Raw genomic sequence first — 72,089 nt, forward strand, 5'->3', positions numbered from 1 at the left:
TTACGGCAAAACTGTAATTCTCAACTTATCTCGTGCCGCTGACCGCGAACCACTAAGGTCTGTGCTCCATTGTGCACCGGTTGAAAAACGCGGCTGTAAGCAAAAGTAGTAATATATTCTCTTATTCATTGCAATACAAACACTGCTTTAATAGAGATTTTTCGAGCTAATTGTTTTACTTGTCGCGTACTGTATGATCTGAAATTTCAATATACAACCCCGTAGCCTTCAGACAGTAAATTATCTTTGAAGATTTCAATGACAAGTTCAGAGATTCATTTTCTTTATGCTAAATTTTAAAATTATTCCAATAATCTTGGNGGTAAGAACTTATTTTGTCTAAATCCTAAAATAATTTTTTCCCGTTATGTTCGTAATGAAGAAATTAAACTACCACGTGATTAACATATTCGTTTTCCAAAAATTTAATCTATTTTACGGCAAAACTGTAATTCTCAACTTATCTCGTGCCGCTGACCGCGAACCACTAAGGTCTGTGCTCCATTATGCACCGGTTGAAAAACGCGGCTGTAAGCAAAAAAAGTAATATATTCTCCTATTCATTACAATACAAACACTGCTTTAATAGAGATTTTTCGAGCTAATTGTTTTACTTGTCGCGTTCTGTATGATCTGAAATTTCAATATACAACCCCGTAGCCTTCAGACAGTAAATTATCTTTGAAGATTCCAATGACAAGTTCAGAGATTCATTTTCTTTATGCTAAATTTTAAAATTATTCCAATAATCTTGGTAGTGAGAAAAGTGAACATTTTACGTATCGGTGCGAAATTACAATCAAGCAGTACAAACATAAATCTAAAGTTCACTAATATCTAAAATTAATTAANCTTTATTTGTGTATGTTCTGTTAGTTTGGCCTGTTAAAATCCTAAATACTTGTAGACCTCGCCCTCTTCCATAGATTCAATAATGTCCCCATTTCCAAGTGCAAAATCTTCTTTTTTCAGGATTCCTTTTTCTATGTGAAGTTTTTTGCACTTCTCTAAGCCAAACTCCATTTGTATGTTTTTAGTGTATGAGTGTGTCATTTGTAGGGGTTGATGAAGTTGTTTCTGTGTGGATGCATAAAGTTTTATGTCGTCCATGTACATGAGATGTGACAGCGTAAACTGTGTTGTTTTTTCATGTCTGATANGACAAGTTCAGAGATTCATTTTCTTTATGCTAAATTTTAAAATTATTCCAATAATCTTGGTAGTGAGAAAAGTGAACATTTTACGTATCGGTGCGAAATTACAATCAAGCAGTACAAACATAAATCTAAAGTTCACTAATATCTAAAATTAATTAAATATTTAAAATAACAAATATAGCAATATCTCACCATGTTTTTCAGCAGACAAAAAACACATTGTTACAATTATCAACATCAAGACAGTTGTGAAATATACTTTCATTATCTCGGTTAAAGCCAACTTATTGAGTCTAATGAATGTTACACTAGAATCTGCAGTAGATGAATATAAACGAGGGCAAGTCTATTATGTAACGTCACGAGAATAAGTAATTGTAGTAAAATCGATATGGAATTTAATATCGTTCTCATCCTGCATCAAATCGATGTTTAATTAACTGCAAAAGTAGAAATCAATTGAACAAAACCAAACTTTACAACTCATTTCATTGTAAATTTAGACTTCATTATTTTTATGTTGCTTTAATTTAACACTCGTTCTGCACTTCAATATACAAAATAAGGACGAAATTGATATTTCTCTTTATGTAACAACACGACATTTTATTTTTCATGCAATTATTTGATGACATAAGTCAATGCAACACTCGGTGGTGCATTAGATTACACATTACAATTCTTTTCACTGTTGCTATAGAGTGTATATGTTACAGTCAAAACCCGTTTTTAGTTAGAGCGCGTTTTAACTAGTTGAAACTACTTTATACTGAATGTCTTTGTTAAAATCTGTTTTGTCTAGTTAAAACTAGTTTTAACTCAAATTCATTTTTGACTAGCAGTAAACTCTAGTTTTAACTAGACAAAACCCGTTTTGTCTAGTTAATTTACTGCTGTACATGTTTTAATTTTAGATAAAACTAGTTTTAACTTTTAACATTAGTTAAAACTAATTTTAGCTACATAAATATGTTTGGGGGTAATAAATAAAGTTATGTATGTGATTCGGCGGAAGATGCCTAACATTTTGCTTATGAAGGAAATTACAGCGCTAATTTGGGTTTAGGAGCCCTCTAATGAAAACATCATATTCTGGAATATGTTTTTCAAATAAAAGTTTGGAGTTTATTTTAAAAAATTGTATACTGTGTTTGCAATGACGACTTTTTCACTGTTTGGCATTTTAGGCATCTCACCCCAAGTATCCGGGTGAGATGCCAAATGCCATTAGGGTAAGATAACAAATATAATTGCATAAAATTAATTTTTGAATTTCTTAACCAAATTTAATTTATTGCATATGTAGTACAAAGTACTTCATAGTAAGTATAACAGCACAGTATAAGTATTGTTAAGTTTCCCCGTTCTAACGTGTTCTATATCTAGCTAAAAGCTTTTTTTAGTCCAAAAACTTTTTTGAGAAGTCCTTATACAGTATAATTTCTATGCATATCCTGCAATAAAACGAGAAAACAAAAGTTTATTAAAAATAGGCATATTGGAAATCAATTAACAAAAAATAGGCACGTTACCCCAAGAAAAATGTGGCATATTTTCCATTTGTTGGGGTAAGATGCCTAGTAGAGTCACGTGCTCCAGCATGTCCGATCGGGATCGGCGGTAGCTGACAATGGAAACTTTAGAACCTTAACTACATCACACATTAATTGTTTTTAGCAATTTTTAATAAATTCCATTTTAACTTTTAGTTTAAAATTATTCTAGAAACATTTCACAACAAAAACTTCGTTCTTATCTAGCTTTTATTCTTCTCGGATGTAGAAAATGAAGTAACGGTAGCCAACTACAGCTTTCCGCACTCAATATTGGCCCAACGATTCATCATACAAATACATGACAATATGTGACGTCACCGTTTGAAAATATCAAAAATTAGGCATCTTCCCCCGAATCACTCTATACGTTGCAGTCAAAACCAGTTTTTAGTTAGGATGCGTTTTAACTAGTTAAAACTATTATAGTTTATACTGGATGTCTTTGTCAAAACCCGTTTTGTCTAGTTAAAACTAGAATTTACTGTTAGTCAAAAATGAATTTGAGTTAAAACTACTTTTACTAGACAAAACAGGTTTTAACAAAGACATTCAGTATAAACTAGTTTCAACTAGTTAAAACGCGTTCTAACTAAAAACGGGTTTTGACTGTAACATATATAATATAATAATCATTATTCAAATTATTTATTAAAAAATATACTTTGAAATAATTAGTAATAAAAAAATTTGTAATGCATTGCCAAGTGTGCGTTTAAAAACCGAAATATTGTTTCATAAAAACTATAATTGGCACCGATACCAACTCTGTATCTTATGAAAATTTTTAACATTACTATTACGGTTTTTGATGTAAAAACGATTACCTGACGTCCATCTTATCACCACTTTCCATAGCCAAATAATTACGAATATAAAACGCCGTCTTTGATGAATGTTTCATACTTTATGTGTTTCGTGTGTATTCGAAATAGAACGATAATAATTTGAAAACGATCGATCTACGCGAAATTAACGGCAGTTTTTTCTTTACCTCTAATGTTTACGGCCATGTGTTTGGAGATATCACAGTTTTTTATTCATTTCCTGTATTTTGTGAACCGTTATAATTAGTTGCCTCATCTACGATGTATTTATCCGTAAAAGATAGTAAAATGAGAAACGTCGCATGTGGATTCTCCATACTGGAGAAATAAATGAAAAGAGAAATTTATAAATAATTATTTGAATAAACTTTAAATTATTCTTCTGATGAAGTAACAAGGTTTAATTTTTTCAAAATAAGTTATTCACATGGGAAATAAAAGATTTCTTTTATAGTAACACCGTTTAATGCTCTATTCCTCCATTTTCCATTCTATAATTATAGATATTAGTAGTTAATCGTTGATTGGTTGATTGCACTACTCGATTTATTAGACAAATCCGCTTTGTCCTATAAAGAATTTGTTTCATAATGATGTTTTCAAATTCGATATAAATAAAATGACTTTGGAGATTTTGTACATCTGTACATATATAAATAAAGATCTTTGTTTGTTTGTTAGCTATACACTCCTAAACCCTTCGACCAATTGCTACGAAACTCGGCGATTACGTTCACATATTTCAAACCTAAAAATTGCCGTGCATTCCACTTTACGTATCTATTACATTTCTGTAAATCAATTAATATCTATTTACATTTGGTTTGCTTATATACTTTTAGCTCCCTTTATTAGTAAAACATATTTAAGAAGTAATAAACTAAATTTAATTTTTACAAAACAGTATGTAATTCAAAATATATATTATATTCATTTTATTACCGCTACAAAGAAACTTTCTCAATTTTAATAAAACCACCGAACTCTAGTAGTTAGTCTTGTATTCGGGCATGACCGACATGTGGAGTTTTCTGGGATTTCTTTGCGTTAGTAACACCTGTATAGGGTCTAGCTTTCCATAAAAGTCTTCGTGTGATGCATTCTCCTCGGCAGGTCGCGTTGCCGTAAACGAATGAACCAAACTAATTCTTACCAACAATTATTATTGTCACGAGGTCACAATGCCTATCTGTAACTCTTTGTCTCTTAGGGCTCTTGCTCCCTCGCTTTTCATCACTGGTATCGTCATTCATCTGTCGATTCATTTCTCATGATTAATAACGAACAGACAACACAGTCAGGCGAACAAATACAAAATTGTCTCAAAAGTATGTTCCGCATTTTACACACACACAAAAAGATATGCGGGTAAATTGCGAGGCTTTTTTTATTTGCATCAATGAAACAAATGAATTTTAGATAGAACAATCAAAAGGGAAGAAAAGTCGTAGTACCACATTAAAGAATAAAGTGACAAGTTGAATTGCTTTCCCGGCAACATTTAAAACTGCATGTGTAACGCCATCTGTTATGATATTTTGTATTAAAATCATTTTATATTTCTAATTATTATAAAATGGCAAAAACTTAATTTTGATGGTAGGAATGGGTTTTATTTTTAATACTTATAAATGTGTGAGGACCAGAAATTTAGTGTTTTAACTAAAATTTTTTAAAATAAACTTTATAAAGACNTTTGTATTAAAATCATTTTATATTTCTAATTATTATAAAATGGCAAAAACTTAATTTTGATGGTAGGAATGGGTTTTATTTTTAAAACTTATAAATGTGTGAGGACCAGAAATTTAGTGTTTTAACTAAAATTTTTTAAAATAAACTTTATAAAGACAGAACGAGAAAACAGATAATTAAACGAGAAAAAGGAAAAATAAAATCAATAAAAACCTCGATTCCCACGAGTTAGGTTTCGTGTTGAGATGAGTACATTTCTGTGTCACGATTGTGTCACCCGTCCCCTCATTGGACCAAGAAGATCGTCATCGCTGACGAAATCGGAGAAAAGTTCGAAAATGAGGACTTGATATAAAATGGCCAGGCCTGATGAGAAAGGGGGTGGAAGTTATTATTGGTATCTGTGTGTGCGCTCCGATCGTCTACCTCCCGCCGAGAATCTGAACCTCCTCCTCCTCTACAAGACTAAAAGACCTGAACTTAACTGAAATTTTTCTACTCACCTAAAAAAAACTGTTCACCTAAAAGGAACTGTTGGAACTTTAGTGCTGATTTTGGACTTGAGCTCCTACAACCTAAGGTATTTATCCTGTCCGCGCACTATTGTATGTTCTCTCTCTCCGCGTAACGAAACGCGCACCCGGTCTTTAATTTGGACTAAAAATTGAATAATAACTCATGTAGTTTATGTATCGTATTTTATTTGCTGATGTAAACTAAATTTAGATTATATATAAATAAACGGTTTTTATGTTTAAACTTTTGGAGTGCAGTTTCTTCTGTTTTTCTCTCAGTTCTCCATTCCGGGTCCAACCCTCATACCTATCCGCTCGCGCGAACATGTGGTCTCTGTATCGACCGAAGGATACAGTGGTGTCATCCCGACGAGGTATCGAAGAGATACCGACCATATGGTCACAAATGCTAATAGCGAATAAAATCGTCAATAAGCCCTGTCCTACTCTTAATGTAACACATAACCTCCTTTATCTCTCCATCCCTTCGACCTTTAACCTCAAAAATTTAACAGCATCAACCACTCTGACATTCAAACTTCCCATCAAAATTTCAGAAATTCGCAACAAAAAGCACTGGCGTTATTCTGCTTCAAATAGGGTGAAGAAAATTTTGTCATACAAACGATACAAACAAAACCAGGACATTTAAAGCTTATGATAAAAATTGAGAAATCAAATATAACTTATCGAATGCTTTATAAAACATTTGATACAATAGTACTAATACCCAAAATATTTGCAAACATCTTTATTTGCAGTTACAATATAAAGCTGTTTTAATACAAGTTTATATACAAAGAAAGTGTAAATTAAAATACTAATTATTTCCGCGATATTAAAATAAAGAAAACATCAAAATCATGTATCCTAATGTGTATAAAATTGGTTATTTTATGGATAACTAGCAGATAGACCCGGCGTTGCTCAAGCATAAAGTATCGATAGCAAAGATTAAGATTATTACGTTATAGTCAATCTTACCCGTTTCCAAAAATTGCAAGAATTAGGTCCCCCTGTTTCCAGACTAATTAGAGAATTTTGAGATGGGTTTTAAAATGTTCGATTTTTAACTGCATCTGCGTCTGTAAATTTTGCACGTCGCTTTCTCTTAACACTTCCATTGTCGACACTTCCATTCTTAACACATCCATTGTTAACATTTCCATTGTTAACATTTCCATTGTTACTTAACACTTCCATTGTCGAATTTCGAAAAAACTCTTCTTAGTGTGCATTCTCGTGACGTACCCTAACTGTACCAAATTTCAACTTTCAACTAATAACCATTTGGGCTCTGCGCTGATTATTATTATCAACTTGTCTCGATTATATCTATAAGTAGTATACGTTCCATATACTTTGGGTTATAAAATAAATTAGTATTAATGAGTATATAAAGTAACGATATAAAAATGTGGATGCGAGATAACAATTTAATTCGATTTGTATTATTAATTTATATTAAATTCTTATACAAACTAAATATAATCTATACTGTATCGATCTTTATTTCGATATAATTCAATTTGCATCGTTACTTTATGTTAAATTCTTATCTCGCATCCACATTTTTATATCGTTACTTTATATACTAATTAATACTAATCAATTTTATAACCCAAAATGTATCGAACGTATACGACTTCTATAGATTGGTATTAATTGTTCTATAAAGGATATTAAACAATTATTCATTTTTTGCATGTGTTAATTTTCGATTATTCTTTTACAGAATACTTATACAAATAAGCACAATAAAGCTAGAACAAATCCAATCGAAAGCAATATTATTAGACTAATGATATCGTCCAATTGTAATGCTTGGAATTCTGAATACTTCAGTAACATTGATGTTTCTGAATAATCTTTTTTCTCGATAATTCCAGTTTCAAATAAACGTATTACGCTAAAAAGAAATATACTTTTAATTATTTCGTAATAGAAAACGTCTTACAGGTAAACAGAAACTTATCTTACCTGTTACTTAATTCATTCTTAAATGGAAATCCTTTTCTTACAGCGTAAGACTGAACAAATATGACGAAAGCATCTGCAGAAATTCTATAAGCGTGTAGTTCTTTTTGTATCAGTTTATTTATACCAAATTCAATCGTTATCATAGCAAAACGTTTTTTCTTAACTTTTTCACTTGCAATCAATAAAGAGAAAAAATGGTTCTGACGTAAGATGTGATCTTTGAAAATTTTTTCCCATGTATTGTTGGAATTCTTCAAATAATATGCAAGAAACAAACTAATTAAATATATTACAAGTACTAAATGCAACAATAGAGAGGTTGAGGCGCACGTTTTAAACGTGTAAACGTGAACGTGTGACGTTCGGCGCCGCTTTCCCGTAAGCCTAAATGTTTGACGATGGTGTTTGGAATGTCGAGCATGATTCCACCGACTATCTAAACACCATTGTCAAACTTTTAGGCTTACGGGAAAGCGGCGCCGAACGTCACACGTACACGTTTACACGTTTAAAACGTGCGCCTCAACCTCTCTAATTGTTATGCAAAGTGTCCATAATTAAAGTATTGTTATTCAGTGCACTCTGTAGCGGTATCCAATAACCGAATCCCTTAAATTCATATACAAATTATGCAACGAATGATAAAAAGTGTTTACAAAACAATATGAAGTTCAAAATTTTCCGGGCACATTACAGAAAAATATATGGCTCGAAACACGGTAAACAACAAACATTTAAATTAATGTTTAAAATTACATTATAATGTTATTTTAAACATTAAATATGAAGTCGCTGAAAAAAATGAAGTCGCTGATTTTTACAGCACTTCAAACAAAATTTTTTACTTGAATAATAACATTTCTTACAACATTAAACATACAATGCAGAAGGTATGTTTCTTGCTGAAAGCATATAAGCGAAAGTTTTTAGCGAAAGTTTTGTAATTAAATTTTTCTTGGAAAATTCTCTTTTCTATTTTTTACATAGTCTGTATACAAAGTTTCGTGCCAATAGCTTATATTTTTACAGATACAGATTGCTCTGAATAGAGAAACTTCAAATATGGCCAGTTTGTACTTACCGTAATATAACTCGATGTAGCGTTTTTTCCTACAGTATCACAAGAATATTCACCATTTCTGACAGCAATGGCTAGTTCGTCAAAGGGTTTTGGAACAAATTCGGTTAAAGGATACGACATGAAAGACATTAAAGTTCCACTGTAACTACTTAACAACACTACAACTTATAGCAACTATATTAACACCAGCAATCTAGATTTGAATGTTTTCACGTTATCCAGGTTAATTCCTAAGTATAAATATTGATTATTAATATTTTTTTCTGATATTGAAAGCAAAAAACTGTTTACCTTTATAAACAAACGTGCAAAATAAATTCCAGAACACGCGGCTTCGTGGCCAGGATATTCCCACATCGTCAGTCAGGAAATCAACTTCAATCACTTTATGCAATACTAATCCAAATATGAATACCGTTGAGAGAATCGCGATCCACATCTACAAACAGGATAGAAGAGTTCACGTGAAAAATAATTGATATAAATATTCATTTTAAAAGAAAAAGAGTTGCCAACCGTAATTGCTACAAATTCCGAATAAATTTCTTTTGGGATCAGGCCCATCGTGGGTTTGGCCAAGTTCACAACGAAAACGCCATTATGAAAAACGACGTCTGAAATATCATTTCGGACTACCCCCAAAAAATTCCTGGAATTTTCGATCTCTTCGCATTTAATCTCCCGGAGCAGTAAGGTTACGATAATACCACTCCGGGCGACCGTAGTGGCATTATCGTATTGGCAACCCTAGATAAAGTTTAAATACGTACATCCAAACCGAAAGGTTTTATTATGGAAATCCAATTTGGAACTTTTTCTGGAGCCTTGATGACAAACACAACGGGTTGAAACGTTAATGGAGAAGTAAATTCCATTACTGCAAAACGGGAAGGGTTGAGTAGTAAAGGAACGAAGGCCATATCGGCATCCTAAATTTAATAGAAACCAATTAATTATTTTGTATTGAAGGAATAAGGAACGCAACACGAGAACAATATGCCAAGAGGATGCGTTACAAGAAAATTTTGTATGAGAAACTAACCACTATTTCGGAGTTTCACATACTAAAAATGCAATAAAAAAAAGTCCACGTGCTCTAACGTTAGGTGCGAACCTGCGAATAACTATCAGCTTTTACGGGGGTTTTTCACTTTGATAATGGCAGGCTATTTTACTCAAAAGTGAAGAATTTTGAATAATAAGGTCGATCGATTCAGATACTAAATGAAGCTGTGTGGAAAATACTGTAAAATTTTACTATTCAGGAACAACGTATGAAAATATAACTAACCACAAAATTAAACATATACTTCAACAAAACTAATTTATCAAGCCGAAATCTCACTCCTATAGTGGTGCACTGATCTCCTATAATTTCTATGTTGAATACAGATAGGTCGGTCGTTATAAGCTTACTGAAAGTGTTCACTACATACCGTGATGTGTCCACTGATGACATTTCTTAGCAAGCTTATATATTAGTTACAATATAAATTTATACATTATATAAACTATAAGCTTTATTGTTACGAACTTTTACTTTAATACTCTTTACTAGAGAATAACATCGTATTTTAGTGCGTATAGCCCGTTGGTTATCTGTGTTAAAGACAATTTGACAGGGATACAAGATGCGTAGGTACACAGAGTACATATGCTGGATATGACGAGATAAAGATGTTTTTCCTCGTAATTCTTTTTGTTACAGTGCCACGAGTTACTACCACGAAAATGCAGTAATCATTAACCTTACTTGTCATAATAATACATTATAGATTACTGTAATATATAATTGTAATCAGTATATTTGTACATTTAACCATATATTCAGACATTCACAAACATACATGTCTATAATTTTAATTTTCCTACCTTATTTACCATTTTTGCAGCTAAGCTAGTCCAAGAGCCGTTTTCAGTCAGATATCCAAATACTTTAGGTATTGGTTTCACAACAGAATAACTAGGTATATGAAATTAATTATACTTTGCGGTTTATTCATTTAATTAATATCTCGTAAATGTAGTTATATTATTTACCTAAATTTTAATTTCTGTTGAATAGCATTAAACACGTGAAAGTAAAATCCGTCTGTGATTTTTGTTTCAGTTTCGTACATTCTCATAAAAATCGGTATCTGCAATGTGTAAACTTTGTCGTAAAAACAGTAAAATCAATTATTAGAAAAAAGTCATCTTACCTGTACACCAACAATTTTCCATTCATACGAATTATTCTTTGCTCCTATGAAAAATTTTATGAAAATTAACATTTTTTTGTTAAGAATGTCTTATATACAGAAATATAATAGAAAGAATATATATATTGAATACTTAAAACATAAATAATCTATACATTAGTGAGAAGAATCCATTTTTTTCTTACACAAGGTGTTCACTGTACATTTATGCAGGTTCTTAGTTACATGCTGTAATTGATTAGTTGTGATGCTATGTTCACAGTAGAATAAGTAATTTATTCAAAATGGCTCGTGTAATTTTACGCGGAAATATGTACATATTTCAAGCTTACATAAAATATTCATCAAAAGTGAAATTTGAAAGTGCTCTCTTCACAAATCTTGTAAAGAAACACTCTTTCAATACCTTTGTGTCGTCATGCGCCTTCTTAATTGATAACGTTGTCGCAATGTCTTGTACCAGAGTCGATAAATTATCTGGTCTTTCGACTACCTATCTTCTCTACTTGCTAAAATCAACAAGAAGCAAATGTTACTTCCAGGGGCACTGCAATCACTCCAAGAGCTTGATGAAAAAATGCAACCGTCAGGTAACAAAAAAGAGAAAAATCTGGAGGTGAAGTATGACTTGTGAACAGCTTCGCCGCATTGCTATCATCAATGTAATAAAACGCTGATTTCATATTATACCCATTATTGAAAAATAAACATTTATGTTTAGTTCTGTTAACTGTACACGTACAGTACGTTGCTTGTTTTCCAGTACTTCAATTGGCAAATGTTATGGCTCGGATATAACAAACTACCTCGAGATTTGATAAACGTAAACGTCTTGTGTGGTGCAGCATCTCATGGTTTTGCTGTCAATATATTTTTCATTTAACGCTGCTAAGTGATGGCAATAGAGAATAAACAATGTAACCTCCTGAATAGTGTATAACACCTTAACGTTTTTGGTGAAAAATAATCATGATTTATTAATTCATTATCAGTACGATCTCCATAGGACGGGCTCCGATTACAAAGCAAATTTTGTAAATGTTTTTCAAGTTGTACTTGGAAGTGTGTATCTTGAAAGTCTAATGATTAATTGTATAATATTTTTTAATAATATTTGAAGACAAGTTTGCCCATATAGGAATCACCATTTTTTGCGTTAGACAATAGGCTAGAAAGAAAGGTCGGTCGCCGGAAATGTATTGTCTTACGCAAAAAATGGTGATTCCTATATGGGCGAACTTGTCTTCAAATATTATTAAAAAAATAAAAAGAACCATAGGACGAAAAAATTACGAATGTATAATATTTTTTTATCAATCTTACATAATTATAAGGAAAGGCGGGCCACAGAGAGATAGTTAAGATTTTTTATATTTATTGCTCAACAATACCGTGATAATGTATACAATAAAAAATTGTTTAGATCCTAATAAAAAGACATTATAAGAAATTATTCTACGTAGCTTGCTTTTTAATGTGTTGAAAGTTTAATGCTGTTTAGAGCTATAAGATACAATAAGGGTGCGACTATGCAGACGCGAGCGAGCCGGAATATGTAGCGAAAAGAGGCGAAGCGCCATAAATATCAAACCCTGTCAGATATGTGCAAGAACCAGAAATTCGCTCTCGCCAGCGAGATTTCTCGCTTTTCGCTTGTGCATGGTTTTCCTTCGCAAGAACTATTGATCGCAAGTAAATTAGCGTCTGCATAGTCGCACCCTAAACGCCCATCTTCCATTAAGATTAGATACCAAACATGTATTATCTTTGGTATTATGTTTTTGTGAGTTCTTCCAAGATGATTCTTCATTTGTTGTTAGACATTGCGTTGATCGTTTTTTAGGTACAGACTTACTAATGTACAATACATTACAATACCTAAGAGAGTTACGACACGAGACGGATATGTTTGTTTTGTAAAATTACGGCAACACAACACTTGAGCGACCTGTCTAACGGGATGCCTTACGGGAGGCCTTTTTTAAAGGTAATTGGTTTTATTCGGAAGTTACAAACGTGGGGAAAACATAAATAACTCCACATGGCCAGTCCGTCCTGGCGAGGCACAAACCTATCACCGAACGCCCAGTGTTCAGCAAACGAAATCTCTTGGCCATTTTGTTGCATATGCATCTGACGTTAATGTCCTGCGATCTCGTGGAATTTCTTTTTTCCATTTATAACATGAGAGTAGGGGATTAAGTTTTTAAAATAAAGTTACTTGTAAATTGTACGTCACAAACGTAACATTTACTTGTTAGCATCTTGTCTTTTAATGGAATGCATCGCATCCACGCTTTAATCTTATCGCTAGAAACACGGAAGAAATGTCTCTTCTCGTTTGATAACTTATATCCTGACTTGCATCCTGGCACAAAGCACGCTGATATTTTCACGTAGCGTAAAAACAAAACAACTACTATAGGTCGATATCATTGACTTCACCAATAAAGTAAGATCTCGCTTAACGCAAAGGATGCGTTCCTAGACGACAAAGCGCTAAACGAAACAGCGTTAAACGAGGTCATTTTAACTTCTTCTTCTTCTTCACGTGCCATGCCCGGTCCCCCGGACGTTGGCGATCACCAAGGAGAGGGAGTTCCTATCTTCGGCCGTTCTCATTACTTCCCCAATGTTTTGTATGCCTGTCCATTTTTTAATATTGTCCATCCATGATAAATGTCTGCGGCCTCGTTTACGCTTTCCCTCAATCTTTCCATTGAGAATTAGTTGTGGAATTTTGTATTTTTCTCCTCTAGTGATATGTCCCAAGTATGCAATCTTTCTGCATTTGATTGTTGACAGCAATTTTCTGTTTGTTCTTGCTCTGCTTAGAATTTCGTTGTTGGTCACTTGATCCGTCCATGGGACTCTCAGCATCCTTCTGTGAATCCACATCTCAAATGCCTCCAGTCTTCTTTCTGTATTTCTTTTTAATGTCCTGCTTTCCACACCATAGAGGAGAACTGACCAAATATAACATTCGGCCATGCGTTGCCGCAATTTCAAATTTAAATTGTCGTTGCAGAGCAGGGTTTTCATTTTTTGGAAGGATGTTGTAGCTGCTGCTATCCTGCATTTAATTTCTTTCCCTGAATCTATATTTTCTGTAATTATGCTTCCCAAGTATTTAAACTGTTTGACCCGTTCAATTTTTTTTTTTGGTCAAGAACAAGTCGTGCCTCTCTGTGTGGGGTCTGACTAAAAATCATAAATTTAGTTTTGTTTGCATTTATTTTGAGACCGGCATCAATTCCTGTTTAGTTAATTTTGTTTAGTAGTACCTGTAAGCCTTCTAGGTTGTCGCATATGATTAGTGTATCATCAGCATATCTAATGACGTTAAGAATTATGCCGTTGATTTTAATCCCATAATTTGAGTTTTCTAAGGCATTTTTGAAGATTTTGTCTGAGTACAGATTAAACAATAAGGGCGAAAGAATGCAGCCCTGCCGGACTCCTCTCTGTATTTCAATTTCTGCTGTTTTCATTGTTCCTAACTTGACTTCTGCTGTTTGACCCCAGTATAAATTTTGAATTATTCTGATGTCCTTGCCATCTAATTGAACTTGGTGTAGGATCTCTATTAATTTGGAGTGTTTCACACTATCGAAAGCCTTTTCATAGTCGATGAAACAAGCAAATATGTCTTTTTGTTGTTCACGACATCTCTGGAGAAGGACGTTGATACTAAACAACGCTTCTCTTGTTCCAAAAGCATTTCTGAATCCAAATTGAGTTTCCTCGAGATCAATTTCACATTTTTTATATATTCTAGCGTGTATAATATGTAGAAATATCTTCAGAGCATGGCACATGAGACTAATGAGTCTGTAGTCGCTACAACTTTTAGGATGACTTGTTTTAGGGATTGTTACAAAGGTTGATTTTAACACAGGGTAGTAAATAGGGATAGGGGAACACGCGACCGAAAATTAAAAAAAAAATTTTACTTTACTTTTAAGTTATTTTTATATTAATTTGTGTAATAATATATGTTAAATAACACATAAACATATACAGTAGAGCGTCGATTTTCCGAAAGTCAATCATCCGAAACGCCAATCATCCGAAAGATTTCCAGTCAGCAAATTTAAATTTTCGCCAGTGCTGTGGAGCTTCAATCTTTCGCTATGACTTGGGCTACTCTAATATTTTACGTTTTTGATACTAAATTAACATCATAAAGTATAATTTTTTATAGTTTTTATATTTTTCAATATATTTATTTTGTTCGTACAAAATAAAAAAATAATTTTTAACGATACAATAGTCTTCGTTAGGCTTAACATCGACGAAAATTTAACGCGAAGCGACACCCAACGGAGAAAAATTTCGACATCGGATACGTTAAACTATTTTTTCGTGCATAAATCAGTTATCCGAAATGTCAGTTATACGAACAACCCCAGTCCCCAATTGATTCGGAAAATCGACGCTCTACTGTACACACAAAAATGTATAATAATATATTAATTAGTTTATTTTTTCTATATTAATACTTTAATTTTTGTGACGAAGGCCTTGACTTTTCTGAAATTCTTGTTTTTTTTTGCGATAAAGTCGTGAAGTTTCATTTGTCGCTTTTTCTTTCTTTAAGCAAATGTCAGTAGCGGAAGAACGCATCCAAAACTCTTCTTTTTGCTTTTGCACTTCGTTTAGCACTTCGTTAAAACTCACCAGAAACCTGAGTTAAAAAAAGCACACCCTTTTCTGATTGGTTCGTGTTTGTAAATAATCGTATTATGTACGAATCAATAAAATGCCGCGATAATTTAAGTCGGCGTAAATTTTGAGCTTTTATTTAGGATTCGAGCATACGGTGTTATATCGAATCCGCATTAAGCGAGACACCGTTAATCGGGGTTTTACTGTATATCGAAAGCAAGAAAAAGCGCTTCTGACAACCGAGGTGTCAACTAGCAGCAAATACAGGCTCTAGCTAAGTTTGAATTGCTAGTGGAAAGACCAGGTAATGTACCGACTCTGCTTGTACTCACTAAGACTAGTGTGAAACGATTATATTTTATGGGGAAAAGAGACCAAATACATGAATAGCAGCAGATAAATCTCATGAGAGCTTTCCTGGCTGTACCAAGACCTTGACATTTTTAACGTGTTTAATAGCTAAATAAATCAATAAAACTCTTTTCATGTTAATTTCTGTTGGTTTTAACCGTTACACCCGGAGATTCTTTGTACTTTATGCTAAATCTTAAAATTTTCCTTCGTTCTCATTGCACTCATGAAACTGAAAATTTACATATTTCTGAAAAAGCACTCCGCGATATACACATGCCGTTTTACACAAATTAATTCATTTTACTGCAACCATTGAAACTAATGCATACCCTTATTGGTTGCAGCGCTAAAACTGCCAGAACAGTGAGATTTCGAACTAATTTATTCACAATATTATTTTCCGCGTGTTGTGAAATAGCAGCATGCTAAATTTAAATTTGTTTGGACAAGTAAATATCTCTAAAGACAGCATTGAATAGGGATACGTTTAGTTAAGGTCACTCGGTACGAATATATTTCTTAAGTTCACTAATATCTAAAAGTAATTAAACGTTTAAAATAACAGATATAGAAATACAGTATCTCACCATGTTCTTCAGCAGACAGCAGAGACATTGGTACAATTATCGAGTTCAAGACAGTTGTAAAATATACTATCATTATCTCGGATAGAGACAATTTATAGAGTCTAATGAATGTTAGAGTAGAATCTGCAGCAAATGAATATAAACGAGGGCAAGTCTATTATGTGTAACGTCACGAAAATAAGTTATTTTAGTAAAATCGATGTGGAATTTAATATCGTTTTCATCTTGCATCAAATCGATGTTTAATTAACTGACAAAGAAGAAATAAATTGAACGAAACCAAACTTTAAAACTCATTTCATTGTAAATTTAGATTTCATTAGTTTTTGGAGGAAAATTGCGATTTTTTTTTTTTATGTAACAACACGGCATTTTATTTTTCTTGCGTTGACTTGATGAGATAAAACAATGCAACACTCGGTGGTGCGTTAATTACACTTCACAATTCTTTTCACTGTTGCTATAAATTCCACCGGTACCATGGTGGAATTCTCGTCTTACGGAACTTCGAAAAGACTGTAACAAGAAGAGGCATGCTTTTCAGCGATGCAGGCGAAGGGAATTAAAAAGTCAGCTTAAGAATAAATATCTTGCTCTATTGCATATATATAAAAAAGAACTAAAACATACGAAACTTACATCTTGGAAAGATTATTGCTGCAGAGCTTCAAAAAATCCGTGGGGATATATAACGAGATTATGTACTAATCGTCTTTTTAAACCACAGGCTTTCACCTCTGATGATTCTGATCATCCTCATTGCAATTTTATAGGTGTCATTAATAAGATGATGGATAACTTTTGTATTCCTGACAATCCTGAAGATGAAACTCCCTGTCAACAAGAAGTACGAAATAACTGCTGCTTAGATATAAACTATCCGGATGTCTCTCTGTTCCAATATAATGAAGTAAACAATGCTATTTATGTACTAAAACAAGGTAAAGCTCCAGGACTGGATAGCATGACAGCAAATATTGCACGTAAACTCTGGGAGCTTATTCCGGAACATTTATTTAGACTTTATAATACCTGTCTACTTTATGGGATTTTTCCAGCCCCCTGGAAAATTGCACGCATAGTCCCAGTGCCAAAANTCGTAGGATAAAGTACTTCGCGGGAGTGTATTAAAAAATTTTAAAAACTTTCCAAAGCTTCATGGCAATCGTACTATGCCACAAACCTTCGCCGGAGTATATTAAACAACTTCCCAAAGTTTCACGTCAATCGGATAAACGGTGTGGTAATGCAGGAAAGACAGACAGTCTCACACACACACACACACACACACACACACATACATTCATTTTTATATATATAGATAACACTTTGGAATAATTAGTGATGAATGAAATTTGTCATACATTACCAAGTGTGCGTTTAAATACCGAAATATTTTTTTTAATGACAACTGTAATTTGCACCAATACCAAGTTTGTATCTTATAAAAACTTTTAACACCACTATTACGGTTTTTGATGTAAAAACGATTACCTGACGTCCCTCTTATCACCACTTTCCATAGCCAAATAATTACGAATATAAAACGCCGTCTTTGATCAAGGTTTCATACTGAATGTGTTTCGTGTGTATTCGAAATAAAACGATAATATTTTATAAACGATTGATCTACGCGAAATTTACGGCAGTTTTTTCTTTACCTCTAATGTTTACGGCCATGTGTTTGGAGATATCACAGTTTTTTATTCATTTCTTGTACATTGTAAACCGTTATAATTAGTTGCTTCATCGACAATGTATTTATCCGTAAAAGGAAGTAAAATGAAAAACGTTTCATGTGGATTCTCCATACTGGAAAAATAAATGAAAAGAGAAATTTATAAAGAATTATTTGAATAAACTTTAAATTATTCTTCTGATTAAGTAACAAGGTTTAATTTTTCCAAAATAAATTATTCACACAGGAAATAAAAAATTTCTTTTATAGTAACACCGTTTTATGCTCTATTCCTCTATTTTCCGTTATATAATTATAAATATCAGTAGTTAATCGTTAATTGCTTGATTTAACTATTCGATTTATTAGACAAATCCGCTTTGTCCTGTTAAGAATTAGCTTCATAATGATGTTTAATGATGTTTTCAAATTCAAAATAAATAAAATGACTTCGGAGATTTTGTACATCTCTACATGTATAAATCAAAATGTTTGTTTGTTTGTTAGCTATACACTCCTAAACCCTTCGACCAATTGCTACGAAACTCGGCGATTGCTTTCACATATTTGAAACCTAAAAAATGCCGTGCATTCCACTTTACGTATCTATTACATTTCTGTAAATCAATTAATATCTATTTACATTTGGTTTGCTTATATACTTTTAGCTCCCTTTATTAGTAAAACATATTTAAGAAGTAATAAACTAAATTTAATTTTTACAAAACAGTATGTAATTCAAAATATATATTATATTCATTTTATTACTGCTACAACGAAACTTTCTTAATTTTAATAAAACCACTGAACTCTAGTACTTAGTCTTGTATTCGGGCATGACCAACATGTGGAGTTTTCTGGGATTTCTTTCGTGTTAGTGACACCTGTATAGGGTCTAGCTTTTTATCAAAGTTTTCATGTAAGGCATTCTCCTCGGCAGATCGCTCACGTGTCGCGTTGCCGTAAACGAATGAACCAAACTAATTCTAACCAACGATTATTTATTGTCACGAGGTCACAATGCCTATCTGTAACTCTTTGTCAGAATGTTTTCAATTTTTTAGCGGTATCTTGCTCTTGTACTGTACACTATACTTTTCCAATTACCAATAGAATACTGTCAGTATTCAATATAACTCCGTTAAAAGAAAAATTTTAGAATTGAAGTAACGTGATTTCTGCTTTAAATCAGACGTTTGTCTATAATTAATATAGGACTCTTGCTCCCTCGCTTTTCATCACTGGTATCGTCATTCATCTGTCGAATCATTTCTCATGATTAATAACGAACAGACAACACAGTCAGGCAAACAAATACAAAATTGTCTCAAAAGTAGGTCCCGCATTTTACACACACACAAAAAGATATGCGTGTAAAATGCAAGGCTTTTTTTGCACCAATCAAACAAATGAATTTTAGATACAACAATCAAAACGGCAGAGAAGTCGTAGTACCACATTAAAGAATAAAGTGACAAGTTGCTTTGCTTTCCCGGCAACATTTAAAACTGCGTGTGTAACGCCATCTGTTATGATATTTTGTATTAAAATCATTTTATATTTCTAATTATTATAAAATGGCAAAAACTTAATTTTGATGGTAGGAATGGGTTTTATTTTTAATACTTATAAATGCTAATAGCGAATAAAACCGTCAATAAGCCCTGTCCTACTCTTAATGTAACACATAACCTCCTTTATCTCTTTATCCCTTCGACCTTTAACCTGAAAAATTTAACATCATCAACCACCCTCACATTCAAACTTCTCATTGAAATTTCATTAATTCGCCACAAAAAGCATTAGTGTTATTCAGCTTTAAATAAGGTGAAGGAAATTTTGTCATACATACACAAACGACACGAACAAAACCAGGACATTTAAAGCTCACGATAAAAATTGAGAAATTAAATATAATTTATCGAATGCTTTATAAAACATTTGATACAATAGTATTAATACCCAATATATTTGCAGTTACAATATAAAACTGTTTTAATACAAGTTTAAATACAAAGAAAGTGTAAATTAAAATACTAATTATTTCCGCAATATTAAAAAAAAAAAACATCAAAATCACGTATCTTAATATGAATAAAATTGGTTATTTTATGGATAACTAGCAGATAGGTTCGGCGTTGTTCGGACAAAAAGTATCGATAGCGAAGATTAAGATTATTACGTTATAGTCAATCTTGAGATGGGTTTTAAAATGTTTGATTTTTAACCGCATCTGCGTCTGTAAATTTTGCACGTCGCTTTCTCTTAACACTTCCATTGTTACTTAACACTTCCATTGTTACTTAACACTTCCATTGTCGAAACCTTAATCGTGTCTCTCTCCTCCCGGGTGGAATTTCGAAAAATTACTTCTTAGTGTGTATTCTCGTGACGTACCCTAACTGTGTACCAAATTTCAACTTTCAACTCCTAACCATTTGGGCTCTTCACTGATTATTATTATCAACCCGTCTCGATTATATATATATATCGATTAGTCTATATCTATATCTATATATATTAATGGACGTGTGTGTCACTATATTTAACTTTTCAGCCAAAATTACACATCGCACGTGAATGGTGTTTGTATGTGGTAGTAGCCCCAAGTTTCCATTCGTGCACTATGGTGGTTGCGTCTCGATAGCTATAAGGGTGCGGGAGATATGGTCTTGATAGTGTTTGACTTCGAAGATGTGTAACAATGGAAGTGTTAACAATAGAAGTGTTAACAGTGGAAGTGTTAACAATGGAAGTGTTGAGTAACAAAGGAAGTGTTAATATAAAGATTTACAGCGGTTTTTTGCGTTTTTGCTGGAAATCAAACATATTTTTAGACTTATGTAAAAATTCTCTAATTAGTCTGGAAACGGGGGACCTAATTCTTGCATTCTGTGAAAACGGGTAAGATTGGCTATAATATAATTATTAGTGTTGCAACAAATAGTATATTCGGCCTCAGGCCAAATACCGAATATTCGGCCAGGAGCGTGGCCGAATAGCCGAATATTCGGCCAAACTATTCGGCTCGATTAACGCACGTACGAAAATTGGCGCGCAAACCGTATTATGGCAAGGACCTGCTCTCCATTGGCCTACTGTTACTACACTTCGCCAATCGCGTTAATTTTTGACAGTTGTAGCGGACAGATAAGAGCGTCATGGCAGTATGTGATAAATGGTGATATCAAATGTGAACAACGATGAAATGACCAACACGTGTAAATAACGGAAAAAGAACAGAGAAAGACCGCGAAGTAAAAATGTGAAAATAAATATGAAATTAAGTTGATAACACAATCGAACAAGTCGAAGTAGCTTATTGGCTCGAAATTTGCGACCGTCAATGTCAAACAAGTGTTGTCATAGACTTCGGAAAGCTAAATGCTTGTAATGAAAGTTACTTAGCGTGCACGGGCAAAAGCCTGGGACCGTTCGGGCTATCAAGCTGTCTCGAATCTGTGAAATCATAACTGTGACATATACCGACTTCCTATGTGTCTCTTTTCTCCGTTGTCACCAGGCTATGAGTCACGTAATTACAAAATGGAAAAACTACGCATCGAAAGTATTGTGAGCGCGTATTATGATGTATGCATAAGCATACGTGGACTAGAGCGATAGAAGAAAGAGAAAGAGAAGAGCAAAGACGAGCGCTTAAAAAGAACAGACAGGGTCAGACCCTCAGATGTGTGTGATGATTTTCGAACGAATAGGTGTGTACGTGTGCTGATATTTGTAATTATAAATTGTAAATACATGTGACTAATATTATTTTTCTTTATTTTGTGCATGTTATAATTTATAAATAAATATAAACAAACAACACTAACCCGATAATATTAACATATCTCGTGTTGAAATTTTTCTTTGTTGCGTGTCGCTTCGCGTTGAAATTTTGTCGATGTTAATCTTAATTTATTCGTTAATTTTATTCGTTCACAAAAAATAACTTATTTATTAATTATTGATAAAATTTCTTCTTTGTTCTTAATTATTATTTAATTCTAATAAAATATAGAATTCTGTTATTTGTATAATGGAATTTACCTATTAATTTGCAGTCAGAGACATTTAAAATATTTGAAACCAGTTTGGCAAGTGTCAAATGGAAACTAGTTTACTTCATTAACAAAAGTTGCTTCGAATGCCACGTGGTAATTCAACGTAATTCATAGCATATAGAATTGTTGGTACTGTAAAACATTGAAACATTTTTAAGAGAACAGTGTAAAGAATTATCGATTTTTCTCAGATATGTTTATAGAATATAACAAACGTAAAACTATGTTAGCTTCAACTATTGTTCTTACTATTTAATATACATTTTAGACTCCAAATAAGATATGAAAAGAAATTCCAGCAACGAGTTGCTTATCATTTCCGGCAACATTTGCTGGCATCATCTGTTATCATATTTTATTTTTAAGAAGCCTTTTTTATTTAACTATTATAAAATGGCAGAAGCTTAATTTTAAGGGTATTAATAAGTTTTATAAAAATTTGTAAATGATAATGACGAGAAAAATCGTCATTAGTCTTGATTCTACTCGAGATATGAAAGATAATCCTTATTACCTCCTCGCCTTTTCAATCATTAACCACCAAAAACTAATAAAATAAAGTTATTATCTAAACTAACAAAGTTAGATATTTTATTAACATTAAATAATAATTAAAAACAAAGTACAGATTTATTTTTCTATAAATAATAAATAAGTTAATAATAGAAAAAGTTTAGTAAATAATTCATCTGTTATCTTTATTCGAAATAGAACAAATAAATGCTGAGTAGTTCTAATAAATCAACNAGAAAATTTAGTAAATAATTTATGTATCATTTTTATTCGAAATAAAACAAATGAACAATAGAACAAATAAATACTGAGCAGTACTAATAAATCAATGTTTTTTATGGTCAGCATGATCTTTTCTATTGTAATTTGTCAAGATTATATTACTGATATGAGCAGAAAGAATATTAATCTGTTATTAATTGCGGTTTGTTTGGCTAAAACAATGGCATTTAAAAACACTGCTCAGTAATCTGTGTTCTCGAGGTCATAAATAAATTTTACTGCAGTACTTTTCTTTGTATTTCCAGAAATGCTGTAATTCAGAAACAAAAATAATGTTTATAAAACGAGTTATAAAACAGTAATGAAGCTATACGCTTGAAAAATTTATTGTTTGTTGGTAGCTGAACTTAATGAAGGGAAAAATATACGTTATAAATTTGAAACAATAATGTTTCTCTGCAAGCTTTATGTAAATCGTGTTTTATCTGTTACAACTGAAGTACATCAGAAATGTATTCTGTAACAACAAATGCAATAATAAATACGAATTGATGAAACAGTGTGTTGTAATTACAACTTTTTTGACTGTTATATATAACAGAGGAAAAAAGTGATCATCTCTCAAGATTTTTACATTATTAGACTTAAAACACATTGAAACGCAGAGAGATGGGAAAATATTTGGGTTAATTGATGTCTGTCTTTATGTGTGGGGGGCACAATTTTGTTTACCCAATTTGAAGTATAATAACTCCTGTGCTTATTGTCGAAAATTTCTGAAGTTTTGCAGGATGGTTCGGTTATTGGGGGAATCAATGCTGTTAAATTTTTCTGGTTAAAGGTCAAAGGGATGGGAAGATAATTGGAGTCGTGTGTATCTCTAGTATAGTTGGACTTAATTACGATTTTACTTATTAGCATTTACAATTTTTTCTAAAACCAAACCCAACTCTGAAAATGAAGCTTTTGGCCATTTTATAATAGTTAAATATATAAATATTTTGAAAATAAAATATAATAACAGATGGCGCAACCAAATGTTTTGGTAGAGAAAGTTAAACAACTCTTTGCTGGCTTTTTAATTTGTCCTTGGAACCACAACTGCACTTATTAGAAAATGGCTTTGGAAAGGCATCGTAAATATCTATTGGTAATATTACGGCCACAAATACGATTAACATTTTCACAGGCCTTTTAAAATATTTTAAGTTACAATGTAATGATTAACGTTAAACAAATTGTTACAGTAAATTATTGTTGCGAGAGATACAAATATTCTAATTAAGTTTGATTTAATATAATCAAGTGAATGTTTAAATATAATCATATATTAAAATATTTACCTTTCCTAATTGTCAGAGTAGAAACTAAACAGAAACTAACAACACCATGTCTTTTCAGTAATATCTTTATTGAAAGTAAAAGTACAGAATAAGTTATGTTGAAATATTTTTAAAATACTTTTTTAACAGAACTCTTGGCATTTATAGAAATGACAAAAATTGCTAGATAAATACATGGAGCACCATATGTAAAGGTGGTTTACAGAAAGCACTTTGAAAAGTGTCTCTACACACTAAAACCTCTATGCTTATTGGTCAATGTCTTAAGAAAATATTTAAATTTGATCAATATTGCCAGGAGAAATAACAAATTTTAAGAAAATTCTTATAATACACAATACATGAAAGTGTCATCTATTAATAACTTTGTCTTTTTGCACACACGTGCAAAAGGACAAAGTTATTAATAGATTAATAGAAATTAACAGTTTTCCTCTGTGGAAATATTAATTCCTTATCCTAGTAGAAAATGCTAGGTAATTACAATAGATATTTAGAACAATTGAGTTACAAATTGTCATGAGGAATTTATGAGTGGTCTACATATTTTCTGTTAGAATTTAAAAACAATATGAATAAAGTTAATTTACTTAGTGCAAAGTTACTTTTACATATATATCTGTTTTTGACTGCTAAAAACTGTGTGTGGGTGAATTTGTACTGTAATTTACACTTTAATATTCATGGAAAAAGTAAGTGGTCATTATTGATCAGTTATATCTATATGGAACTTGTATATATGAAATTTGATAGTAAATTTAAACTGAATTGTGTACTCAAAATGTTCCAAAATAGAGTTTTTGTAAGTCTATGTGTACATAGTCGACAACTTGATCAACACTTTTTCTTTTTATATCTCTATTTGCAACAGCAGAGCATAAGATGAAAGAGGAAAAAAACCTGTTACATTGATGATTGTACGCAGGTGATTAGTGTAGAATTGATTTTAAAAAATTAACAAATGATTTAAACAGTTTTAATTTCTTGATGTTATAGAAATGATTCATAAGTGTCTTCTCTAAGACATTAATAGAGACCTACGAGAAGTGTATGGAATGAAATCATCTGCAGGAATCATATAATTGCTAATGGTCAATCAGGTTTAAGCAATGTGTCTATGTGGATGTTATACGCAGTCTGCAAACAGTCTATGAAAACTTCAAAAATTCGTAAAATATGTAACAGTTTCGCATTAAATCATCATTTGCAGAATAGGTATTCTCTTAATAGAAAATATTTAAGAGAAAAAGTTATAAATTGAATATTCGTCGAAAAATGGCGCTAGTGGCTTTCATAATATAATAAATGAATACTATGCGTCAATTTGTGTATTTCAACAGCAAATGTTCAATTTGCCCTCTATCACAAGGCGTGACAAAATGGAGATGAGTAACAATGCCTGCTTTCACTGTACTTTTTTATAGCCAATAAAAAGTACAGTAGACCCCTATAACACGGGTTCATATAATACGAATTCGTATAACAAGGCGAAATAATTGCGATCGTATTCGTATAAATATGCTAAAAGAGACTCGTATAATACTGTAAAACGTCATCGCCAACTCGTGTCGCGACAGGATTGGTCAGACTATCAATAGATCAATACTGGATATTGCACAAACAATTGAGATTAAACGAGCAGCAAACCTACTAAAAACCATTTATTATTTAACGGCCATAAAAATTATATTTATTTTAACGATGTCTTTAAAGTTCAGCAAACTTTTTGTAGAAAAAAAACTTATCAGAAAACATGTGCACCACTCCGCGACGAAAAGCTTAAGCAATGGTATCGTCAAACGGTGCACACTCGGTAAGTAATCCTACAAATTTTGTTTATAGCATAGTTTATATGGATTATTCCCAAAAATTATACGTATATTGAAAATGTTGAGTCAAATTAGTCTAGAATCGATTAATTTTATAAAAAAAAAACTTTCAAACAGTCGTAGTCCCTAAACTTCACACGTTCCGGGCTGTGATTGGCTCATGTATTTAAGTAACTCGTAAAACACGGAATTCATATAAAACGAAACGTATCTACCGTGTTATGGGGAGGACTACTGTATGTTTTTAGTTACCGCAACGCAGAATGGCCAGAGATACTCAAGTTATACTTTAGATACACTCACGACCAGAAATCTATTGGTGTTAAATCTGAACATCAAAGATTCCACGTAATCTTGCAGTGCTAAGTGGTAAGCCAGTCAATATTAAATGTTTTAATCACAAATTACTTTGCCAGAGAAGTAGTTCGAGATGGTGCCCATCCTCCATAAATGTAAGTATAGGCAGTGCTTTTTTGAGAAACGACAACAGTTGCTTACATAGGTATTTCATACAACACTACGTATTAACTGTGATAGCTAGTGTTGCCACCTTTTCAAAATCACTGATCCAGACAGCAGGTAAGGTTTGTTCGAACAGAAGTTCGACGCATGCGCAATGTCATTTTACAATGCGAAGAATAACGTGCATGCTGGTTCTAAATCAGTTACAGTTAGGGACTACGCACTTGCGTAGGAGTAATGTAAGTAACATCCATTAAGAAAGAACAGGTACAGATGACTTAGCTCTATTGGAGACGGGATTGAACATGCAAAAAAAATTGACAGGTCGCGCGCCACACGTTGGCGTAAACAGGGACTAGCATGGCAGAATTGCAGATGGGTTTCTGTGAGTGTGAGTTCTTTCGCTGTTAAAATAGTGTAAATTGGTAAAAAATTTTGCAAGAACTTCGTTTCATCGTAATTTCACAATTTTTACGACATTCCCGGACGAAATTAATAGTTCTCCCGGACAGTGAGTCAATTCCCGGACTGTCCGGGTATAAACCGGACGAGTGGTAACAACAGTGATAGCTTTCAGTCAGTTCTTGGGTAAAGCTCTTCCAAGGAAGCATTCCCACAATATACGCTGTTCGCTCTGATTCCACAAGAAATAACTCAAATAACTGTTTACATAACAAAACAATAACTTCTTTACTGTAGCATTTCAGAACTGTTTATAAAGTTTTGTAATTTCTTTAGTTTATTAAATACACCATCTGAGTTTTAACTTAACAAATGCAAAATAGTGATAAAAAGTGTTTTAATAATTCCCGTACTGTAAACTTAGTTAATGTGTGGTCAGTAGAAAACAATTTACCGCTAAAGAAATGGCTAAAGAACTGTCAAATAAAAAGAATGCATTTATTTTCTGTATTTCTGCAAAAAAGTCTAATGTTCGTTTATAAATATTTGCCACAACATAAGATGTTTGTATTTCTTATTATGTCTGACTTCGAAGTAAACTCTTATCTTAGCGATATAATTAAAAAGTAAAACCTACAGTACTGTGTAAAACACTGAATAAACCAGAACATAGCTTATATGCGAAAATAAAATTTCAAAATTTCGTATATACAGTATTACAGTGTGACTAAATAATGTTAAAAAGGATCATGTATATTTTTGAAAAAAATGTTTTTGCATGACATATTTCGGGTTTAAAATTTTTCATATTTAGAAGTTAAGCCCAATTTTGGTCATATATTGAAAGAAATATATAAGACGTTTGTATGCTAATAAAGGCATTTTCTCATAAATCCAGTGAAGTATGCATATATAATTTCAACCACAAAGCAAACAATTGATAGCAAATAGCCAGTTACGAGTAGTAATAAAGCACTAGCAAAATTATCTAACGTCAAAGCTCGGAATTCCGAAGATTTCGGCAATTCCAAATCTTCCGAAGGAAATACTCTTTGAGCAATTCCTGCCTCAAAAATACGAGTTACTCTGTATAAAAAAGAAACGTTGTGTTGTTAAACGAGAAACAAAGTAATAAAGAATTAAATGTAATTGTTCTTACATAGTAGTTATGTTTTTTTCGTATGGAAATCCTTTACTCATGGGAAGAGCAAGAAGGTTCATAAACAGAGAGTCTCTCGAAATCATATATTTGTGTTTGTCTTCTTTCTTGATAGAATTTTTTATTACATAATGATGCAATATATAAGCGAAACGCTCTTCTTGCACTCGATTCAATGCATACGGCATAGATATGAAATTGTTACTCGATGAAATATGATCTTTCAATATTTTCATATTTTCGGACTTCGAGTTCTATAAATTACAATGAAATTCATTCAGGAAAACAAGTTTCTCCGCATGATACTTGAATAATCAAATACTTACGAGCATTTCTCTCCAAATAATGTTTCCTGCCGCTGTGCCACACGTATATTCATTCTTCTGAACAGATTCTTCCAGTTCTTTAAAATTTCTCGGATAAAATTCTGTTAAAGGATATGTCATGTAAGACATTAACGTCCCACCATAACAGGATGCTAACACAATAATCGACAGCCACCAAATGCCTATCATGAATCTAGATGGAAATCGCTTTACTACTTTCAGATCCAATCCTATTATAATAAAAACAAAACTTTAACTGTAATAATCACTGTATTACATCATAGAGACAATTCATTTTAATGAAAAACATTTTACCTTGATACGTAAGCGTGGAAAATAATTCCCAATATATTTTATATCGAGACCAACGTACTTCTGATTTTTCTGTTATGAAATCTTTTTCCATCACTTTGTGTAATATGAATCCAAATAGAAGAATGGCCAATGATGTAGCGATCCATATCTAAGAATATAACAATTTATCATTAAAAATAAGAGTATTGATTCAAATCAGACTGTACTTACTTTTAATGAGAAAGGCTTTGTAATTGAATTCAAGTCAGAAATTATTGTAGGAGTTTTGATTACAAATCCGATCGACTGAAAGCCGAATACTGATGAATACCTCATAAATTGATAGCGCAGAGGAGTGATTGCAAAACCAATTGCAGTAAAATCAGCTTCCTATTGTGAAGAGAATAATAGAAGATTAACGTTTACATTGAACGAAATTAAATCTTTATTACTTCACTAAAAAAAAAGTGTTTTTTTACTTATCTATTATATTAAGTTTACTTTTAGACGATTGCCTACAAAACACTTTCAAACTTTCTAGCTACCATTTGAGGCTTTACATTTCACGAAAACTAATTGACTTGCAAAGAGTAAATCATTTGTAGGATTCGTTCTGAGTTTTAAACATTATGATATCTGATTCTTTAGAAAATCTTAACTACTTTTTCAATGAGACAGCTATTCTCGTGTCGGTCTGATTTCCTATTGTTGTGATTATGGTATCAATGGCTACGTAACTCTTTGTGGCTCATCGTGATTTCCACAGTTTGTATTTCCTAATCTTCCACCAGTTTCCTATTTTTCCGTAATAACCTTTACGTTTTTATCATCAATACTTTCCAACGTTTTGAATGAAAGTCATTTACGTGAAGGGATATCGACATCCTCTACATTGTTCTTTCGATAAAAAAGCAGCACAATTTTTGTTTTCAGCATAAATTATGAATATATAAGAGAAGAGACACGAGAAGTCGTTAACGATTGCATTTATTTTTCTTCATTAAAAGTTTCAATTCGTTATAAGCGACAACAGAATGTCATACGTAAAAAAAAAGAAGGAATGCAATAAGACAAGTATGACAATTGTTAGATTACGTCCACAGAATTGTTTGCCACTATTCACATAGATGTCAATTGTGATGATGTTGCATTAATCAACGTTATTGGTAATTACTGTGAAATAATCTACACATGTTTTCTGCGAAATGTTATCAGAGACAAAAAGAAACATCTCTAAACGAAAGTTAACCAACATAATAATATCATAAGAAAATTGACATTAAAATATAAAATATTACGAAAATACAAAATTGTCACAATGTATTTGAATAAAATTAAATAGAAAATGTTTACTTCAGAACTGTCCTTTATGAAATGTTTTAAACTACATTAACTAACATTATAAAAATTTATTGTAATCTAAATAAAGAATAATTGCTTACAATTCATTTATAAATAAGAAATTTCGGATGAGGAAAAGAGCGTGCTTGATGTATCTGTACTTTTTTTCAGATTTAAAACCTTCCTCACCTGATTTACAATTTTTCCTAAAAGTCCAAACCACGATCCATTTGAGGCTAAATCTCCAGCATATTCATCTATTGGCTTTACTACAACATAACTAGTTAAATATTAAAATTACACATTAAAATAATGCTTGTATNTTTTTTCAGATTTAAAACCTTCCTCACCTGATTTACAATTTTTCCTAAAAGTCCAAACCACGATCCATTTGAGGCTAAATCTCCAGCATATTCATCTATTGGCTTTACTACAACATAACTAGTTAAATATTAAAATTACACATTAAAATAATGCTTGTATGGGTTTATATTATTACGTTTAAATACGGTGGATGATTTACACCGGAATTTTTCCAAAAACAGCAAAACGTTTTTGAAACGTAAAAACATTTCAAGCTGAAATTTAAATATAAAATTTTTTTGTCTTTAGGTATTACAGAAGATGCTAAAGATGTCTGCCATTGCGGAGATGTCTGCCATTGCCATTACGGAGATCAATTTGTTGCTGCATATTGTCAATTGTAAGCTTTAGTATATTAACTGTTGTTGGTATTTAAGCCTCCAATTTCTGTGTAATATTGTTTTTCATTTGCTCAGTAGTCTTAGGCTTTCGTACAATGGCTGACAAACTTGGAATCTCAGTCATGCTGGTATTGGACACTCCTGTTGTCACTGCATCGTCCTGCTGTAAAAAGCCATTCCTATGTTACAGCCTCATCCAGTCGGTTCATGAACTGTGTGAAGATATTGAGATACACTGCTGTATTGATAGTCTATAAAAAATGTGACCGATTATTCGGTTCCGTGAAATGGCATACTATACGCCAAACTTTATGGGATGCATTGTATTCTCGCCATTGACAGAGTTTCTCACTTGCTCATATCACGTGTTCTGAGTTCACCTGGCCTGATAGTTAGAATCCGTAAACTATGTAATGTGTAATGTGCATGAATTTTCACTGACAAATTTGTTAAACAAGAGGAAGTTATTAATCTATTTCGTCTTGTCAATTAGTGACAGCTCAAAAACAACAGTAACGCAATACGGCTTTAGTTTACCCATATTTGCAGCCCTCTGGCAAGTGGACCGTACTGCTTCTTGCGATTGCCAGTATAATGATCTGTTTGGAAACTGTAGCAAGCTTTATTTTGCAAACTGTTTAGTATTTTTGGACACTGCGAATGCTCTCTAAATGCATATCAATAAGGCTTCCTGTCGTCTAAAGTTTCTTCGCAAGATTGGAAAACTCATGCCTCGTACACGATCTCGATTGTGAAATATTTTCTGAAACTTTTTCTGACGTTCCTCGAATGAAATAGAATTCGAACAATTTTAAACAATAAACACGTGCTGAGAATTTGCGAACACCATCGTAGTTGACAGGAAGAATGGAACGAAACATTTCCACCCGATGCCGGGCATTATGGCGCGAAAAACTGCGTGCATGTAAATATAAACATCCAAACATATGGCGTTTTATATTTAAATTTACATTTGAAAATTTTTTTCGTTCTAAAATTATACACTTATTTGGATAAATTCCCGTGTAAATCACCCCGTATGACAATAATTAGAAAAAACTAGATTTAAGTATTATATCATTACCTATATAAATAAAAAATGTAATAAATTTCATTAATTATAACGATATGCTAGAATATAATAAACTTTACTGCACATTTCCGAAAGGAAGTTTGATTTCATTGCTTACAATAGTTTAGTAATTGTGATGTATTTCCATCATTGAAAGTTTTCTAATATTAAAATAGCATCTTAGATCATAATATTATATATATAAATATATTAAAACTAGTCGATTATTTATCTAATTTACTTAATAAAACATATTACGAACAACTTACTTAAATCTCAGTTTTTCTTGAATAATTTTGAAAATTTCATACCACACACCGCCCGTAATATGTGTTTCAGATTCGTCCATTGTCAAAAGATTCGCTTTCTGAAAAGTAAAATATCGATTTTTACATGACGTAGAAGGTGAATCATTAAAGTAATAAAATATAAATACCCGAAAACCGGCCACTCTCCAAACGTAGGATTCGTTCCGATCCTTTATAGATGCTGTATAATGAATTTTACATTAGCGTGTAGGGTAATATAAATAATTAAATATAAATTATATAATACAGTAAATATTACATGAAATTCACGAATAATGAAATTAAAGCCGCATTCAACCCACAATAACTTTCCTTTTCAAATTCTTTTTATTTTTAGTGCTGGCAAAACCAGAAATTCTCGAAATCAGTTAACCGTTTTCAGTAGAATTAATATAATACAGTAAATATTACACAAAATTCACGAATAATGAAATTAAAGCCGCATTCAACCCACAATAACTTTCCTTTTCAAATTCTTACAAATTATCTGTAATTTTAAATTAAAATAGGAAAATTATCGACTTTTTAACTTTCACTTTTCCAATAATATATTATAGATAAATTTATGATGATTCGTATTATTTTCATCTTTACCGTACCGATCAAGACATACTAAATAAAAACAAAACAAAGCTCACAAGTATTCAGACATTTTTATAAAATCAAAGTTATTTGCATTTATTGAACAAAAATAAATAAATAAATTACTAAACTTTGAAAAATAAAGTATTATTTATTAAATTACTACTTGATCTGAATATATAGTAAGGGTATGAGTTGATAATCTACAAGGAAAAGCTACGTAAGGTATATTTACGCAAGAGTACTGGATGGCTGAGAAGTTAAAAAGACATCCTACCGTTCTGGGGGATCCGGTTTCAAATCCTGGTCGAAAAACTCCAGGGATTTTTTTGGGGCTNTTAATAATACTTAAAAATATAAAATTTTGAAAATAAAACATAATAACAGATGGCGCCGCTATCATTTCAAATGTTGCCGGGAAAGTTAAGCAACTCGTTTCTACTTTATTTACCTTCCTATATGTTGTGTAAACCGAAAACTAACTATCCAGTTTAAATAGCTAAAACCGTCTGCATGCCATTGTCTAAATAAAAACTTTATAATTTGAAACAGTTGAATGTTTTTTACAATATCTGTCTGGCGTGCTTCTCCTTTATTACAGATTGGATTTTGCACTTTAAAGAAACCCAAAAAATAAGAATATTTTTCAAAATAAGAAAAATTAACTTTACTATAAATAATCTGCATATTTAAAAGAAATGTGTATATTTTTTTCAAATACTTACCTTCACTTGCAGAGGGAAAATCAAACAGAATTGGAAATACAAGGCACAAATTACAGATTAAATTCATGTTTTTGTTTTGAAAATAGACAAGAAGTATCCTCTGAACTATATCAAATCAGAGTAATTTGATTTATAACAGCACGCAGCCTTGGAACAAGTGAAGTGAGTGTAGAGAATACATATACACAATATTAAGCAAATCAATGTAAACAGTAACAGAGATAATACATTAACAAATGGAATCGATTTTGTTTTTTTCTCAATGAAATAGCGTGATTGAGGGCATTTTAAAATGCATACGTAAAACTATTTTTTAAATGTTACTTCACGTCATAACAGTTTCTTCCTATTCTGTTTTTGTCTTACTTTAATTTAGGTAAAGATTACTTTAATTTTAAGGTAAAATATCGTCGTTTATATTTTTACTTTTATTTACAGGATTTTTGTATTTATATTATAATACATAATTCGAAAAGTAAGTATATATTTAAATATAGAGTATTTTTTAGATATATTTTTATTCTGAAATCAGTTTAACAGTTTAGATATTGTTACTCTTCACATTATTAAAATGTTTGTTTAAATAAAACTGTTTGTTAGAAACTGACGTTGCGTGTGTTTATAATTCTACTTATGTGTTTTTCTCGTTTCCGAATAATAATAATAATTTTTTTAATTTTATTAATAAACTCAAAACTTCCTAAATAGAAATTATAGTGTTGTTATTATTGGGCAGCAATTTGAAAAAATACCCATGTTTGTCCGTCCGGATGTCTTTCCATAATCTCGAGAATGGAATTAAAAAGATGAAAGACGACACAAGATATGCAAATACTATTTGCAGGAGGCCTCGATTAACTATATACGAACTTCCTACGCTAGCCCAATGTCACGTTATTTCAATTCAAATATTTTCCCCCAAAAAGTGATAGATAGATGACCGGCACGACTCTAATCTTAAAGGAAAAGTATGATATACAGGGATAAGCTACTACTAATTTGAGGTGGAGAGCATATAGTTTAAATTAAACTAATTAAAAGTACGATTAAAAATTGCAGTCCAGTATTGTGACGGTATCACAATATATAATCGCTCGTATTATTTATAATATGTCGCATTAAAATACTAAAAGTATATCGTGTATAAACAATATAATTAACTAAAATTAATAACGGAATTCTTTCACACTTATATTTAAAGTTTATTAAATTGTTTATTCTCTTTAACAGGAAATTGGAAAATTGATTTTTATATTCAAAAACAACTAAAAGTTTTGTTGTGAGAACAAATCTGTCACGTTATATCGAATAAATATTTTTAGTGACCCACATTCTACAACTTAAAATAGAAGTTTTCAAGTAAATAAGAAATACAGTAATCATTGGGTATTATGGAAAACAACTTAATCAGTTTTATTTTTTTTAAACTGTTATATTTAAGGCGTTCGATAAATGAGTAGTAAATTTTATCGGAATTGATATAAAACATTGTTTATAACAGAATTCAAAGAAATGATATTCTAAAAATATTCTTGAGATTTTAATTATTGCTAACAATTAACCAAAGAAAACAAAGAGTGTCTTGTTGACTTCAAATAGTTGAAGTATAATAATTTATTTTCTAAATGGAATTTACGATTCTTCGATAAAAGAAATTGTGTGTTGACCCCGATAAAAATATTTTTCAAAAATATTTACTCGCATTGATTTATTTATTACTTCCACAATAATAAACTTCGCCCTTCGTTGTTTATAATAGAACGCTCATTGGAGTGTTGTGAAATTGCAAAAAGTTCAAGTTTTTCAGGAGAAATTTTTTCAAAATACTCAAATCAATTTCAAACTTTTCCTTTTAATTTTCAATTTACATAATCTTATAATTATGATTAGTTTTAATTGCAGATAGATTTGTATTTGCTGAAATGTACCTTTGCAGTGTTAATATTTCAGTTTAATGTAAAGATTGAGAATGGAAATTTTTGCACGGTGAATTCTACCTGATACTGACTTTGATGGCATTGAAGTTTGAAATAAATAACTAAATAATTCATCACTAAACAATTCTGGTTGCTGAAAAACATTTACTTGCTACACACTAGAAAACCCTATAGATTGGTATAAACAAAATACATAGTTTTTAAATATAAAACACTAGTAAATCTTTATAGGGTGTTCTAGAAAATCCAATAGGGTTAGTGTTGCATATTTACTGTACTTTATTTTGAAACTGTTTATAACTGACGTTCCAAAACTCAGTCATTTGATGGCGTATACATTAGACTGAAAACGTTACTGTTTATATCGAGTAGATATTTCTCATCAGCCAAAGGTGTTTACTGATGAATTATTCAATCTGCTAAGCGTGGATTCGGTTGTAAGGAACTGAAGCGGTGTATTGACAAATAAGTACTCATTTGCATGAGCATCTTTTCAATAAAGCTGACCTTGATGTTTTACTCTCGTTTCGTTGTGATATGTTTTTACCAGTGGGTCAAGAAGACTTATTCTAAAAGATACATTATAATATGTTTTGTGAATGTCAGCCGAAACGTCTCATCTATTCGTCCGTAATAATATTCCGTAAAAATCGATACCGCACAGTAAAAAATAATCCGCAAACTGTAGAGATATAAAAATTATTCGTTGTTAGACAAGGGCTATTGTCAAACAGCATATAGATTTTGCTATCTCTTCCCCACAGTTGGAGAATCATTTTATTGCCTGCAAGACGGATTTTTATGGGACCGTACGCACGATAAAACAGGAGATTCTGCCAGCAATCCATAGAATATTCCAAAAAAATTGAAAAAGGGAAAGACAATTGCTTATCAGAGAGGTAAGCTTATGGTAATAAAATGGCAGGACAAGCGAAAAGTAGCTTTACTGTCTACAGTACACAATCCTGCCATGGTAACCACATAAACACGTGCTGGTAAGTCGATTGTAAAGCCACAGGTCATTTCCATACTCCATTTATTTTTCATTTATTCATGTAAACGTATAAAATTATTAATTACTATTACACTATTAACTTTCAGATAGTGTAATGGTGTTTAAATCCATTATTAAATGAAGATTTCCATCATAATTCAAAAAATGCCATTAACGTTGAGCAATAAAATTTCTTCCCAAATTAAAGACTTTGTTGAAATTAAACGAAGATTGGTGCTTCTTAAAATATAATTAATTCCACGTTGTAATTCACATTGAAAATAACACAGCTATGAAATATTTATGGTAAGTAATAATCAGGCCTAGAATATTTGTACTGAATGTATTGATATTGATTCTCTCATTGTAATGTAATTTAAGTTAAAATATCGGCTATTTATTCTTGAATAAAATCGAAAACATGAAATATTCTATTCTAATTTAAGGCAGAATAACAATAGATTTACGAGAAATGAATTAATCTCATAAATATATTCTAAAATTGAAAGTAGAATAATTATTTCGAGTGAGTTTGAGATAATTCTTGCTGTAAACTACTAGTAATCTACATATCTTTGTTTATCCCAAATAGACGATTATTCGTGCCATTTCATTTATACGTATTGATTTCTAGTAGTGAGTTTGAAAACAATAAAATATTAGGCATTGCTGCATATAGATGACTTCTCTCTAAATGAACACTTTGGCAGCATTTCATTATGCGAAGTGCTTTATGTAACAATACGCATGCTGCATAAAAAGAAGCGTTTTCTCGTCTTGTTCCCATTGAATCGTCAGCAGCAATTCGTATGAGGTAAGAGATAGCTTTAGCTATTCACAAATACGTTACGATGATACTAATAAATTATGCCTTGAATTTAAATTAAATTTAAATTATTTTTAATTTAATTAATAAAAACATATTTTTAAATTACAAAATTACCTTGTCGATCATAAATGTATAAGGATTTAAATGGGCAAAATTTGGTAAAAGAAACAAATCTAATGTTCCTAAGCTTAAATTTTATCTATTAAATAAGGCTAGTAATCAATTTAGCGTGAAATTAGTAACCTTAAGGTGGCACCACAATGGGGAGATAGTGCTGATGGTATGTCATATCTCGAGGAGGGTCCGACTTAATGACGATTTTATTCTTTATTAGCGTTTACAACTTTTTACAAAATCCATTCCTATCTTTAAAATTAATTTTTTTATTATGTTAGAATAATTAAAAATATAAAAAGTTTTTATAATAAAATATCGTAACAGATGGCAATACCAAAACTTTAAATGTTGCCTGGAAAGTTAAGCAACTTGTTGCTGGATTTTTTAAAATAATTAATCAATTTACTTATGTTCACAGATTATCTTGAGTGCATATTAAAAATACATAAAGACCCTAATTAAGAAGCCATGTTACCGGGGTACAGAGTATCATATGTGTAATTGTAATTAAAAGTTTCGTGTATATGTATTTTCACGGAAAATGCCAAAAATAAATAATATAAAATTTGAAAATATTATTTTTTAGAAAAGTAAATAAATAACAATAACTAAAATATATTAATAAATATTTGAATTGGTTCCTAAAAGTAAGTTTAGTTTTTAATTACCTGAAAAGTTATATTCAGGTGTGGGTAAAAAAGTAGATACTGTATACAGTTGTAAATAGACAGTATAATTAACTTACAAACTGTCAGAATATATTTGTATTTATTAATTTTAAGACTGCTTATTAGTGTTTTAAAATTATACTTCTTATAGAATGTAACAGATTGTCAATAATCAATATTTAGTCTATTTGTGGCAAAATTGAAAATTCTTCACTTGTAAGAACTTGTAATATCTTGAATAATTGCTGTCTTAAGTTTTAACCATGCCCAGTAGCTTCAATAACTGCATTATTCCAGGTTGTGCAAATCGGGCAAGGATACAAATGAGTGCGAAGTATGCGTGTATGAAGTTTTTCTTCATTAACCTGATTATTAAAGCCGAACGAACGGCCGAATTATCGGGCTAAAGCTTGATGTCGAAATTAAATTACTTAATAAATGAAAAAAAAATTATCATTCGATTTCGAGATTTATTTTATATCTTAAAAATAATTAAGTATATCCCGAGATTACTCGGGATCCCAGAAAACAGAACAAGAAATGTCAGGACAAGGAAATGATCCGGAATGTCAGGACAAGGAAAGGATCCGAAATGTCAGGACAAGGAAAGGATCCGAAAATGAAAAACCNATTCGGTTGTAAGGAACTGAAGCGGTGTATTGACAAATAAGTACTCATTTGCATGAGCATCTTTTCAATAAAGCTGACCTTGATGTTTTACTCTCGTTTCGTTGTGATATGTTTTTACCAGTGGGTCAAGAAGACTTATTCTAAAAGATACATTATAATATGTTTTGTGAATGTCAGCCAAAACGTCTCATCTATTCGTCCGTAATAATATTCCGTAAAAATCGATACCGCACAGTAAAAAATAATCCGCAAACTGTAGAGATATAAAAATTATTCGTTGTTAGACAAGGGCTATTGTCAAACAGCATATAGATTTTGCTATCTCTTCCCCACAGTTGGAGAATCATTTTATTGCCTGCAAGACGGATTTTTATGGGACCGTACGCACGATAAAACAGGAGATTCTGCCAGCAATCCATAGAATATTCCAAAAAAATTGAAAAAGGGAAAGACAATTGCTTATCAGAGAGGTAAGCTTATGGTAATAAAATGGCAGGACAAGCGAAAAGTAGCTTTACTGTCTACAGTACACAATCCTGCCATGGTAACCACATAAACACGTGCTGGTAAGTCGATTGTAAAGCCACAGGTCATTTCCATACTCCATTTATTTTTCATTTATTCGTGTAAACGTATAAAATTATTAATTACTATTACACTATTAACTTTCAGATAGTGTAATGGTGTTTAAATCCATTATTAAATGAAGATTTCCATCATAATTCAAAAAATGCCATTAACGTTGAGCAATAAAATTTCTTCCCAAATTAAAGACTTTGTTGAAATTAAACGAAGATTGGTGCTTCTTAAAATATAATTAATTCCACGTTGTAATTCACATTGAAAATAACACAGCTATGAAATATTTATGGTAAGTAATAATCAGGCCTAGAATATTTGTACTGAATGTATTGATATTGATTCTCTCATTGTAATGTAATTTAAGTTAAAATATCGGCTATTTATTCTTGAATAAAATCGAAAACATGAAATATTCTATTCTAATTTAAGGCAGAATAACAATAGATTTACGAGAAATGAATTAATCTCATAAATATATTCTAAAATTGAAAGTAGAATAATTATTTCGAGTGAGTTTGAGATAATTCTTGCTGTAAACTACTAGTAATCTACATATCTTTGTTTATCCCAAATAGACGATTATTCGTGCCATTTCATTTATACGTATTGATTTCTAGTAGTGAGTTTGAAAACAATAAAATATTAGGCATTGCTGCATATAGATGACTTCTCTCTAAATGAACACTTTGGCAGCATTTCATTATGCGAAGTGCTTTATGTAACAATACGCATGCTGCATAAAAAGAAGCGTTTTCTCGTCTTGTTCCCATTGAATCGTCAGCAGCAATTCGTATGAGGTAAGAGATAGCTTTAGCTATTCACAAATACGTTACGATGATACTAATAAATTATGCCTTGAATTTAAATTAAATTTAAATTATTTTTAATTTAATTAATAAAAACATATTTTTAAATTACAAAATTACCTTGTCGATCATAAATGTATAAGGATTTAAATGGGCAAAATTTGGTAAAAGAAACAAATCTAATGTTCCTAAGCTTAAATTTTATCTATTAAATAAGGCTAGTAATCAATTTAGCGTGAAATTAGTAACCTTAAGGTGGCACCACAATGGGGAGATAGTGCTGATGGTATGTCATATCTCGAGGAGGGTCCGACTTAATGACGATTTTATTCTTTATTAGCGTTTACAACTTTTTACAAAATCCATTCCTATCTTTAAAATTAATTTTTTTATTATGTTAGAATAATTAAAAATATAAAAAGTTTTTATAATAAAATATCGTAACAGATGGCAATACCAAAACTTTAAATGTTGCCTGGAAAGTTAAGCAACTTGTTGCTGGATTTTTTAAAATAATTAATCAATTTACTTATGTTCACAGATTATCTTGAGTGCATATTAAAAATACATAAAGACCCTAATTAAGAAGCCATGTTACCGGGGTACAGAGTATCATATGTGTAATTGTAATTAAAAGTTTCGTGTATATGTATTTTCACGGAAAATGCCAAAAATAAATAATATAAAATTTGAAAATATTATTTTTTAGAAAAGTAAATAAATAACAATAACTAAAATATATTAATAAATATTTGAATTGGTTCCTAAAAGTAAGTTTAGTTTTTAATTACCTGAAAAGTTATATTCAGGTGTGGGTAAAAAAGTAGATACTGTATACAGTTGTAAATAGACAGTATAATTAACTTACAAACTGTCAGAATATATTTGTATTTATTAATTTTAAGACTGCTTATTAGTGTTTTAAAATTATACTTCTTATAGAATGTAACAGATTGTCAATAATCAATATTTAGTCTATTTGTGGCAAAATTGAAAATTCTTCACTTGTAAGAACTTGTAATATCTTGAATAATTGCTGTCTTAAGTTTTAACCATGCCCAGTAGCTTCAATAACTGCATTATTCCAGGTTGTGCAAATCGGGCAAGGATACAAATGAGTGCGAAGTATGCGTGTATGAAGTTTTTCTTCATTAACCTGATTATTAAAGCCGAACGAACGGCCGAATTATCGGGCTAAAGCTTGATGTCGAAATTAAATTACTTAATAAATGAAAAAAAAATTATCATTCGATTTCGAGATTTATTTTATATCTTAAAAATAATTAAGTATATCCCGAGATTACTCGGGATCCCAGAAAACAGAACAAGAAATGTCAGGACAAGGAAATGATCCGGAATGTCAGGACAAGGAAATGATCCGGAATGTCAGGACAAGGAAAGGATCCGAAATGTCAGGACAAGGAAAGGATCCGAAAATGAAAAACCCTAATGTACACTAAAAAAAGATTTTTCGAAATTCCCTAGCAGGATTTTCCCCTGTTAGGGAATCCTTATCTCTCTCCTTCTCGGACAGGGATAAGGATAACTCTGAAGAACCCACTTTCTACTGTACTATTTCAGATGCGGTTATTTTGCAAGAAATCAAATGTAATTTTTAGACCCACCTAAACATTCTCTAATTACTCTCGGAAGACGGGAACCTAATTTTTGCACTTAGTGAAAACAGATATGATTGGTAATAATGTAATAATATTAATATTCGCTATGGTTACATTTTGTTCGAGCAACGCCTGGGATATCTAGTTTCTAATAGTAGAAAATATGTAATATAAGCAATGATTAAGCATCGTTCATGTTAATTCAACTTATTTAAAATTTATTTTATGATATAATAAGTAATATTTTGATGTTACAGATGTATCAACAGTAGTCTGAGTATCACTTGAAAATTACGAAAAAAGTATGGAAAAACAAAACTGATATATACTATACATATTAGAATATTTCGTTTACGTTATTTATCCATTTACTTTTCTTAATTAAATATTTATAATAAATTTATAATCATATTATGTACATAAAAGATCATATTATCGATTGAGTTTACTGAGTATCCATGGATAGTGTAGAAGGTAAATGTTGTCCTTCTTGCCTGATGAAGCCAATTTTGGCTGTGGTCAGAATATTTGGATTAAAGTTTTTTCAAAATTGCGATTGCATTGAAACTAGAAACAAGTCAAAACGAGTCGAATTTCTCTACAAAGCTTATCTGATTTTCCTAGAAACATTTTGGTGGTTTAATACAATAGATGCCTTTCTGCATTTCTCTGTTGATGTATCGATTTGTGCAGGTTGGACTAAGATATTCTCGAAAGCAGACATCTTAACTAGAGCAATTGTTGCATTAATGTTTCCTTACTTTGCTCTGTCTCAAACCTTCTTAAGTAGGATGAAACTTGAATTTCTTAACAAAGATACATCCTACGATGGCGAATCCGCGATTTTCGCAAAGCTTGAGAAATACTCTTTTATCGCATTGGTGTTTGCCGTTTCTTACATATTGGTAGAGAGATATACGTTTGATTTGGTGTTCTATCCATTCTTTTTAACATATTTTGAGAGTGAATTGAGAGCCCACTTTTGTGCCTTTTATCTTCATTTCGTATTCGTTGCCCTTTTCTCGACGTTCGCCATTAACGAATTGCAGTTCAGTTGTGCAGCTTGGATCCTGTCCAAAAGATTCGATTACTTATCAAAGTATTTTGGGCGAATAAAATCAAATTCCAGAAATCTAAGAGTTGAATTAAACGATTTGATGTTCAAACACACGGATTTGTTGTCGTTTCTCGATCGAACCAATGAATGTATGCGACATGTATTTCCACTGAGACAGGAAATCTCAATTTACCTGACTTGTTTCTGTATGTGTGGAATCATATTCGTAGAAATGGAAAAACGAATGAAGATGTTGTTTTTCTTTGCCTTTTTCGTTGTTGCTTCTTGCGTAGTTTTGATTTCCTACGCACAGTCTCGTATGACTGCTAAGGTAAGTCAGGACATTTACTTTAAGAATTTAAATAACTAGTCTTAAATAAATTATGAATTTTTCTTTTTCCTGTATATTTACTTTTAATTTAGATTTACGGAAAGTTCGAAGAGATAGTGATATTTTCAACGTCACCATTTCTAACAGTACACGATAAATTAAAAGTAAGTGTCTTAGTAACATTGTTTCAAGTGGAATATAAATACGTTAATCTGACGCCTAATTATCTAATATGTATACTAATATGGCACACACCCAGAATCAGCCTGTAATTCCGAATCGTCTTCACAATAAATTAACAAACAAGTATTTTTTTAATACTCAATGAGTTAGCTGTTGGAACAAGGGCATTGAGATTGAGAAATGTTTGATTTTATAACAGCATCTTGTTATTGCAGAATCAAATCTTGTTGCACGTTTCGTGAACCTGTTTTTCTCTAATAATTTGGCATTATTGTGATTCTGTAAGTGCCTGTTTAATAAACGTTTAGTATATTTAAAAATAAGAATGCATTCTAAGCTCATATTTCGCTCCAAATAACTTTGGTATGTTCTAGGCGGTAATGGCATCAGCTTGCCACACTGTAGAAGCAGTAATCGTATCTGGGTGTGACCTCAGGAACTTTTATTTTATGATAGATATGTTACAGACCTCGAGCTCTTGGGTTCTATTTCTTACCATTTGACTGTCCCCAATGTGTATCCTACGATAAGCCTAGAAAAATGTCATCATGGTAGCCACAAAGCGAAAAACACTAATAATAATAATAATAATAATAATAATAAACATCTCAGGGTTAGTAACATTTCGATACAAACAAACGAAATATTCATTAGGCGAGGAATTTTTCAAGGAGATTCCTTGAGTCCTCTCTGGTTCTGCCTAGCCTTGAACCCATTATCCAACATGTTAAACAACACGCAATATGGCTACAATATCAGACATGAAAAAACAACACAGTTTACACTCTCACATCTCATGTACATGGACGACATAAAACTTTATGCATCCACACAAAAACAACTTCATCAACTCCTACAAATCACACATTCATACACTAAGGACATACAAATGGAGTTTGGCTTAGACAAATGCAAAACACTTCACATAGAAAAAGGAATCCTGAAGAAAGAAGATTTTGCACTTGGAAATGGAGACGTTATTGAATCCATGGAAGAGGGCGAGTTCTACAAGTACTTAGGATTCCAACAGGCCAAACTAACAGAACATACACAAATAAAGCAACGATTAATTAAAGAATACCAAAGTAGGTTAAACGCTATACTTAGAACACAGTTAAATGCAAAACACACAGTTAAAGCAATAAACACATATGTCATCCCAGTACTCACATACTCTTTTGGAGTTATACATTGGACTCACACAGATCTCGAGCAACTCCAAAGGAAAACAAGAACAACACTTACTAAGCATAAACAACATCATCCTAAATCCGCCACAGAAAGATTAACCCTTCCACGTAAAGAAGGCGGACGTGGCCTGATTGACATAGTTAACCTTCACTACAAACAAATACAGTCACTGCGAGAGTTTTTCTACAAGAAACAAGAAACATCACAGTTACATAAAGCAGTAACTCTAGCAGACTCAAATAACACACCATTAAACTTACACTCACAACATACAGACATGACACAACATATAAAAAGCATAGACAACATTAAGCAATCATGGGCTCAAAAGGCTCTCCATGGCAGGCATCCTTACGACCTGGCCCAGGATTTTGTTGACAAAACTGCGTCAAACAGCTGGTTAGATCGGGGATGCCTCTTTGGGGAGACGGAAGGATTCATGATTGCCATACAGGATCAGGTCATAAATACTAAAAACTACAGAAAACACATACTCAAAGATACAACACTCACAAATGACACATGCAGAAAATGTCACATCATGCCAGAAACTATACAACACATCACTTCTGGTTGCAAGCTCTTGGCACAGACAGATTACTTACATAGACACAATCAAGTAGCAAATATAATACACCAAGAGCTTGCAAAGAAACACAAATTGGCAGACATCCACGAACCATACTACAAGTATATTCCACAGACAGTATTGGAAAATAACACGCACAAAATGTATTACGACAGAGCCATAATCACAGATAAAACAATTTACCACAACAGACCAGACATCACACTCATTGACAAACACAATAAAATCACATACATTATAGACATAGCCATTCCAAACACTCACAATGTACAAAACACATGCACTGAAAAAATTAGCAAGTACACAGAACTCGCCCAGGAAATAAGGCATCTGTGGAGGATGGATAGGGTGCTTATTGTACCTGTCGTTCTCTCCTGTACAGGTGTGATACCACACACACTACACAAAAGCCTGGGAACATTACAATTGAGTAGAAATACATACATCACACTACAGAAGGCCACTATATTGAATACATGCCACATTGTTAGGAAATTCCTGAATACTGACACTGACACTGACACACTTATTTAATTTTAGTTTTGTTTTGGTTGCTATGCCTTGACTCTGGTCCGGCATAGTACACAGCCACCGGTTTAACCGAGTATTACCCACTGAACCCAACATAATAATAATAATAATACGAAAATGAAGACATAAATATAACAGTAGTTTTGATAAAATCTGTAGAATTTCCGCAGCTTTTTATCACTCTGTTTTTGCTATTTTATATAAACTCTTTCTAATTCTTTATATTTTACAGTTGCTTTGTTTTGCAAAGAGATTTGCAAAAACTCCAATTGGTATGTCTATTGGTGGATTTTACTTTGTGAAGAAGAACTACGTTGTTAAAGTAAGTTTCTGTGTTTTTTTTCCAGACAAAAAGCATATGCAAAATGCAAGACATTAATTATTTTACTGTAATTAACAAAAGATGTACTGAATTTTACTTTAGAAATGTCTATACAGTAGTCACTCTCTAGCTGTTTTGCCCTCGTGTTAAAAATGTAAAATCACTCCGTGGTTTAAGTAAAAAGTATTGTGTTCATTAGTAATATGCAGACATAATACGTTAGAAACGTGTGATTAATATATACCAAGTCAGTCTCTGAAATTGATAAATAAGAAATAATTACTGTATAAATTTTATTTAAACTCCAGTAAAAAATTAAACAGTAGATAAAAATTACAGTCGACCTTGGAATGATCTGCAGTTTTAAACCCTCTTCTACCTGGTGAAGTGAGTTTTATACATGAATCTGTTTTTGTATCAGTTGAATAATTAAAACTCACCATTATTCAGACATTTCATAAAGTATGTTATATATTCTTCGGATTTATTTCTGCCAGATTTTCGTATTCTATTGTGTTTTCCTGCCTAAAATATATATACAATTGATACTCGTAATTTCATACTTTCATATTTATCAAAGATAAGTAGTTAAAACAGGCAATGTTTTGGATGTATCTTCTGTACAAGAATAAACACTCAATACAGTATTTGCTAAAACGAATGTACACTACTTTCTAATTAAAAGTTACATTGAGTATTAGTAACTATTATGTAGCAATACTCAGAATAAGTACAGTACATCGTAACATTTTACACTTTTAGAAAGTGTAATGTAAATATTTATCTGTAATGGCGAATCTTCTCCGTTTGAAGTTTACACGTCATTCGAGAAGTATTACAGAGGTTGCGGCCGAAGTTATCATCTTTAAAACGTGAACGTCGAACGTCAAGCGCCTCTTACAAGATAGCGGCGCTCGACGTTCGACGTTCACGTTTTACAGATGAAAACTAAGGACGCAACCTCTCTATTCTTTAGATAGACACACAAGAGATGTTAGTTGAGTCTTTTTTAATGTGTAATCTCAGCATTCAACTGTACTTAATAATTGTTATAATAATATTTAATTTTATAATTGTTTATTATTATTATAACGTAGTTTTTACTATTACAGGTTATTAGTGCAACTGAATCATGTTATTCAGGATTATCCTCATTAGCCACAGAAAACAAATGTTAAACGTATCTGATGTGGATATTCAGTAGATTCTGCAGATTATATTCTAAACGAGCTTAGTAGATATAGTAACGACAACATTGAAAAATACTTGCGAAATTGTACATTTTTATTACCTGTTACACGATTTTCTATATTATATAATGTAATTTTGCAGGCTAATCAATAGCATACTTTGTAATATTTTAATTTGCAACTTCAGCACTAAATTGTGCACGATAATAAATAAACATAAAACTTTAATTCACAAGTCTATGGTTAACGAGAATCATTCATACAAATTACGAAAATTATAATTTATGTAGTTTACTTCCATAGAACTTAATGTTGTAAGAAACATACCAGTATGTAGTGTAAATTATTTTATATTATGTTACTTTAAAGTTATTACTAGGAGGGTCTGAGATCTATTGTATAGTAATTAACACGAGGAGGTCTGCCTACAAGTATATTGTACAGAAAAGGAAGCGAATCACAATTGACTAAAAAATTGTATAAGTAATTTATGGACGGTTCTCAAAATAAACATTTTATTTGAATTAACTAATTGTGTTATTTTATTAATACAAATATACAAAGATTTAAAATCATTTACGAAAAACAACCTATTCAAACTTTTCAAAAGTCATAGTGAAAAAGTTTAATATTTGTATAGAATAAAGAATAAAATATATAAATAAATGAAAGACAATACAGCGTTTTGTTTTACATAATAGGACGATCGATCAACTTCGTGTTTAACTGTAATCACTGATTAGTAAAACAATATTCAGTGTGGAGCACGAGAATGTAGACTTTGAAAGCATTCGAATCGCGTCAAATTTGACCATTCGAGCATTTACAAATTCCCAGGATTCGAGACCTCCCGAATCCAAAAAAGTAAAGAAAACCGCAAAAAACCTACGTAGATGTGTGTGTGTGTGTGTGTGTTGGCGTCTACTTTGCTTGATATTTCATCATGGAATAAAGATTAAAAAACGAAATTTGGCATAATGGATTGCATATTAAGGGCATTGATGCTATTAAATTTTGGTGGTTAAAGGTTAAGAAGATGAAGAGATAGAGAGGGGTCATGTATCTCTAGAAAAATAAGATTCAATGAAGATTCTATTCGTTACTAACATTTACACATTTTTATGAAACTCACTCCTAGCCACAAAATTAAGTTGTTTGCCATTATATAGTTATTAAAAATATAAACATTTTTTAAACAAAATTAGATAACAGATGGCGCCACACACAAATATTATAAGTTATTTTTAAGAAAAAATTCATAACAGCCGGGAAAGTTACTCAACTTATAGTGTTGCCAATTTTATAAATCATACGGGGAGATTTCAACATCATTCATTTACCAGAAAAAATCAGAGATGGAGATATTTTACTCATGTAGCCTACTGTACTTTCCATCTCTTCATGTAATTAAAATCTATGAATATGGAGGCTCCATACTTTCCATCAATATTCCAGATCTTTATTTGATAATTTTAATGATTTATACTCCTCGCTCTAAAAGAATAAGCATATTTTAATCCCTTCAGCATTTTTTGTTTTCTATTGAACCTGCATACACGGAGGCTCGTTCTTATGTGAAGATTTCAAGCTATGCAATATTTGTTGGATTTCTATTGGCCGAAGTTTTATAATTATATTCATCTGAAATGTATTTCTTCAGCGAAGTTCCATTACCAAGTAAAGGGAAATTTCCCTTCAAATGATGATTCTTATCTTGATTCATCATTTAATAAGTGCTTCATATCTGCCCTCCTTGGCGATAGTTTATTACTCTTATAATGGTGTTTCTGTTCATTTTCAAACCCGTAAAACCAAACGCTTCCATAAACTTTCTATTTGGTCACAATTTAACCAAAATAAATGCATTTAGATACTTACATTTTATGCATTGGTCTCTCTTGAAAGCTTCATGTTTGTCATTTCCCGCTAGTACTTCAGTTATAATATTCTAATTTCTACTATTGACAATTTTGTAAAATTTATGCAAAATCTTTTCATATAAATGGTTCTCTACTCACTTAAAAGGTAACGAAATATTCTTCGAAAACAATGAAGAAAGTGGAATAACTCTTGTAATCCACCAGACCTTTATCTACACTGGCTCATTCAATGACAATATTAATAAGAACGTTCTATTTCCTTTCTAAACTATTTTAAGACTTTTTGATTCCTTTGCCTTTTATTTACGTAAAACAAACTGTGGCTAAGAATTTTGCTCTGTTCTGTAATCCCCCTTTGTCTACTTGATCGTTGTCCCCCCCATTGTCTAACATCGATTATATTCTTATTAATTAAGTTATATTATTTAACGATTTGGGTATAATTTTTTATTACAAACTTACTTTTAAAAATCACATTGCTAGGTTGGTTTAATCTTTAGCTATCAGGCGCGAGATTTTGTAAGCCCACCTTTCCAAAATGTGCATCGAGGGCCATTGTTTTTTACTATCGTGCAGTCTTGTATTTAATTAATTAATTCTCATTTGGACGATGGCAGCATTTTTCATTTTGTATAAAATTGCTTGTGCTTTGGAGAAGATATGTTTTTCTTTTAATTAACAAATTTTCCAAGTTACCTCATAGTTAAACTTTAACACTATCACTCTTATACATTAACTAAAAATGAATTTGATCGAAAAAGGAGAAAATTGAACAATCAAAAGACGTGGGAAAAAAAGTATTGACGTTCTACAACGTCATAAAAGGACATAACAAGTGAAAACATGAACGCAAATGCCTTAGTTCTATCGGCAATCCTAGCCAGAGTCGAGGGATGATGTCGGATAAACCATCCTTGCAACTCGAATTGGTCTCAATTTCTACATGGAAACGATAAAGAGACCAATCAAAGAAAGGAAAAAGAAAAGCCGAGCCAATTAGAAGAAGAATTAGAAATAAAAAAGTTTTTAAAACTCGATATTCAAGGATACAGGGATAGTCGTCGTCATCGTGATTGTCAACTTAAACGTCTTTCTGTAAGAATGTCATCCTCGTCTCTCTCTAAGTGTCATCACCCTTCTGGAACAAACCTTCAAGAAATCTCAGCTGCTCCGCGGCTGCTCGATTAACAAGCCGTGCAGACTGATCCAACTCGACTAGAAATAACGAAGCTTATGCCCTTATTCCGAAGGACTTATTTATGTTTGTAAGAGCAACCTTTCTACAATAAACGATTTTGTAAAGGCACTTGTATTCTCTGCCTCCTACCACATATGCGAGTACATCTAGGTTAACCTGATGAAGGATTAACGATCCTCCTGAAAGCCAGCTTATCCACAAATTTCAGATATTTTCGACAAAAATTACGTACGAAAATTAACGAACACTTAGTTTAATTAATAAGTTACATTAAGTAGAACTTGTACAGTAGAGTCTCAAAAACTCGGCACTCGATAACCCGGCAGTCCGAACAACTCGGCCACACCCTGGCAGGGCAAAAAAAAATCCTTAGTTAATTAATTTTCATTATAGTCAGCTTTATGCCTCATAAAGTATTTTTCTGATGTCTGTCTTATCAGGTAAATTACTGTACACAGTGTATTCATTAATTTTTATTTTCATGTAGTAAAGGCTCTATGCCAACATAAAGNAGCATTTTTCATTTTGTATAAAATTGCCTGTGCTTCGGAGAAGATATGTCTTTCTTTTAATTAACAAATTTTCCAAGTTACCTAATAGTTAAACTTTAACACTATCACTCATATACATTAGCTACAAATGAATTTGATCGAAAAAGGAGAAAATTGAACAACTAAAAGACGTGGGGAAGAAAGGTATTGACGTTCTACAACGTCATAAAAAGACATAACAAGTGAAAACATGAACGCAAATGCCTTAGTTCTATCGGCAATCCTAGCCAGAGTCGAGGGATGGTGTCTGATAAGCCATCCCGGGCAGACCTTTTTCGCAACTCGAATTGGTCTCAATTTCTACCGTGATTCAACTTAAACGTATTTCTGTAAGTGTGTCATCCTCGTCTCTCTCTAAGTGCCATCACCCTTCTGGAACAACCTTCAAGATTAACAACCCATGCAGACTGATCCAACTCGACTAGAAATAACGAAGCCTATGCCCTTATTCCAAAGGACTTATTTATGTATGTAAGAGCAACCATTTTTACAATAAACGATTTTGTATTCTTTGCCTCCTACCACATATGCGAGTACACCTAGGTTAACCTGATGAAGGATTAACGATTCTCCTGAAAGCCAGCTTATCCACAAATTTCAGATATTTTCGACAAAAATTACGTACGAAAATTAACGAACACTTAGTTTAATTAATAAGTTACATTGAGTAGAACTTGTATTCTGCAGAATTATCTTTTTGCAATTTCGGATATAATGGCTCACTTCTTTAATAATCCAAACCACCGTTAACAACATGAAATAATATCACCTGGCTAATATTCTTTATGATTACTTCAAATCAGTTTTAATCATTTATTCACAGCATTAGAAGATACATATTTATAGTAAACAAAATTCTTCAGGTTAACAAAGTCTTCTGTACATCAATTGCGTAGTAAAGTATGCGCCAAAATATTCAGTACTGAAATGAAACTCTGTATATTTCAATACTGTATATTTTTACAAAATTTAAATTTTAAGACTGATAATAATAATAAATGATTGCTCCTATTGCGGCACCAACGGCAACAATAATGGTTCTGCCGGTGTAACTGCCTACTGTAACACTTTGAAGCGCAGAGAAAAAAGTTCCCGCACGATTTGCTGCACCATACAGTATTGATTCTATTAAATCTGATATAGATCCTCCTATTGTTCCTCTCGTAGTAAATCCTATGACTCCCAAAAGCCACAGAAAGATTTTCGGGATAATTATGGCACCTGCAACCATATAAACGATAGTTTTGGAATCCATTTTTACACCTGGAAAAAAGTATTTATATTTAGTCAAAACAAAAATACACGAGAAAGGGATTAATTACTACATTATCACAAAACACTTGTGTTTTTAAGACAAATATAGAGCCATCACAAATCCTATCTGCAAGTAATCATTCTGTATGGACTTGTGTGTCTTATGATGGCAAAGTTACTTATCCAGCTGGATTTACAGTACATGCATGGCTGGTTACCTATTCTCTTCTTACATTTTTACCACGTAGATATGTATGTAATTAGAATAAAACAATATACCTTATAAAATTACTTTTTACCCGAGATACCCTGTTTTAGTACAGAAAAACTTCAGAAAGGTTGCAGCTAAAAACCAGAAATTTATTCCATGAAATAATAATCTACTTTCTGCACAGGGCCAACACGATCGAGTGATTTAAACTAGAAGAGAACTAACTTTTAATTAATTCATTCATCAATTAAACTTGTACAAGTAAATACTGCCATAGAATTTTATTTTTAAAAATTAATAAGTTAAAAACACAATTGTAAATTAAAATAACATAATGTAAATTAATAGTAATACTAATAATGTCACTAAAATTGATAAGTGATGCTTTAAAAAAATAAATTCCGAACTCAATCAGGTCGTATAAAAATCGTCAGGAACACGCTGGACGTCATAGCTTATTCGGCAGAAAAAATTGTGCAAGTATGGTGTGTATATTTAGAAAAGTTTTAAAAAGTAATAAGCAAACCGTTTATAAATGAAGCTCTGTAATGTAGCAAACCGTTTATAAATTAAGCTCTATAATGTAGCAAACTGTTTCTAAATTAAGCTCTATAATGTAGAAAACCGTATAAATGCATTAGTTTAATATATAATTTAAAATATATCTATTTCGTAAAATGTACATGAAATATTTTAAATTATATTTAAGTAGTTATATTTATCTTATATTCTGAGATATATTAAAGTAAAACTTGGATATATGAAAAAAGAAGTAAAAGTAAGTAAGTAATTATTGTTATAAATTGCATTCGCACCAGATTTAAATCTTAAAAATGATAAACGTGAGACTGAACTGGTTATTAATGATGGCAACAGATTTTGTAAGTATTAAATTATATTAGTTTTATTTAAAATATTATATATTCTACATACATTTGTTATTAAATAACGTGTCTAAATAGCTTTCTTAGCAACCATGAGGTTTTACATACGAGTAGTGGAGTGCAATCGGAAATGGCAAAATTTGATGTTAACTTATAAGAGGAAGAAAGATCAGATGGAAAAATCTGGNTGGTGGTTGCCGTTTCTTACATATTGATAGAGAGATATATGTTCGATTTCGTGTTCTATCCATTCTTTCTAACACATTTTGAGAGTGAATTGAGAGCCCACTTTTGCGCCATTTATCTTCATTTCGTATTTCTAGCCGTTTTTTCGACGTTAGCCATTAACGAATTGCAATTCAGTTGTGTAGGATGGATCCTGACCAAAAGATTCGATTACTTATCAAAGTATTTTGGGCGAATAAAATCAGATTCCAGAAATCTAAGAGTTAAATTAAACACTTTCATGTTCAGACACACAGAATTGTTATCGTTTCTCGATCGAACCAATGAATGTATGCGACATGTATTTCCACTGAGACAGGAAATTCCAATTTACCTGACTTCTTTTTGTATGTGTGGAATTATATTCGTAGAAATGGAAAAACAAATAAAAATGTTGTTTATCTTTGCCTTTTTCGTTGTTGCTTCTTGCGTAGTGTTGATTTCCTACGCACACTCTCGCTTCACTGCTAAGGTAAGTTAGGACATTTATTTCAGAAATTTGAAATAACTAGTTTTAAATAAATAAAGAATTTTTCTTTTTTCTATACACTGTATTTTCAATTTAGATTTATGGAAAGTTTGAAGAGATAGTGATATTTTCATCGTCACCATTTCTAACAGTACACGATAAATTAAAAGTAAGTATCTTCGTAAAATCGTTTCAAGTATATCAGAAATTCGTTAATCTGATGCCCGATTATCTAATATCTGGCATCACCCAACATCCTGCATCGTCTTCAGAATAATTTGGCTAAGAAGTACTTTTTAATACGCAATAATATTGCTGTGAGAACAAGGGAATTGAGATTGAGAAATGTCTGATTTTATAACAGCACCTTGTTATTGCAGGATAAAATTTTGTTGCACGTTTTATGAACCTATTTCTATCTAGTAATTTGATATCATTGTTATTTTGTAAGTGCCTATTTAATGAATGTTTAGTATATTTAAATATAAGAGTTCATTCTAAGCTTATATTTCTCTCCAAATAACTTCGGTGTGTTCTAGGCAGTAATGGCATCAGCCTGTCACTCTGTTGAAGCAGAAATCTGTAGAAGCAGGTATCTGGCGAAGCTCTGGGTGTGATCCCAGGAATTTTTTTACGATTGATTTGTTTCAGATAGCGTGAAGCTCATTTCTTCCCATTTCTTTCCGACTTTTTTAATGTCGACCTCACGATAAGCCTGAAGAAATGCTACCATGATGCCACAAAGTGAGAAACAATAATAATAATAATGCGGTAATGAAAACATAAATAAGACAGAAGTTTTGATAAAACAATAGAATTCTACAATAGAAAATGTAGTAAAAAATTTATTTGCAAAACGCTTACCACCATTTTGGCTATTTTATATAAAATCTTTCGATTTTTATATTTTCACAGTTGCTTTGTTTTGCAAAGAGATTTGCAAAAACTCCGATTGGTATTTCTATTGGTGGATTTTTCTTCGTGAAAAAAGACTACGTTGTCAAAGTAAGTTTCTGTATATATATATATTTTTTTTACGAAAAGCATACGCAAAATACAAGACAAATTACTCTAGAAATGTCTATACAGTAGACACTCTCCAGCTGTTTTTTCATCATAACATTTTCATCATACATGAATCTGCTTTCATGCCAAGTGAATTGTTAAAGCTCACCATTATTTAGACATTTCATAAAGTACAATTTATATCAATTTATTATTTTATTGTGTTTTTCTTTCTAAAATATAAATACAATGCATACTCGCAATTTTATGTTTTCATATTCATCAAACATAATTATTTAAAACAGGCAATGTTTGGATGCTTATGCTTTACAAGAATAAACACTCAATACAAATACATTGTGTATATATTACTGTTATGCAGCTTTTCTCAGAATAAGTACAGTACATGGTTACATTTCTTTCTTATAGAAAGACTTAGACCAACCTAACCTAATGTAATCTACATAAACTTAGGTTAGGTTAGGGTAGACTAATATAATGGAAATAATTATCTATAATGGCGAATCTTTTCCATTATAAGTTTACACGTCATTCAAGAAGTATTATTTAGGAATCGAAATTACTACAAAAGTAATATCTGTTTTAACTGATATTATTTTGTAGTATTTTTAATTTCTCTAAAGGAGTAAAGGAGTCCTACGATTAGTATTTTTGAAACAACATATATAACGTCATTAGACATTTATCGTTTATACTAAAACGTGATTACCTGAATACGAGTAACTTGTGAAAACTTTCTCTCTTAAGGTGAAATTTAGCGAATTTCATTGATCATTTTAAATGTTTAATCTCAGCATTTAACTGTACTTAATAATTGTTATAATAATATTTAAATATATACATTTTAAAACTTTTATTTAATTGTATAATTGTTTATTATTATTATCATTATTTTATAATGTATTTTTTACTGTTGCAGGTTTTTAGTGCAACTGAATCATGTTATTCAGGATTATCTTCATTAGCCACAGAAAATAAATGTTAAGCATGTCTGATGTAAATTATTTTACAGATTCTATTCTAAACGAGCAGAGTAGACGTAGTAACGACAATGTTGAAAAATACTTGCACATTTCTTGAAAAATACTTGCACATACTTACAAAATTGCACATTTTTATTACCTGTTACACGATTTTCTCCTTTATATAATGTAATTTTGCAAGTTAATTAATAGCATACTTTGTAATATTTTAATTTGCAACTTCAGCACTAAATTGTGCACGATAATAAATAAACATATAACTTTAATTCACAAGTCTATAGTTAACGAAAAACGTTCATACAACTTACCAAAATTATAATTTATGTGGTTTAATTTCATAGAACTCAATGTTGTTAGAAACATACCAGTATGTAGTGTTAATTATTTTATTTTATGTAACTTTAAAGTTAACAATAGGGGGTCTGAGATCTATTGTCTAGTAATTAACACGAAGAGGTTTGCCTACAAGTATATTGTTGTACTGGAAAGAAAGCAACAAGATCAAATTTGGCTAAAATATGGTATAAGTAATTTATGGACGGCTCCTAAAATAAACATTTTATTTGAGTTAACTAATTGTGTTATTCTATTAATTCAAAAATACAAAAAATTAAGGATTATTTAGGAAAAACAACCCGTGCAAACCCCTCAAAAGTCACAGTGACAAAGTTTAATATTTGTATAGAATAAAGGATAAAATATATAAATAAATGAAAGACAATACAGCGTTTTGTTTTACTTCATAGGACGATCCATCAACTTCGTGTTTAACTGTAATCATCGATTAGTAAAACAATATACAGGTGGAGCATGAAAATGTGGACTTTAAAAGCATTCGAATCGCTTCAAATTCGACCCTTCGAGTTTTTTTTTTACAAATTTCCAGGTTTTGAGACCTCCCGAATCCAAAAGAGTAAAAACTCTGTAGATATGTGTGTGTTGGCGTCTACTCTGCTTGATATCTTATCATGGGGTAAAGATTAAGAAACAAAATTAGGCATAGTGGATTGCATATTAAGGGCATTGATGATACTAAATTTTGGTGGTTAAAGGTTAAGAAAATGAAGAGATAGAGGGGGGATCATGTATCTCGAGAAAGATAAGATTCAATGAAGATTCTATTCGTTACTAACATTTACACATTTTTATGAAACTCACTCTTAACTTCATAATTAAACTTTTTGCCATTATATAGTTATTAAAAATATAAACATTTTTTAAACAAAATTAAATAATAGATGGCGCCACACACTATATAATTTTATGCTTAATAATGTAAAAGTTATTTTTAAGAAAAAGCTCATAACAGCCGGGAAAGATACTCAACTTATGGTGTTGCCAATTTTATAAATCATAAGGAAGATTTCAATATCATTTTTTTACCAGAAAAAATTAGAGGTGGCAATATTTTATTCAAGTACTTTCCATCTCTTCATGTAATTAAAATCTCTGAATATGGAAGCTCTATACTTTCCATCAATATACTTTCCTCTATACTTTCCATCCTTTCCAGATCTTTATTTGATCCTTTTAGCGATTTATACTCCTTGCTCTAAAAGAATAAGCATATTTTAAACCCTTCAGCATTTTCTGTTTTCTATTGAATCTGCATACACGGAGGCTCGTTTTTATGTAAAGATTTCAAGCTATGCAATATTTGTTGGACTTTGATATATATATCTGCCCTCCTTGCGATAGTTTATTCCTCTTATAATGGTGTTTCTATTCATTTTCAAACCCGTAAAACCAAATGCTTCCATAAACATCTTATTTAGTCACAATTTAACCAAAATAAATGCATTTAGATACTTACATTTTATGCATTGGTCTCTCTTGAAAGCTTCATGTTTGTCATTTCACGCTAGTACTTCAGTTATAATATTCTAATTTCTACTATTGACAATCTTGTGAAATTATGAAAAATCTTCTTATATAAATGGTTCTCTACTCACATAAAAAGGTGACGAAATATTCTTCGAAAACAATAAAGAAAGTGGAATAACTCTTGTAATCCACCAGACCTTTATCTACACTGGCTCATTCAATAACAATATTATAAAGAACGTTTTATTTCTTTTCTAAACTATTTTAAGACTTTTTGATTCCTTTGCCTTTTATTTACGTAAAACAAACTGTGGCTAAGAATTTTGCTTTATTCTGTAATCACCCTTTGTCTACTCTTAACATCTGTTATATTCTTATTAATTAAGTTATATTATTTAACGATTTGGGTATAATTTTTTATTACAAACTTACTTTTAAAAATCACATTGCTAGGTTGGTTTAATCTTTAGCTATCAGGCGCGAAATTTTGTAAGCCCACCTTTTCAAAATGTGCATCGAGGGCCATTGTTTTTTACTGTCGTGCAGTCTTGTATTTAATTAATTAATTCCCATTTGGACAATGGCAGCATTTTTCATTTTGTATAAAATTGCCTGTGCTTCGGAGAAGATATGTCTTTCTTTTAATTAACAAATTTTCCAAGTTACCTAATAGTTAAACTTTAACACTATCACTCATATACATTAGCTACAAATGAATTTGATCGAAAAAGGAGAAAATTGAACAACTAAAAGACGTGGGGAAGAAAGGTATTGACGTTCTACAACGTCATAAAAAGACATAACAAGTGAAAACATGAACGCAAATGCCTTAGTTCTATCGGCAATCCTAGCCAGAGTCGAGGGATGGTGTCTGATAAGCCATCCCGGGCAGACCTTTTTCGCAACTCGAATTGGTCTCAATTTCTACCGTGATTCAACTTAAACGTATTTCTGTAAGTGTGTCATCCTCGTCTCTCTCTAAGTGCCATCACCCTTCTGGAACAACCTTCAAGATTAACAACCCATGCAGACTGATCCAACTCGACTAGAAATAACGAAGCCTATGCCCTTATTCCAAAGGACTTATTTATGTATGTAAGAGCAACCATTTTTACAATAAACGATTTTGTATTCTTTGCCTCCTACCACATATGCGAGTACACCTAGGTTAACCTGATGAAGGATTAACGATTCTCCTGAAAGCCAGCTTATCCACAAATTTCAGATATTTTCGACAAAAATTACGTACGAAAATTAACGAACACTTAGTTTAATTAATAAGTTACATTGAGTAGAACTTGTATTCTGCAGAATTATCTTTTTGCAATTTCGGATATAATGGCTCACTTCTTTAATAATCCAAACCACCGTTAACAACATGAAATAATATCACCTGGCTAATATTCTTTATGATTACTTCAAATCAGTTTTAATCATTTATTCACAGCATTAGAAGATACATATTTATAGTAAACAAAATTCTTCAGGTTAACAAAGTCTTCTGTACATCAATTGCGTAGTAAAGTATGCGCCAAAATATTCAGTACTGAAATGAAACTCTGTATATTTCAATACTGTATATTTTTACAAAATTTAAATTTTAAGACTGATAATAATAATAAATGATTGCTCCTATTGCGGCACCAACGGCAACAATAATGGTTCTGCCGGTGTAACTGCCTACTGTAACACTTTGAAGCGCAGAGAAAAAAGTTCCCGCACGATTTGCTGCACCATACAGTATTGATTCTATTAAATCTGATATAGATCCTCCTATTGTTCCTCTCGTAGTAAATCCTATGACTCCCAAAAGCCACAGAAAGATTTTCGGGATAATTATGGCACCTGCAACCATATAAACGATAGTTTTGGAATCCATTTTTACACCTGGAAAAAAGTATTTATATTTAGTCAAAACAAAAATACACGAGAAAGGGATTAATTACTACATTATCACAAAACACTTGTGTTTTTAAGACAAATATAGAGCCATCACAAATCCTATCTGCAAGTAATCATTCTGTATGGACTTGTGTGTCTTATGATGGCAAAGTTACTTATCCAGCTGGATTTACAGTACATGCATGGCTGGTTACCTATTCTCTTCTTACATTTTTACCACGTAGATATGTATGTAATTAGAATAAAACAATATACCTTATAAAATTACTTTTTACCCGAGATACCCTGTTTTAGTACAGAAAAACTTCAGAAAGGTTGCAGCTAAAAACCAGAAATTTATTCCATGAAATAATAATCTACTTTCTGCACAGGGCCAACACGATCGAGTGATTTAAACTAGAAGAGAACTAACTTTTAATTAATTCATTCATCAATTAAACTTGTACAAGTAAATACTGCCATAGAATTTTATTTTTAAAAATCAATAAGTTAAAAACACAATTGTAAATTAAAATAACATAATGTAAATTAATAGTAATACTAATAATGTCACTAAAATTGATAAGTGATGTATTAAAAAAATAATTTCAGAACTCAATCAGGTCGTATAAAAATCGTCAGGAACATGCAGGGCGTCATAGCTTATTCGGCAGAAAAAATTGTGCAAGTATGGTGTGTATATTTAGAAAAGTTTTAAAAAGTAATAAGCAAACCGTTCTAAATGAAGCTCTATAATGTAGCAAACCGTTCTAAATGAAGCTCTATAATGTAGCAAACCGTTTAAATGCATTAGTTTAATACAGCTGTCCCTTGATAATCCGACAGGTATGGAACCAAAGGGTGTCGGATTAGCAAAAGTGTCCGGATTACCGAAAGTGATTACATATTTGGCAATGTTTTGTTAGCAGTAGCCTACAATATTCCCTACTCCAACTGTTCGAACAGAACTGCTCACGGAAAACGCACGAAATGTGTGTCATCCTGTAAGAATTGAATGGGGAGATTCACGTCGCGACATGCTTCTGTGCAAGCAGTCACGTAACAGGGATGGGTACCTTGACGGGAGGTGCGTCGGACTACTGAGCATGTCGGATTACAAAACGTCGGACTGTCAAGGGACAGCTGTATATAATTTAAAATATATCTATTTCGTAAAATGTACATGAAATATTTTAAATTATATTTAAGTAGTTATATATATCTTATATTCTGAGATATATTAAAGTAAAACTTGGATATATGAAAAAAAACAAGTAAAAGTAAGTAAGTAATTATTGTTTTAAATTGCATTCGCATCAGATTTAAATCTTAAAAATGATAAAAGAGACTGTACTGGTAATTAATGATGGCAACAGATTTTGTAAGTATTAAATTATATTAGTTTTATTTAAAATATTATATATTCTACATACATTTGTTATTAAATAACGTGTCTAAATAGCTTTCTTAGCAACCATGAGGTTTTACATACGAGTAGTGGAGTGCAATCGGAAATGGCAAAATTTGATGTTAACTTATAAGAGGAAGAAAGATCAGATATAATTTTATGCTTAATAATGTAAAAGTTATTTTTAAGAAAAAGCTCATAACAGCCGGGAAAGATACTCAACTTATGGTGTTGCCAATTTTATAAATCATAAGGAAGATTTCAATATCATTTTTTTACCAGAAAAAATTAGAGGTGGCAATATTTTATTCAAGTACTTTCCATCTCTTCATGTAATTAAAATCTCTGAATATGGAAGCTCTATACTTTCCATCAATATTCCAGATCTTTATTTGATCCTTTTAGCGATTTATACTCCTTGCTCTAAAAGAATAAGCATATTTTAAACCCTTCAGCATTTTCTGTTTTCTATTGAATCTGCATACACGGAGGCTCGTTTTTATGTAAAGATTTCAAGCTATGCAATATTTGTTGGACTTTGATATATATATCTTCCCTCCTTGCGATAGTTTATTCCTCTTATAATGGTGTTTCTATTCATTTTCAAACCCGTAAAACCAAATGCTTCCATAAACATCTTATTTAGTCACAATTTAACCAAAATAAATGCATTTAGATACTTACATTTTATGCATTGGTCTCTCTTGAAAGCTTCATGTTTGTCATTTCACGCTAGTACTTCAGTTATAATATTCTAATTTCTACTATTGACAATCTTGTGAAATTATGAAAAATCTTCTTATATAAATGGTTCTCTACTCACATAAAAAGGTGACGAAATATTCTTCGAAAACAATAAAGAAAGTGGAATAACTCTTGTAATCCACCAGACCTTTATCTACACTGGCTCATTCAATAACAATATTATAAAGAACGTTTTATTTCTTTTCTAAACTATTTTAAGACTTTTTGATTCCTTTGCCTTTTATTTACGTAAAACAAACTGTGGCTAAGAATTTTGCTTTATTCTGTAATCACCCTTTGTCTACTCTTAACATCTGTTATATTCTTATTAATTAAGTTATATTATTTAACGATTTGGGTATAATTTTTTATTACAAACTTACTTTTAAAAATCACATTGCTAGGTTGGTTTAATCTTTAGCTATCAGGCGCGAAATTTTGTAAGCCCACCTTTTCAAAATGTGCATCGAGGGCCATTGTTTTTTACTGTCGTGCAGTCTTGTATTTAATTAATTAATTCCCATTTGGACAATGGCAGCATTTTTCATTTTGTATAAAATTGCCTGTGCTTCGGAGAAGATATGTCTTTCTTTTAATTAACAAATTTTCCAAGTTACCTAATAGTTAAACTTTAACACTATCACTCATATACATTAGCTACAAATGAATTTGATCGAAAAAGGAGAAAATTGAACAACTAAAAGACGTGGGGAAGAAAGGTATTGACGTTCTACAACGTCATAAAAAGACATAACAAGTGAAAACATGAACGCAAATGCCTTAGTTCTATCGGCAATCCTAGCCAGAGTCGAGGGATGGTGTCTGATAAGCCATCCCGGGCAGACCTTTTTCGCAACTCGAATTGGTCTCAATTTCTACCGTGATTCAACTTAAACGTATTTCTGTAAGTGTGTCATCCTCGTCTCTCTCTAAGTGCCATCACCCTTCTGGAACAACCTTCAAGATTAACAACCCATGCAGACTGATCCAACTCGACTAGAAATAACGAAGCCTATGCCCTTATTCCAAAGGACTTATTTATGTATGTAAGAGCAACCATTTTTACAATAAACGATTTTGTATTCTTTGCCTCCTACCACATATGCGAGTACACCTAGGTTAACCTGATGAAGGATTAACGATTCTCCTGAAAGCCAGCTTATCCACAAATTTCAGATATTTTCGACAAAAATTACGTACGAAAATTAACGAACACTTAGTTTAATTAATAAGTTACATTGAGTAGAACTTGTATTCTGCAGAATTATCTTTTTGCAATTTCGGATATAATGGCTCACTTCTTTAATAATCCAAACCACCGTTAACAACATGAAATAATATCACCTGGCTAATATTCTTTATGATTACTTCAAATCAGTTTTAATCATTTATTCACAGCATTAGAAGATACATATTTATAGTAAACAAAATTCTTCAGGTTAACAAAGTCTTCTGTACATCAATTGCGTAGTAAAGTATGCGCCAAAATATTCAGTACTGAAATGAAACTCTGTATATTTCAATACTGTATATTTTTACAAAATTTAAATTTTAANGATTGCGTAGAAAAATATATATCCAGTGTCTATATTTAAGTTTTTACAGGATTTGATTTGAAAAGCAAACCAATGGATTAGTGAATTTGTAGAAAAAAATAACTTATTATTTAAAATGTTTTAACAATTAAGCATTAAAGAGTATGAATTATGTTTAGGTTAAAATATATATTAAATTGTTAACTAATCTGCATTTCCACTTAGCATATTCTGTTGTAATATATATATATATAAATATAAAACATTAAATACAAGTTTCTGTAAGGTTAAAAATACTGTATTGTCTACTAAAGAATGTAAAAAAAAAACTTAATTTGCAATTTATATTTGTTGTTTTTGATTATTTTATTATTAAAGTAAATGTACAAAACAGATAAAAGTTACTTCTTGATGTTTAAAAATGTCTCAGCATTAAAACCTTTGATATCACGTAACTTAGTTTAATGTTAAAATGATTGCATAATTTTCAATTAATTAATATCAATACAAGAGCTAGTGAAATTATAAGTGCCTTTTATCAAGTTTTAGATGAAATGTCTATAACTATTATATAATGTCTGCCCGTTCTCACAACAACATCAACAATACAGTCGACCCCCTATAACACTGTTGATTATTCCGATTTATATAAATTCCATTTTGTACTAGTCACTTAGATTTTACAAATACGTGAGCCGTTCACAACCTAGCATACGTATTTGTAAAATCTAAGTGACTCGTACAAAATGAAATTCATATAATACGGAATAATCAACAGTGTTATAGGAGGGTCGACTGTACAAAGTTTAGGCTGATCGATCAACATTTCCGATTTTAGTAGGTTGACGTCATTCAGCTGACCACTCAGCGCGTTGTGCCATCTGGTTATTTAGTGGCACGTCTATGATGTTGATAGCTCCATCTGACGGAAAAAAACTTTTTCTATTGCTGGCAGTGCTTTCGTAGGAAAATAATGATTCTTTTATTTATTATGAAAATATTTTTCACGCCTGTAGTATATAAAAAAACTGTGTAGTAGTTTATTCTTGTTATACAGCATAAACATGAAATCTCTGAGAAAAAATAAAACAGGAAACTGTTCAACAATATAGATTTAAAGATTGATTTTCCTAAGAGTCATAGTTTTTTCTGACAAAATTATTATTTAATAGCAGCTAATAATTAGATGGTGCCATGCGTAGACTTAAGCCAATCTGACTATCCTGCACTTGAGTTTAAGCTTTAAACAATAAATAATCATTAAAAATGGGAATAATGGCACGCATAAACAGCGTGTTGCGATCTCATCAAAATCATTTTTGCTAATTCATAATGCGGGCATTAATACCAACATGTAATTCTGTCAAAAATGTGGACGTTAAGGCCGAGGTATGAGAACGAATAAAGAGTTTGATGCTTTTTTTTAAAAAAAAAATACACTTTTTTTATTGTATAACGATCAAATTTCTCACAGGCATTAACTAATACCTTGTTTACCTCTCCATTTCTTTAAATTACAAATTAAATTATATCTATGCGCTTCATTTAACCGACTTTGCAGCCAAAACTTCAACGCTCTTCACTCTTAAAATAAAAAGAACTCTTATTTTTGTGTCTTGAGTTACAGCCTGAAAAATTTTGTTGTCATATGTTTTTATTTTCCTTAATACAAAGCATTTCATTGTGCAATGCTTTCAAAATTAAAGAAATAGCAATAAAACACTCTCACTCGCATTCAAACTCATACAAACACATAAAAATATAACGCAACGAGTTGCGTAACTTTTTTGGCAAAAATGTTAAAATTGTGTGTACGAGGTATTATTGATTATTATAGAATATCAGAAAGGTTCATTTCGAGAGTAAAGACAGCTCACAACAGACTAAGTTAATAATTATACAGCGATTATAAGTTTAAACGATTAATTATATAGCTCTATAATATGGGATGGGTGGAAAGTAACTCGGCATTGAATAATTGCTATAATTTTTACATTTCTAATGCAAAGATTACGATAATTAACTATAGTGTTCGTTATTAAATGGTAATACGGACGAATACAAAAAATTTCAATACAGAACCGGAACCAGTCATCAACTTCTTAAAACCTTCTTGGAACGTGACGTGAATTGACAGCCAATTCTCTGTATATCTGCAACCGATGCTATGGTTATTATCTTCGAATGACAATTCTCGATTATTTCGACGGATTACCATACGCCACTATGTTTTCACGTCAACCACTGAGTTCCACATCTCAGCGTGTGGCAAATCTGAGCTCGCTCCAGACAGACAAACGAATGGCTATTTTTTCCATTGTACGTGAGGCCTCTTGGTGAATGCCCACAATATCGATAAACAAATTATAAAATTTCATAGATCAGTATATTCGCATGTAAACTTTCTTATATTTGTATTATAATTACAAAAACTAAAATGATTTGTTAATTTCTAGTTACTTTCCACCCGCCGGTATAAACTATTTTCTATATAACTTTAATAGATACTGGAAAGAGAAAGCTTCAAATATATTTTATTGAATTAAACTGCAAGAATATATTGTTTTTACAAGTGTGTTTTTATATGGATATAATAACAATGTAATACAAAGGATGTGCTGTATGCTAGTAGATATCGACAACAAATGGTTTATTCGTGATTACAAACAATTGAATTTCCTTTAAAAGTACAGTATTTTTCTAATTTTGATAGTCTCCAACTAATACAAGTCACAATTTCAGCCTAATAATATTCATTAGACATATTAAACTTAATAAACAAGTTAATACACTTAATTATGACAAAATTATCAAACTTAAATTCCTTTTTCAAATCAACGAGTCACTTGACTTTCCAGGCAATTAAATTTTGGTTGCTAAAGGTTAAAGGTTGCTACCCTCAGAGTTAATCTTTTTGACATTTTATAATAACTAATAATATGAAAAGTTTTTAAATAAAATACCATTTAAAAAGGTGCCCCCACAGAATTTTAAAATTTTGCAGGGAAAGTTACGTAACTCTTTTCTTGATTTTTTTAAATAAATTGAGTTAAGTGAGAGGTTATCAAGCATAGATAGTAAATTATAGTAATTGATATCATTAATTATTAAACGAATTATTTTCATCCCAAGGAGCGAATCCCTCTGGATTCGCTCCTTGTATTCACCCTCATGTATTACCTGCGTGTCTCTTCATCATTTTTATCGAAGAAAATAGATAATTTTCCCAAGATTGTAATATAGTTAATATCCGATTACCAGATAGAAACGTTTCAAATTTTACGTTGACTAAGCATGGAGATATCGATTCCTTTTTCCACCACGAGAGGGATAATATCGATTGGTGTTTGCCAGTTCTTACTCCATGTGTTTAAAACCACGTGAGAGTAAAACAAAACATAAAATTAATATATTTAATTAATTTTATTATACTAACATTATTACTTATTATTGGAATACTGATTTATGTTTATATTTTTCTTGGCTTTTATAAATTTTTTATGATATAAATAAATTTATTTTTTTTCTCTGTACGAAATAATCGAATGTTTTTATTCTTCAGATACTATTTATATCTGAAATCTTTTATTCCATATTATGCAGATTTTCAAATACAGCACTAAACTCTTCCCGGATTTATTGATCGAATCTGGTAAATATTGTAAAAGAACGTGCGCTCTATACATTTTTAACTGGCAATTGATTAACATGGCAACATGTAAATTATTTTCAGCCAAACGCTTAAAATAAAGAATATTGTTTATAAATAGATGGACGTGGAAAATCGCCCTTTTATATCCTGGTCAAATTCGTATCGTGCTTAATTAATGTGTAAAAAAATTAGAAATTATATGATAAACCGTGATCCTTCCAACTAAGCATGTATATCAGGTGTAAAAAATTATTTAAGAGGCAAGAAATTGCTTTAATTTACGCCCTATGAGGTAGAAGAAATGTCAAACACAATATTAAATCAGGGGGTATCAACCACGTGACTGTCTGTCACAATCGAAGGCGTGATTTCCGGTTTTCATAAACTGCTCTTATAATACTAAAATCAAATCTAATAGTTTATAAAATTAATAAAAGAGATACTTACAAAACTTGTTTAGACAAGAAAATTTATTTATTATCCTATTTTCTCGACGTTTTCCAGACACAAACCAGTGCCTTTCGATTCAGAAACAGCTAAAGGGTAGTGTACAGGTAAATTATTTGTTTATCGTCACAATTGGTCACGTGTATGTGTTTATGGTCAATAGTTAGCTCAGTTGATTGTTAAAAATTATAATTCGTACTTCAATTACCATTTTGCATTTTGTTTTGCATTCTTACACGCGTAATATCACGCTGCTTCTACAGACTGAAAAATGAAGAATGCCTTTCAAATCGAAATTACCTGAAAATTATAAGAGATGTAGATATACATGAGTCAAATGGTAATGTGATACACGAGACATATTTATATGTTCGTTAGTTTAAGAATGCGACGGCCAGACGGCTGAGAATCAAATCTGCGTGAGTAAACCCAGAAATTTGTAATGGGCTGTCCATCCCGATTATATCAGGCTCGTCTCTCACCACGCAGCCGCGCTTGGCCAAATTCATGATGGGTGGAAAAAACGCCCTCTTAGTGCCTATAGAGAGGAGGAATACATGATCATGCATACCGAGAATTTTTAACTCTATCTAACGCAATAACAGACTTTCTAATCTTCTTACAAGACACAATACAATAGACTAAAATGTCTATTGTATTGTGTCCTGTAGTCTAATCTTTTTAGTCTATTGTTTTGTATTTTGCAGTCTTCTTAGTCTGTTGTATTGTGTCCTGTAGTTTAAAATCATTATGGCGTAGAGAAAATGTAGTAAATAAACTTTAATTTAAAGTTGATTTTGAAGTATTGATAAAACATCTATATTTTTACTATTTTAAGATTACTTTCTAATAATTATCAGAAGCAATTTGCATAAATTTGATTGAAAATTATTTTATTTAATATTGTTCGTAGACACACATACAGATGGCAGCTATAAGATATCCAGTTCAATATTCTATACTTAATAATATTTTAAATCAGTAAAAATATTATTATGATTATCAAAATTTTATTTTAGTTTATGTTTCAGTATTGATTTTTTTCGCTAATACGATTTTGTTTAATTATCTGTCTGGAATTCCAAATAATTTTAATAGTTGATAATGCTAATTTTAATGCTAATATACATGTGACATACGCGTGTATAATATAGTATATATGTATTTGCTTAGTATTGTGTACATAGATTATACAGAGCATTTTTCCTGCGTTTTCAAGTTTATATAATAATATAAGCAGATAGAACGTCAGCTTTCGTGTCAAACTATTATAATAGACCTATACGACATACACCTATACCATGCACTCGATCGATAAGCACTGTAGATCGAAGTACGCTATTAATGAAAAAAAATGTATATTAATATTTCTGTTTGATACAGGAAGACAAACTGCTTAAAATTCGTGAAAAATCAACAGTTCGTTTATTAAATTTTAATTGCTAAATAGTATAACAATAAGATAGCATGATTTCATCAGTAACCGTCGCCATATTCGATCGGATCCACGGCTCTACTTGTTAGAGGAAATGCGCTTGTTTCGATTTCGTGTTTAAAATATTAAATATTCTGAATTTATATTTTACATTTTCTGGCTTATAAATATTCTGTATGATAGTTTTTCTTAACTTTTTAAAGTTTAAAGAGCTAAGGAATAAAGACGCTCTACTTCTTGATAATACAATATGGCGGTGAGTACTGATGTTCTCATCCTTACGTACTTTTTCCGTTTTTCAATTTTTATTAATTTTTGATTGATGCAATTATATTTCTCCAGAATTTGTCCCCTAGATAAATTTTTGTGAACGCTCATATTGCTGTAATTAGAGGGCAGAATAGAACTCTTGCAACTCCCTCACAAAAAATTAGAAAAAGAAAGAGATTTCAGAAAGTAGGAGTGAATATCTGTTCTAATTGCTTCCATTTAAATTAATATTTAATCCATTTTGAAGATTCCTCATCGTCAATCTTACCAAATACCAATTAATTTCAGTATCTGATAAGGGGTTGAAACACAAACTTACAATGTTAATAGTTTGTTTTAAATGTACCAGTAGTTCTAGATCCATTCTTTAAATGTGCCAATTGTTCTCCATCCAATCTTTTAATTGGCCAGTGGTTCTGGATCCAGTGCCGTAATTAGCCATTCCTGTGCCCTGTGCAAGAATTTGCATTTAGGCCCCTTAATTTAATTAATTAATTAATTAGGTTTGGGAAAATAATAAAACAAATACATTTTGGACAATCCTTCCAAGTGGACCCTGTGCGGATGCACCTGTTGTACCTGTCTAATTACGGCTCTATCTCTGGATCCAATCGTTTAATGAACGAGTGGTTCTGGATTCAATCTAACGTGTAGTAGCCGTAATGAAACGTCAGATAAAATCATTTTATAGTTAGGATTTTGCTTATCTGTGTACACATTATTTTCATTTCTCCAAAAACATAATCTATGTTTGATATTTTCTTCTAAAATCAGTAAAAGTTTGATTTATTTGGTTACGAAAACGCCACACGTGGGTTATCTACTGAGGGGATGTCTCCCGGGAAGCTTTTATGGAAAACTGGCACTTATTTACGTGTTACAAACGTGAAGAAAACCCGGAAAACTCCACGTGGCCACCCCGTTGACCAGGTGCGAACTCACGACCAACCCAGTGCTCAGTGGTTTTATCTAAAGTCATTAAAAACTCCAAACAGTTTGATTGTATTATTAATTTTAGTTAAAACCCGCTATTTTAGTGAATATTTCATTATAATCTACATTCTTTTTTAAATATAATATTAATGTATTTAATATCAGAGAAGCGCAATACGTTTTACATATTCAGTAAATAAAGCATAAAAAAAAAAGGTCGACAATGCGGTAAGACTGTTTCTGAGGTGTGAAAAAGACATAGGATGAAGAAAAAAGAAGTCCTGTGTTTTCTTCTGTTAACTATTCTGTTCTGTTAATTATTGTCCTGGCCATTTGCTCGTTTTCACAAGTTATATTAATGTTAAAAGTATTATTATTTATATAAGAAATTATATATAAATTGCCACACACTGCATAAAACCTTACGTGTCAAAGACTGGGTGAACTTTTCCTAATAATTATTTATTAATTAATTTAATAGATGATTTATTTAAACTAAACGACACTATGGCTATTGACCTTTTCCAAATGATAGTAATCGGACGATAGCTAAACTTTAGATCCTTTATTTTTAAATATTGGTATTACAAGATTGTGTTTGAGCTTCTCAGGAAACCTCCCACACTCGAAGAATTTATTAATTAAATGAGTTAATTGTAATACAATAATATCTGCAATTTGTCTTAGAATAAATATACTTATCAATGTCCGGAGTATTAGCTTTTACACTTATAATATATTCAAAAACTCTATCGAGAAAAGTATATTAGAGAATTGTCTGTCGTAGTAATCTTCCTCTTCTTTCCTAATTTTATTTCTAATATCCTTGGATAGCCCTCTCCTCAAATACAACGCTTGTTTAATTGTTTAAACAATCTCCTGTTCAATTAATTGTATTGTATCCCTTGAGATAAGTTTTGCCGAAAATTTTATTAATATTTATTATTATTATTTATTAATAAAATCTGCAGGGTATCCTGAAAATAATCCGCCAATTGATCAACAGAAGGATCTGAGGAATAATAGTAATCTCAAGCGAAACAAGATGATAATGCATTACTTAAAAGCTGTATTGAAATATTATTTATTTTCTTTCGTCTTTTTAACAAATTACCACCTATTTCCATATATTTCCTTGGGAGAAAGAAAACTATAGTCGTGTGATCCGACAATAAATCCTCGTGAATAAAATTCTGACTCACTGACATTGGTTAACCCGAAGTAAATCAAGGAGTGAATATCTTTATAACATCTGGTCGGTTGCTTTTGATCAGCCAAAAGTGATAAATTTTCAGAAAAACAAAAGTTTAACAAGTCACAAGTCCTTATCGAAGAATCTTTAAGTAGATGTACAATTAATTTTTCTTGTGTAAAATTTAATTCTCGTTTTATTGTAGAATTTTCTTGTTTTAATTCTGAAATTTCATCAAAAAGCCTTTTATTGTTTATCTCCAGAGAGTTAGGACGGTCATTAATTTAATCAAATTTATCTGATAAAAATTGAATCGAATCCTTTATGCTTCTATTTCTTTCATTTATATTCTCCATACCTCTATAAATTTGTTTAATTTCTAAGAATAATTTACCAAACTTGGTTGACTCGTTAGGCACAAGTGTCGTTGAAGTGAGCGGGAGGTTTCCTTGTTTATTATTATAATCAATCGATTTTTCAATAACTGGAGAGATTGAGTTGACTCACCTAAGCTGTGCTACTTTCAATAAATTTACTAAAACATATAAAAAAAGTTGGAAATGTGGATCCTGTAGACTAGTGAAGACTGCAAAAAGTAATGTAAATTCAATTGTTTTCATTAAATTCCAGACAAATCACGTTAATTAACATACAATACAGCTCTAAGGACTGTAATTATCCCCAGAGATTTCTAATTACAGCGCCTGCAGCCGCACCTACTGTACCCGAGACAGCGGCACCGACAGAGCCTAGCCCAGCTGCACCAATGCTTTGAGCAATTGCGAAAACACTACCTGCAGGTACCGCAGCACCATACATAGCGGATTGAATTCCGGCAGCTGCGGAACCAGCTGCCACACCTGCCCCGG

At 31.4% G+C, this 72,089-nt stretch overlaps 1 protein-coding gene across 1 annotated transcript; it reads right to left on the reverse strand.

Moving 5' to 3' along the window:
• Positions 1 to 28,000: 28,000 nt before the first annotated feature.
• Positions 28,001 to 43,103, reverse strand: LOC111630048 (glutamate [NMDA] receptor subunit 1-like). Its single transcript, XM_023374051.1, has 8 exons — positions 43,075 to 43,103; positions 30,602 to 30,692; positions 30,441 to 30,515; positions 29,142 to 29,300; positions 28,932 to 29,079; positions 28,617 to 28,846; positions 28,291 to 28,544; positions 28,001 to 28,217 (listed from the first exon to the last, which is right to left on the reverse strand). The coding sequence occupies exons 1-8, from the start codon at positions 43,101 to 43,103 to the stop codon at positions 28,001 to 28,003; spliced, it is 1,203 nt and encodes a 400-aa protein (XP_023229819.1).
• Between the last annotated feature and the right edge of the window lie 28,986 nt (positions 43,104 to 72,089).

Source organism: Centruroides sculpturatus, unplaced genomic scaffold (genome assembly GCF_000671375.1).
Source record: "Centruroides sculpturatus isolate CEXI.00-Female unplaced genomic scaffold, Cexi_2.0 scaffold605, whole genome shotgun sequence".
NCBI classification, from domain to species: domain Eukaryota; kingdom Metazoa; phylum Arthropoda; class Arachnida; order Scorpiones; family Buthidae; genus Centruroides; species Centruroides sculpturatus.

What these genes read in the sequence shown, in the direction of transcription:
- LOC111630048 (XM_023374051.1), bottom strand. Translation starts at nt 43,103, where the DNA reads ATGATTCCACACATACAGAAACAAGTCAG. An exon ending in CACATACAGAAACAAGTCAG is followed by an intron (nt 30,693 to 43,074) that starts GTAAATTGAGAT and finishes ATATTTAACTAG; the next exon opens with TTATGTTGTAGTAAAGCCAA. An exon ending in TAGGAAAAATTGTAAATCAG is followed by an intron (nt 29,301 to 30,440) that starts GTGAGGAAGGTT and finishes TCTTCACAATAG; the next exon opens with GAAGCTGATTTTACTGCAAT.